At 38.5% G+C, this 70,401-nt stretch overlaps 8 protein-coding genes across 8 annotated transcripts in view; 3 read left to right on the top strand and 5 right to left on the bottom strand.

Annotated features, from left to right (window-relative positions):
• Positions 1-3,701: 3,701 nt before the first annotated feature.
• On the bottom strand, positions 3,702-11,446 carry tfa (transferrin-a). The gene is made up of 17 exons (XM_083927771.1): positions 11,376-11,446; positions 11,134-11,282; positions 10,048-10,150; positions 9,739-9,930; positions 9,239-9,368; positions 9,008-9,063; positions 8,113-8,276; positions 7,823-7,976; positions 7,300-7,460; positions 7,041-7,137; positions 6,712-6,732; positions 6,003-6,167; positions 5,259-5,409; positions 4,547-4,614; positions 4,276-4,460; positions 3,965-4,157; positions 3,702-3,826 (listed from the first exon to the last, which is right to left on the bottom strand). The coding sequence occupies exons 1-17, from the start codon at positions 11,413-11,415 to the stop codon at positions 3,780-3,782; spliced, it is 2,076 nt and encodes a 691-aa protein (XP_083783897.1). The 5' UTR covers positions 11,416-11,446; the 3' UTR covers positions 3,702-3,779.
• An 8,763-nt stretch (positions 11,447-20,209) lies between these two features.
• On the bottom strand, positions 20,210-28,532 carry ubxn7 (UBX domain protein 7; the record flags this gene model as incomplete). The annotated part of the gene is made up of 11 exons (XM_083927886.1): positions 20,210-21,306; positions 22,531-22,610; positions 22,716-23,205; positions 23,653-23,783; positions 23,909-23,999; positions 24,575-24,721; positions 25,614-25,726; positions 25,900-25,965; positions 26,071-26,135; positions 26,454-26,607; positions 28,427-28,532. The coding sequence occupies 11 exons, from the start codon at positions 28,530-28,532 to the stop codon at positions 21,145-21,147; spliced, it is 1,605 nt and encodes a 534-aa protein (XP_083784012.1). The 3' UTR covers positions 20,210-21,144.
• Positions 28,533-29,935: 1,403 nt separating this feature from the next.
• ppp1r7 (protein phosphatase 1, regulatory (inhibitor) subunit 7) lies at positions 29,936-36,468 on the bottom strand. The gene is made up of 10 exons (XM_083928971.1): positions 36,399-36,468; positions 35,568-35,663; positions 35,294-35,349; positions 34,916-34,981; positions 34,571-34,701; positions 34,196-34,358; positions 33,635-33,751; positions 33,429-33,533; positions 33,205-33,291; positions 29,936-31,968 (listed from the first exon to the last, which is right to left on the bottom strand). The coding sequence occupies exons 1-10, from the start codon at positions 36,436-36,438 to the stop codon at positions 31,792-31,794; spliced, it is 1,038 nt and encodes a 345-aa protein (XP_083785097.1). The 5' UTR covers positions 36,439-36,468; the 3' UTR covers positions 29,936-31,791.
• Positions 36,469-40,918: 4,450 nt separating this feature from the next.
• Positions 40,919-45,156, top strand: LOC310958111 (uncharacterized protein). Its single transcript, XM_083928924.1, has 6 exons — positions 40,919-41,085; positions 42,144-42,326; positions 42,472-42,729; positions 43,432-43,530; positions 43,845-43,862; positions 44,605-45,156. Exons 1-6 carry the CDS (start codon positions 41,001-41,003, stop codon positions 44,688-44,690), a joined length of 729 nt encoding a protein of 242 aa, XP_083785050.1. The 5' UTR covers positions 40,919-41,000; the 3' UTR covers positions 44,691-45,156.
• Positions 45,157-47,276: 2,120 nt separating this feature from the next.
• Positions 47,277-50,789, top strand: cdc20 (cell division cycle 20 homolog). Its single transcript, XM_083928978.1, has 11 exons — positions 47,277-47,323; positions 47,638-47,849; positions 47,932-48,074; positions 48,175-48,271; positions 48,372-48,497; positions 48,641-48,837; positions 48,941-49,035; positions 49,137-49,365; positions 49,968-50,093; positions 50,216-50,333; positions 50,508-50,789. The coding sequence occupies exons 2-11, from the start codon at positions 47,660-47,662 to the stop codon at positions 50,684-50,686; spliced, it is 1,500 nt and encodes a 499-aa protein (XP_083785104.1). The 5' UTR covers positions 47,277-47,323; positions 47,638-47,659; the 3' UTR covers positions 50,687-50,789.
• A 632-nt stretch (positions 50,790-51,421) lies between these two features.
• elovl1a (ELOVL fatty acid elongase 1a) lies at positions 51,422-55,204 on the bottom strand. Its single transcript, XM_083928891.1, has 8 exons — positions 54,930-55,204; positions 54,061-54,157; positions 53,685-53,875; positions 53,515-53,595; positions 53,289-53,345; positions 53,093-53,198; positions 52,730-52,869; positions 51,422-52,629 (listed from the first exon to the last, which is right to left on the bottom strand). Exons 2-8 carry the CDS (start codon positions 54,119-54,121, stop codon positions 52,321-52,323), a joined length of 945 nt encoding a protein of 314 aa, XP_083785017.1. The 5' UTR covers positions 54,122-54,157; positions 54,930-55,204; the 3' UTR covers positions 51,422-52,320.
• Positions 55,205-60,541: 5,337 nt separating this feature from the next.
• On the top strand, positions 60,542-66,800 carry LOC310957655 (bcl-2-related ovarian killer protein homolog B-like; the record flags this gene model as incomplete). The annotated part of the gene is made up of 4 exons (XM_083928328.1): positions 60,542-60,764; positions 62,307-62,435; positions 65,345-65,512; positions 66,679-66,800. 4 exons carry the CDS (start codon positions 60,542-60,544, stop codon positions 66,798-66,800), a joined length of 642 nt encoding a protein of 213 aa, XP_083784454.1.
• Positions 66,801-68,220: 1,420 nt separating this feature from the next.
• Positions 68,221-70,401, bottom strand: part of thap4 (THAP domain containing 4) — a 3,833-nt gene continuing 1,652 nt past the window's right edge. Inside the window, exons 2-5 of the mRNA XM_083929108.1 lie at positions 70,269-70,401; positions 69,997-70,106; positions 69,200-69,303; positions 68,221-69,100 (exon numbers count right to left, since the gene is read on the bottom strand). The exon at positions 70,269-70,401 is cut by the window's right edge and continues 21 nt beyond it. Coding sequence (XP_083785234.1) covers positions 68,984-69,100; positions 69,200-69,303; positions 69,997-70,106; positions 70,269-70,401 — 464 coding nt within the window. The 3' untranslated portion in view covers positions 68,221-68,983. The remainder of the gene's footprint in view (positions 69,101-69,199; positions 69,304-69,996; positions 70,107-70,268) is intronic.

The raw sequence follows: 70,401 nt of genomic DNA on the forward strand, positions 1-70,401 counted from the left end.
GAGGTAAAATTATTGGTTTAAAAACACTTCAATCCTGAGAGAAGTGCAGATCAGGAGGAGAATATTCAGAGCAGTCCTTCTGAAACTGAAGTCAGAACTGAAGACAGTCAACAATAAATCCTCTTCTGATTAGGAATAAACCTTTCTGTCCGTCGCTGAATAGTGACGGCCTACGCTACTGAATATTAACATTGGTCTTAGTGGGGGGACTCGAGAGCCTGAAACTAACTGAGGTGGTACATCATGTACAAAGTTTGAGAACCACTGTAATAAAGGATCTTTTTAACAATGAAGGTCATATAATGAGATGTTTCTACAAAAAAAGGATTTCCCATCAAACCCAATGAATATAGTTTTATTGTATCCCCAATGGTTTGAAAGAGCCAATGAAAGGCTGTAGTAATCTACAAAAGGTTATTTACCCTCAACAGACACTTTACTTAGATGAAATCCCATGTATTAGTTACAAATGTACCAATAAACACATTAGAAGATGCTTTTATAGGAAAAGGGCAATAACCCCTCATGGAAAGACGTATGTCTCTTCAATGACACAAACTGGAGTAGAGCTTGGTTTGTCCCATTTAAATCTTTAATTTCTAGCAAAATTAGAGAATTACTGTACATCTCAAGCTATTACACAACATCTATCCTACTAATCATACATATCCAAATTTTCTGACATTGATGACGGCTGTTGCTTTTTTCCATTTAGTATCACCTTTTGGAAAGATTTGGAAAATCTTCTTTTTCTTTTTGCTTAAAAAAGAGAAAATCTTCTCTCTCAATTTTCAATTTTTCAACATAATTAATCTCTTCATATTACTGGTAAATTCCATATGCATAAAGTCAAAATCTCCAAGGCAACCCCTTCATTCCCATTATTTTTAATTGAATTAAAAATATATTTTGAGTCTGTCATACAGTCTATGGCTATATGTTGAATCCAACAAAAATGTTTATCAGCTATTGGATTGTATTAAAATTACATCCAGTGAACTTGTCTGCCATTATAACTTGCATCATTTCGACGTGTGCCTTTGTAATGTCTTGGAAAGTCTATCGCTTTATTTTTTTATTCCTTTTTCAATCGTTCAATTTGATGATAAATAACGTTTTTTTTTTTTTTAAAGATATTCAAGGTACTATTAGGTGAAAATGATAAATATAGATATAAAAATAGATAAAAGATAAAACGATATTTATTTGATTCATTTTAAACCAATTTAGTGATGGTTCCATTTCCATGAATGAATATTATATTTACCCATGATTATTATAATGTTGGCCAAATCAGATACTTCTTTAGAAAGGTTATCTTTGAATATTAGAATTAGTTGTGTCAAATTATGTGATGTTTTCAATTTTATAAACCGAGCCAATTATGCAGATCTTTACCAAAATTGTATTGTTATTGGACATGAATAAAAGAGATGTTCAATTGTTTCAGTTACACGGGTCAACCTCAAAACCTAATCTATTTCTTTCTGCTGTTGGATAGTATCTATTCACTATTTAAATTACATTTAAAATATATTTCTTCTCTTCAAACATGAGCTCATACAAACCAGCTAGGAAAAAAATAAGCCCTTATATGTCATACTTTTTGGGATTTCACGTAAGATGTTTTTATTCTGTTATAAAAATGTCTGTGATTTATTGATAGGGTCTCAAAATACAAATAATGTGTGATACACTGATTTATTTGTGTATAGAAACCTCACTGAGGACTGTTATAGTGACTGCTGCTGTAGAACCAGATAATGCCATAAGTATTTCTACTTTATTATGCATGTATTATGTACTTTTTTATTTTGTATTAATGTCCGTATTTACCTTAATGTATTGTCAATCGAGCCATGAATATATTTATAATGTTTTTGAGAAATGCAAATACAATATTCCTATGAGAAGTTGTAATGTTGAAAGTTTTTGAAAGCTAAAAAAACAAAACATGTGAGTATTTTCACAGACTGTGGCATTGTCTTTAGTGGTACTGGGCTTACTTAGACAAAATTTAAACATCTAGCTCGACTTTGCGGTGAAATGTAATTCCTATCGCCTTTCAGGAGTTCTGATCTTACCAAGCGGAGTCTAGTGAAAAAAAATTCCCATTTGATGAGTGAAAAAAATCTTTCCTTTATCACGTTGTCAACCATAATGTATTGTAGCTAATTACCCCATTTAGGCTAATAAATAAGTACTCAGCTTATTTGTACCCACGCTTAATGGATAGGTGGACATTGTGTACTGTAAATAACTCACATATATTAACTAACCTATCACATATGACTAGAATAGCAGAAACTCTCCACATCTGAGAAGCAGAAGCATCAAATGTTTCTGATTTTTACTTAAAAAATATGACTGACAAGATTCATTGATTATCAAAAGTTGCTGATTAATTTTCAGCAAATGTGTTTGGGAATGTGCACTATTAAAACACAATATAATAATATCAGTTAATAACATGCATATAGCTGCACAGTCTGCTTAATGTGTGTGCTTAAATGATCGGTTGTTTTAAATAGAAGTAATCTGTTTTGTGATGACCCTGATGAAGGCCACAAGCTGAATCAGGTCGGTCTTACAATAAAGTTGTTCTGTATAGAAAAAGTTTTGTTTCAACGTCTTTAATTTGTTGCATGGTCTTTTGTCACGGTACACATTCCTAAATGAATTTGAGTTGAAACAAATGACCACAAACAGGGGTCAGTAAGGCAGTAAGGGCCTAAAGTTAATTTTTGCCCAGAGGCCTCATAGTTGTCCTTGCCAACAGCCTCCATCAGTGAGGACTTGTTTGTCCATTGCCTAAGTTATGACCTAACTGATCCGGATGGGGTCCATATATTGTGAAAACTCCCAGTGATACAGCATTTTCCGTCTGTCAATGACCAGATGTCTTTCACAGGAGTTTTGACTGAGGGGGGGGGGGGGGGGGGGGGCATTAAATTAATCATTAAATTTATTGCTATCTGTGGCTTTTTTGGAGATTTTTCAGGGTAACCTAAAGTACACTCCAGCAGAAACCCCCGTCGTCCAAAAGGTTTCTTTATGTATCAATTTCTTTCTGAAGTTTGTGGAAATCAATGCAGCTGATGGTGCATATTGACCGAGAGGGCTGCTGGAAAGCTTATAAACTGTGACTATTTTAGTAAAAGTGTACGGTTGTAGTTTAAAATTGTACTGCATCTCTTATCATGTACAGTTATAATGTTTATCAAGCCAATGCACTTTTTATACAGGTCATTTTAGTCTCCAGGGGTGTTTTACAAAAAAGCTTTAAAGTTACAGTACAGCCAATAAGCCGCAGCATTTTTGGGATTGGAAGCAAATTTGATAATATTATCAGTTTTAAATACTCTTTAATTCCAATACTACTGTGCACCTTGAAGTGATATTTAGGATGAATGCCTAAACATTACACTATTACAAAAACAAACCATACTATCTCCACAAATGAGCATTCAAAAGGCTTTATTTGAGAAAAGTTGGGCACTTGTTAACAAAACATTGATCCAAAAAACACAGGTAATGTAACATTATGTTTGAACAGCATGGAAATAGCTACAGCTGAACAGGATTGGTCACAGGATAGTTGATTTGTAAGCTGTGGTAGTGCAATGTATCTGTTTGTTGGTTGTACTTCGAAAAACATGTCTACAACAAGATCAGTAGGAAAATACACAATGCAATTTTTGGGTTGAGTGTGGGATGCGTGGGTACGGTGCTCGAATCACTGAGGACTGAATGAGGCACCGCGGGGTCCATGCTTTCGACTAGTTTTTTTGCTGGCAGGAATGAAAAGCGCAAGATTTCTCCAGATCTGTTGGGAAGAAAACAACAACAAAAAATGACTTGGGCTGTGACGTGTATGATGTGTCTGGGATACAAAGGTACAACTTTAAAGTTAATCTTAAATAAACAAATCACTTTGCTATTAGTCTTGATTTGACCAACAAACCTGAAGCGGTTTCACTGCACTGTCTGAGTGAATTCATGGCAGTCATGTACGCTGGTCCCAAAAACCCATCATAGCTTGTTCCAGCTGAAATCTCCTGGAGACACTTAGTGGAGTCCTTGAAGAGGAGGTTCTTTCCTGAAGCTGACTGGAACATCCTGAATGAAGCATCAGGGACACTGATACCAAACTTGGCCTATGACAAAAAAAAAAAACAGACTTATTCCTTTCCCTTCAAAATGTGATATAATTTTGTTATTTAAACATCCATATAAAGGACAGAAACAGGGGTTTAGGGGGAAAAAATCACTGACCTGCTGTTCCATGAGAATGCGAACAACCTCGTCCCGGCTCTCCGGACGAGTCACCACAGCGTGGGCGGGCACGAGAGCCAGGTTACATGAGGCAAAATCAGTGACTGGCACTGGATTCTTCCCAGGGCAGATCAGCTGATAGTCCGCAGAGTTCACACCACTAGCCCATGCTGCTGGACCCTTGCCTTTGACAAGAAGAGGTGCATGAATGTTTTGTACAAAACAACAAATTCAAAGCTGAGATGAAGACAGGTCACCTTCAATTTCTTACCATCACTGTTTTCTGAAACGATTGTGTGTTTAATGAAGGCAACATCGCCGGCACCCTCTACCAGACATCTATAAAGATATGCAAAACATAACTTAGAATATAAATATGAAGATGAGGCTTCCACCCTAACCCCGGCTCTGGAAGAGTAATTAAAGGAACAGGTCATCATTTTTGGAAATACGTTAACTTCCTTTGTTAGATGAAAACATTGATACCGCTCTAAGGTCTGAGTCGTAAGAGCTGGAGTGGGAGGCACTTAAAGAAAAAAGCAGGGGAAAACATTTGGCCTAACTCTCTCAAAAAGTAAAATAAAACGGGCCTATTAGCAACTGTCCTTTGTTACCTAAAACCACAATTTGTCATTATTACTTGTCCGTCTATATACTAAGTAAATACCTGAGATACAACTTGTTAATGAGTGAACCTAAGAGATGCTGGTAGAACTAATCCAGGCTAACAACCTCCTGGTCCATATTTACCACACAGACATGAAGGCGGATCAGTGTGTCCGACACAGAGCCCTTAAACATTTTTACTTGAAACTAGTTTATTTATGTTATCTTTCCATTATGACTAATCGTCAAACTGGACGATAAAATAAAGTCCTATGTCATTCATTCTCTATGTATTTGTTTATGTTTTACAAAATATTAACCTGAGCTCTGCCATATGACAATGATAGCAACCATATAACTGCACTGTTGCGTCCTACCTAAAGGCTCCAGCGTAGCCGTAGTACTGCTCTTCAGCGCTGGCTTTGCACTTGGACTCATCTCCCACAGCTTTGCCACTGCCGGCACAATTATTACAGAATGGAGAGGTGAGGTCTGCTCCGGGGGCACAGCCGCTACTGAAGAATTTGGCTGAGGAGAGGAGGAGGAGACATGTACAGTGTGTAAATGTTACACTCAGAGGTGTGGAAAAAGCAACATATCTCCTAAGGTTGTTTTAATTGCTTCATGTGGACTTTGTAGTTAAATATTTGAACATTTCGCAACGTTCAATAAAACATTTCCTCACAGTATTGATGGAAAAGATCATCCGGGCAGCTCTCTTTCGTAACGTATTTGACATTTCAAAATAGTAGTAGTCTATATGAACAGAATCTTAAAGTGTAAGTGCTCAAAATCATCCTATGGTCTTTTTCTGTTATTGCATACCTCAAATAAGACGTCGAGATATTTTCGTGTAACAACTATTAACTGAGAAATCTGGGAGAGTCACTAGCAGCCGGACACTGATTAGCTCGGGGCAGTAAGGCGAAGGCATTAAAACGACTTTTTTAACCACTAACACTGCTCAAAATAACACCAAACCTCTGAAGTAGCATGATAAAAGTCCCATAAACTGTCTTAATGGCTTATTTGATGTATGTAAGTGTTGAAAAAGACCATGGGACCATGATTTTGCACCGTAATTACACTTAAAGGAGAAGAAGCACACAACAGTCACTCACTGAAGTCACAGTCTTGAGTCTCTTTGTGGATTTGACCCATGGGGACGTTCCAGCCAGCAGTTCTGCCGATGCCCGTGTGGCAAGACCTCTTGCCCTTCAGGTTAGCCCAGGTCACCCCTGAATTCTTCTTTATCACAGCAACAGCATAGTAAGAGGAAGCTGCGGCTACAAAAGTGGAAATACAAAGGAGATGAATCAGAAAAATATCCGCCAGATTGTTATTAGTGATAGTTAATTTAATGTAAAAGTTCATCTTAGAGTGGTAAGATATATGACTTACTGCTATGTCATTTACAAATAATTTCCATGAAGTCTCCTGGAAAGAACTATATCATGTGTTGATTGAGAAAATAGTGCTCACTTGGTACATTTTCAGTTCCAGTTAACTCTCTGCGTAATCTAGAAATCTTTCAGCAGGTCAGCTGAACATGTCACAATGTGAAGTTTGTCTACATCGAAGCATACAACTCAAATCAGATGGAGAATAAAGTTCTCATAATAAATTAAAAATGAAATAATATGAAATTATATTTAATTGGTGCTTCTCTTTCAAGAAAATCCTCCTGTTCTCATAATAAGCACCAAATTACATAGTTCTTTCCAGGAAACTTTCTCAGGATTCATTGGGAAATGTGAGCGAAAATGACCAAATATGTTCTTTTGTTTTTAAATGTAGTGATATCAACAATGTAATTAGCATCTACATTACCTCCAGCGACGCCGCACTGCTCTGTGGAGAGAGACAGATATTCAAATATTATTAAGTTGAAATAAAACACATGATTACACGGCTCTGTTGGATACTCAATTCTGATTGGTCAGTTGTTATTTCTGAATAGCAAACCATTGCTGTGGACACATGATCACAGACTCTGGAGGACCGTTGTTAAATCAATGAAATCATTTGAAAATCTTTCTTTTTTGTGTCAAATTATTGATTCCTTTAGTCAGTAGCTGTGTAATAAACAGGATACTGTATGTGATGTTTTTTGTTTACAGATTGTATGACACGGTTTCTGAGCTGTCTAAGCCTCATACCCTCATTATACTGCTCCACCATAGCAGGAACCAGACCACACTTCCCGGCTGTGTACACCTGTCCTCCATCCACTGCCATTGCGTCAGCCTCTTTACGCTACAGGATAATCAAGATAACAAACAATCAGAGACAAACAATTCAAAAAAATAACAAAAAAAACTCTCAAGCTTGTGACAGATTCACATATTTTCATCCAGCCAACATTGGCAAACCATACAAAAACGTATAGAAGTGAAATAAAATGTTGTTTTTTTTTACCATAATCTTTTTCATGCAGTCTTCAGCTGTGTTGGCATTCTGGCATTCAATGGCGGTGGCGTCATCGACCATACTATTGATGCTCCACATGTCACACTTGGATGTCTCCGCATGGCCCACGGCACACCATTTAATGGCAGTGGATGCAGTGCCTGTCGGCTCTGGAGAGTCAAGTACAATCATAAGCCAGTGTCTGCCGTCGAACAAATGTGTTTGCGTGCTGGTTTGTATGTTAACCAGGGTTCCCACATCTTCTGAAAGGACTTTTCAAGGACTTTACAGGCCCAATTCCCTCAAATTCAAGGACCAAACAAGGCATAGCGTGACACACGGATCGAGGTTGATTACAGTTACAACACTTTGAATTTTAATCAAGAGAACTAACACATGCAGAAACGACACATGCAGACAGCGGAACGTAACCTAATCTATCAAAAGAACTTAAAATTTCTATTCTTCAAATTCACAAACCTTCAAGGACACGTGGGAACCGTGGGTTAACGTGTTTTATCTGCGTGTGTACCTTTTTTAAGGGAGCGGACAACGCTCATGTATTCAGCGCCCAGATACAGGAAGGAATCTGAGTTTGCGGGCAGACGCACCAGCTTCACTGTTGAGTCCTTAAACATGAGGTTTTTGGCGGGTGCATAGGCTTCAGAGGAGAAGAGGTTAAAGTCCTGAAAAGACAGAAATTAAGCTAATTTATTACATTAGGACTGAAATATACTGTATATATTGAAACACAAGTCCCATGTTTGATTCACTGTCAACTCTTCTACTCGCTCTTCAGGCAGTGAATATTTTGTATCACACCTGTACTGAGTTGAGGGTCGTCCAGATTAATTCGGCCAGCTGTGGGTCTTTACGGGTGACAACAGCATGAGCTGGCACTTTGGCCAGGTGGCAGCTTTTATAGTTGTCGATAGGCGCTCTGGTGTTATCCTTGCACAGCAGCTCGTAGTTGACCTTTTCGGCCTCTGAAAGTGTGTCACAACAATGATTCAAACGTTTTTCTGTTTTTTTTCTTACAATCTTCCAGTTCTACATGAATATGATGCACATCTTCTCCCTCCCACATTTTGGTCAGTCAAAGTTTATGGTTTAGCAAAGTAGTGTTTTGTTTATACAGAAATATTGGGCAATCTTACAAATAGTACATCAGTCATGGCAATTATAACCAAGAGTGAGAATTGCAGCTGTGATTTTGAAAGGCACATTAGACAAAACATTAGAAAGCTAGAAAAACTGCAGAAAAAGCAAATAGTTACAGATTGAGCTACCAAATAAATAATTGGCTTGATGTTAAGATGGACAAAATGGATAAAATATCAGTTTGAATAATAAAAACAGGATCTGGGTTCTCAAAGCTATTTTCCTCCTCTTTCTTTCTGTTGTATGCTTTCCTAGTCATGTACATAACAAGTTGCTGTCCATAATATTCAGTGATTGTTATATAGATGTGAGGGTGCTTGGCATCAGAGCTGTTGCCTGTTTTGTTATTACTGAAAATTATAAAAAATATCAAATTAAATAAAATATACATTATAAACATATGTAATCTAACAAAATGTTACTGTAAAAAATATAGGAAGATTTAACTTAAATAAATACGACTGCTTGTATTTTATAGTCTGACAAGGTTGACATAACTATCATTATCAGTCCATCATTTAATACATATTAGAATAGATAATCGTGTGATACTGACCAGGTACAGTAAGATGTTTCACAAAAGCCACCTCTCCAGTGCCGTCCTTTAGACACCTGTTAAAAAGGCCACAGGTGCATTAGAGGTTTATTAGTTGTTTTTTTCCCATTGAATTAGATAAAATTGCCGCATGATTACAGACAGAGCCGTGACAGGTTGCCATATGTGGAAGATACACGTGTAGAGGCTGATAGTAGAGGTGAGAAGGATCAGAGAAAGACTGATACTGACTGGAAGGCTCCGGCGTAGTCGTAGTACGGCTCATTGTGGGACCTGGAGCAGTCTCCCCTGCACAGCTGACACAGTTTGCTGGTCCTCGGAGCCCCCGGGGCACAGCTGGACACGAAATACTCACTCACCGCTGTAAAGCAAAGAGCAGGGCTGTAGCAAAGATTTTTGAAGTTATAACTTCTAGTACCTGCAACTCATATTAGTGTTGGCCTTAAAGTAGTCAAATTTAAACAGAATTGGTATAATAAAAAATAGACTGAAAACAGCTTATAAAACATCCACTATGTTAAAGGACTAGTTTGACATTTCGGGAAATGGGATTATTCGCTTTCTTTCCGGGAGTTAGATGAAGACTGACTGAACTCTCATATCTGTGTTGTAAATATGAAGCTACAGCCAGTCAGCTTTGACCCAGCTAATGCACACTTTTCACACTATGATCAGTGGTGACGTATAAAACACTTATTTGAGGATTGTGCTCAACATTTAGTGTAACTCACCCTCCTCCAAAGGTTTGTCTTCAATGCCTGACCACTGAATCAAACCCATGGACACCAAAGTTCCTATGGGCATGTTCCAGCCTGCAGATTTCCCCAACCCAGTGTGGCAGGATTTCTTCCCCTGGAGATCTTTGAAGCCAAATCCAGTACCCTTCTTCGCCACAGCAACAGCATAGTAACAGGTGTCTGAAGCTAGACGTATACAGAACAATTGTGAGCGAAAGGTTAAAAGATGTAGCTCATACAAAATGCTATAATGCTTTTCATGTCCTAATAGCTGCAGTATAGATATCTGATTAGTAAACATACAGGTGCCGTAGTCCTCAGCAATGATGGGCTGCAGGTCGTAGTTGTTTAGTCCAGCAGTGTAGATGTCCCCTCCGTCCAAAGTGATGGCATCTGCCTCACCAGCCTGACGGGAAAAACAGATGGTTACCAACCAGAGACACGGCGTTTTATCTCTCCAACAACTTAAAGATATATGACAAATGTTTCATGCATATTTTGTTGGTAACAGTGGTGAAAAGTGGTGCACAACGTTGAGATACAGGTACATTCCTTGAATGCTTCAATACTTTATATTTCTACTCAACTACATTTCAGTGGGACATATTGTGCTTTTTGCTCTTCTACATGTATTTGACAGCCGTAGTTAGCAGTTATTGTCTACAACATTTACAGTACAAGCATAGCATATGATCAGTTTATAAAATATAATGCAGCTCTGAAGATTAAAATAACAAAATGTACAGTTAAAATGATCTCCACTTCAACCAACTCAAACATTCAGCTGCTGCTTAAATATGAATACTGATGCCCTTGTAAGACTTATTTAGGAGTACTTTCACACCGTGGTAGAAGGTAACATTTACTCAAGTACAGACCACTTTTGAGGTACTTTCAGAGGGAAATGCTACTTTTTACTCCACTACATTTTCTGAAAGCTATAATAGTTCATACATTTTTCATATCAAATTAAAAAATATGATGCACTGTTATTGATTAAAGTATCAACCATAAATATGTAAAATAAGGACATATGTAAATAATAGTAGCTAATTATGCAATAGGCTATAACAGAAATATGAATATGCTAGGAGAGGGGCCATTCTGTATGATGTGTACTTTTACTTGATAGCCAAGTAAAAGCTTCTTCTGCCCAAGCTATGTTATATATATTATAGTATTTTTACATTGTGGTATTGATTCTTTTACACAAGTGAATCCTTCTTCCACTGGTAAAATCATCACTAAAATAGTTTTAACCATTGCAATATCCATGTTTTATTCATTTTAGAGCTGAAAGATCAAATAGAACTGAAGACAACGCTATGAAACACGTGTTTTGTGTGTGATTAATAACTATTGCTCTGGATAATCAGTCACGTTCCTCACCTTAATAGCAATGATGCAGTTGATGGTGTTGTCTTTCTTCACGCAGGAGATGGCCGGGGCTTTGGCCGAGAGGGCCGCACATTTCTCAAGCTCTTTGTCGGACTTGACGCACCATCTCACCTTGTCAGCGGGGGCCGCGAACACGGTGGCTGCAAAAATCAGGTGGGAAAATGACAATTCAGATCAATTGAGCGTTCAGTAAATCTGTGATTAAAGGATCAAGTGCACAAGATGTAAAATACCGAGGCATCCGAGCACAGCCACAAGGAGGAGAGTCTGCATGTTGGACGGCGGGGTCTCCAGGTCAGCAGAGCAGAGTGTCCGGAAGGCTGCTCGGGCTTTTATAGCAAACCTCTGGCTGAGCTCCAAGAGAGAGAAAAAAGGAAAAAGGTCGCTCAGGTTTCCCAACGGGAGCGTGCGTGTGTACTTTAGTGTGCTGGTACACTGCTGGCAGAAAAAAAAAAAAGTGTGTGCATATTGGCCTATCCGGAATGTCCACATAATGGAAATTCCCAGACTCCTCTGAAACTATTCAAGCATTGTTTGAACTGATCTGATCATTGAGCTGGTCTGAAATCACCCAGAGGACCAGGGAAGAGTTGAATATGGTTATTCCAGATAAAACAGGAGAACACTCACTCATCTTTTTTTATTCGTATTCGAAGTTTACCTTTGATTTAATATGTTTGACTCTGTTTTCACATATTTTTATATTTTATTTTGTGTGGTTGGTTCACGTGCTTTGGGGTTTATTGTGTAATTCTGCCTCTCCAGTTTCCCCTTGAGGACAAATAAAGACTGATTTGTTGATTGATTGAAGTATTCATTAGGCTTATTGATGTATTTTTGATGAATGCATGAGAGTTTATTAAGTATCTAAAGTAAAGTTTGTTAGAGAATGGCCTCTGTCAATATCATATTATTGTATTATTATTATAACTATTTCATTAATTGTGAGTAGCAGTCTTGTTGGATGTTAACTATAAGGTTAATCAGTCAATCTTTACAGCTGTGCATCATATTTTTATAAATCAATGATGTTTAATAAGTTAAAAAGTAATTCATAAAATAACCGTAAATTAGCATACAGCAAAAACATAGTTTTCCCTCTGAAATGTGGTAAAAGTAAAAGAACTATGCTTTATGAAGACGAGGAGAAGCTCAAAAAGTTATATACTATATTTGTTAATTATCCAACCACTTCAGACACATTAGTTACCATCAGAAGAGAAAAAGCAAAATCTTTGTGAAAAACTGCATTTATCAAAGTGTTTCAGTTAGAAAAGCTGCAGCGTGACCCACATAAGAGTCGTGTTTACAGAGTCAGCGTTTCCCAACACGAGAGCAAAGGTTCCTGTTGATTTGTAAATTGAACTAGTGACACCTCGTTTTTTTTTGTTCCCATCAGCCAAATATTGAAAATAAACAAACAGATTTCATGTTTGATGCCTTTGATGGTGCAACTTTGGAAGATTAAAGATGTGTAACTGTGCGAGTGGATAGATTATTATTTCTACTGTGGACATTTATTCTTTAACCATCATGTCCTCGTCCATTATTACTTTATAAGAAGAGGGATTTTTGCTGCTGTTATCAACACACAATTACATTTCCGAGTGAAGTGTAACAAAATAGTATTTCAAATAAACATTTTTAATAGTTTTATTACTTGTTATCCGTCTTTTATTGCTCACCACTTCCTTGTTTTTCCCTTTGTCCATCAATTACACATTGTCCAGTGCACTGCTTTGTACACTGTGTTATTATTCTTCATATTTGTGATTTATTTATGTGCTATATGTACATTAATGTACGCTTAAAGTGACTTATGATAAAGACATTTTCAAGTCAGTGGGATTTATTGGAGTAAATAAACATTAAACAAATAATAAATAGATAAAAATAAACCAATATTATATAAAAATGAGTCCAAATGCAGAAATGCAGAAGGAGATAGTGATTGTCTGGAGCTCTTCCTTGTGTCCACTTTGCACCGTAAAACAAATATTTGCACATAAAGCTTGAGTAGACTTTCGCAGTAATGAAAGAGGACCACACGAGAAAAAAGTGCAAATTTAGGAATTCTGTGCGTATGTTTGTGTACTATACAGCTGAACATCAAATATCACATTAAAAACTGTGATAATCTTCCAAAATATTTTGTAATAGGAAAAACTATGGCATTATGCAGCATATTCAAAGTGTTATATTCAGGTTTTTGTCACGCCACAGGTGCTAGAAAGCACAGATAAAGAAAGAGTTCATGTAATAAAAGTCTGTATAGTTTTATGTATTCAATGTCTGCAGGTGTAACTGGAGAAGTGAATCGAAGTAGCAAAATCAAAACGATAAAAAAAGCACATTAGCCTACATGACATTTGATTTGCCTATAGTTGAATGTTGACCAGGTGCCCACAAAATGCCCTTTATGTTGAATCAGTAACTCTGACCTGAGGCTCACTCTACCATGACTAAATCTCCACTGAGATGAACCCGACACTGAGTAAACAAAAACGTATTTCCACACTTTTGTATCACACGAGTAATTTTAGTGTCATAGATAGAATACAGACTATGATGAGATCGTAAAAGGAGTGACTGCAGCACACATTATACTTGAAACTGTCCTAAAGGGTTCCTTAATAAAAACTAGCAATCTTCTTACAGATTCTTTATTTTAATGTTATTATCGTATTCTTTTTTTTCCCCAGGCACAGTCTAGTGTCTGAACATGTTTTTTACAACATGTATTTCATTTCATGCCATTCCTCTCCACCCCTTGCTACCATCGACCAGTGTTTGTCTATTTTAGGGGAGAACAGGGGGTCTTTAGGGGGAGATCAACAGAAGATGCCTCACAGAATCGGTGTATGGCATCTTGAAATGGCATCTGTGTATAAAGGTTTAAAACGTTATGGAGGTATATGATGGACATTCTCATGCTCTTTTATGTCTCATATGTTGTTGTTGTTTTGGGTTAATACCATTTGTTACACAGATTTAGTGCAGAATTTATATCTAGAATCCAAAATACCACAACAAGACAGTAAAAGTCAGAACAGAACAGAAAAATCCATGCTGTGACTTTGTCCCTTTTGACATTTGGAGATTTCTGCAAGAATTACATTTTACAAAACCCCCTTATTATCAATGTTACATATATATAAATGCCCTAGGTCTGTAGTTTGTGATTGTAAAGTTATCCTAGAGGTCACAACAACTCATTTTATACAGTGAGCTCAAGTTTCAAAAAAAAGGTCTCACTACAATGAAACGGCTACTATGGGGACAAACATCATCTCACAAGAGTCTCAGCTTACCAGTCTGAGCCAATCTATGCAATTCAATACTGTTTACGGACCCCAGTATGCAGAAATGTTGAAACACACCATTTTAGAATAGACAAAATTATCACATTTGTACTGCATGGGAAAAAATGGCGTGTTTTTGATTATCATAAAGTGGACATGTCTGTAAACGGGGGACTTGTGGGTACCCATAGAGCCCATTTCCATTCAGATATCTTGAGGTCAGAGGTCAAGGGGCCCCTTTGAAAATAGCAACGTCAGTTTTTTCCGCACAAAATGCAGAGCTTTTTTTTAGCCTCCTACCCAACGAAGAAGATCAAGAAGCTTCTGAAAGACAGTAATGTCGGTTGAGGACATGCATGTTTTTTTTCTCTTTAGCAGATTGTCTGTGTCGCTTTAAAGTCCCAGTCGAGTATTTGGCTCTACCTCGCTGTGGTTTTATCTGCTACCCTCACAGTTTTGTGGCTTTTTGACTGATTAAAAACATTATCTGCCTTGTGAGTCTGGTTTTTAGTCTTTATCCTTGCGGCAGTTTCCTGCCCCTTTGTCAATCAGTGCTGACACTTCACTCAGCAGAATTACTGTAATGACGCCTCTTGATAACATAACTGGCAAGTCAATAACATTAGTGTCCTGTAGTCACTGCACAATTGGACATTTACTACATGCTTTATTTATACACAAATCAGTCATAGTTATTAGCAAACTTCCTCGAAGTTCTGCTAGACTAGACAAAAACAAAAGTTATACGCTTTTAAAAATACAAGTCGAACTATTGAAAATCACATTATCTAAGCAACAATATTTATTTTAGTAGAATATGAATATTTTCTGCTATTTATAATTTCTAATATATATTTTTTAATTTTCTGCAGCAGCCAAGCTTCAAGAAATACCTCTGGGACTCCTGTGACTGACTGCATGTCTGACAGTGATTGCTGTCCTCAAGGCCATCCTGACTGCTAAATCACATTGCTAAGCTTATTATCGATGATTGCTCTCCTGAAACATGCAGAGCACCGGGTTAACAAGGCTTTGTAGGTTGGGCATTACACACTCTGGTGGGCTCTGTATGAGAGGGTGAACCTGAAGCAGCCTATTTTTTTTCATTGTAAGCTTTGAGTAAAGGGATTTGGCACATATTATTAGCAAGTATCTCTTTAAATGCACATCAAATATTGTAAAAAAAAAAAAAAAGAAACACCTGCGAATGTGTTACTACAAGAAAGGAAAGTGTTGCCAAGAGAAGGGGTTGTGTATAAGTGCAGGTGTGAACCGTGACATAACGCTCAGTGGTGATGATTCATCTTGATACTCACACATGATGATAACACTCTTGCTCAGCACCTTTGAAAACGTGTTTTAGAAAGGCACATCTCGCTGGTTAATCAGGAAATACAGACACTGCCTGTCATTCACGTTGACAATAGTGAGAATTTACCAAACTTTAAAGTACCAATACCATCAAGTAAAAATAGTCCTGTATTCAAAATCATACTTTAAAAAAGTACAGAAGTATTATTAGTAAGGTTGACAAAAGTATTGAAGTGTCGATAGACATTCATTAGTTTTGAAAGTACCAAAGCTAAAAAAAAAAAAAAAAGCAGATCCACAATCAGATTTTCCGCCCGAGGCTGCACAGATGAAACAACAGGGAAGAAGACCAACTGTGTTGGTATGTGTTATGTGACTTTTTCTGAGCTAGCGCTGTGTGCAAGTCCTTTTTTTCTCCTTGCAGTGGTATTGAAATAAGTATGGCATATAACTGTTTTATACTAGTATTGTATCGAGGAAAATTCTGATGTCATGACAACCTTAATTATCAGCAAAATGTACTTAAAGTATCAAAAATAAAAGTAATCTTTCTGCAAGAAAAATGTAAATAAACAAATAAATGCATACAATAAAATATGATATACAATTATATTACAATATTGTAATATTAATGCATCAATGCATAGGTAGCATATGATAGAGCTAGCTGCAACAACTTAATTAACACTTTAGAAGTTTAATCCATTTGTTCCAAATCTGAGGGTCAGGCCTGTGTGAGGGGTCCTGAGATGATTATTGGTGTACCAAGGATGAAACACCCTCTGAAAAATCGGCGCACATTTGTGTTCATTTTGGACTCATTTTTGCTTCTTTTTAAATAATGAAATATTGGATCATTTTACATCCTTGAGCCTCAAACAGTTATTAAAACTAAACCATTTGTTTTAAGTTATGGGTCTTTCTTTGGTAGACAGAATTTTTTGTAAAGTCTTTTCTGTAAAGGTTTGCAAGCTAAAACCGTTAAGAATGACCGTTTTCATCTTTTAAAACACATTTATTTCATAAGTTTATAATTTAAAAAAATCTTAATCTCAAAAATAACTAGTAACTGGAAATCTGAAATGTTGAGTAGAAATATCAAATGGAAATACTCAAGTTCAGATCTTTAAATATGTACTTCAGTGCAGGATGCAGCTTAAGAGGCGGGTGGAATTAATTTGTCTTATCGAGTCTTTCAGATCACAGTGCATTTGATTTTGAGTACAAAAGGGATTCTATGTTGTTTTAGTTAAATCCAGCTGTTTTCTTTGCTGGATGGAATAAACTGCAAACAGATCTTTTCCAGTGATACACTCCCCGCCATAAAGTTGGGGCACTCAGAGGGGCCAGATTAAAACAAGAACGGTCAACATTGAAACGGCAGAGGCCGGCTGGAGCCGATCCCAGCTGAAATCGGGCGTGAGGCGGGGTACACCCTGGACAACACGCCAGCCTATCGCAGGGCACATAGAGACAAACAACCATTCACTCCTACGGCAATTCAGAGCAATCCATTAACCTAACACCTACATGTCTTTGGACTGTGGGAGGAAGCCGAACAACCCGAAGAGAACCCATGATGACACAGAATGAACATGCAAACTCCACACAGAAGGGCCTCAGCCCGGATTCGAACCAGCATCCCTCTTGCTGTGAGGCGACAGTGCTAACCACCACACAAGTCACGGATGACATTACACAACATGTAAACTGAACTTTGTATGTAAAATCGGTGGGGTGCCCCTTTAATCTCAGCCCACATAGGGCTCACTAGATCACACATTAACTTCAATTGACTTCTTTCTGAGAACCAGCCATCAGATCCATGGATGACTGGGGTCAACATCCTTCTTATGCAACAGGCTGGTTACCTCATTAACCTTTAAGCACTGATGAGTACATTTAGGTTTCAAGTGAAATGAATGTAGGATATAATATCCTACAAAGCCAAAGTAACTACAAAATAATGGCTTTAAAGTTTATTGACTGTCCCAACAAATTAATAATAGGTACATCTATCAAAGATTATGGTTTACTGGTTTGCAATTGTATGATTTTTATCCATATCAATAGTGATCTCTATATTTTCAGGCCCAAAACTGTGCAGAACTCGTAGTTACTGCAGTTAGGCTTTGTAAGGCAGAATTGCTGTGAAACATTTAATCCTCCTCAACATCCAAGTTTTACATGGAATTAGATCAGCCTATTTTTTCAGCTGGGTATTAAAATGTTTTTATAACCTAAGAGCTACAAAATCAGCAAAACAAGCTCCATGTGTAAACGATCCAGAGCAACGTAGATAGGGGACTGACTTAAAAAGGACATTGCAAAGAAAACCTAGACATCTCTATTGTTCTGTATTTGAGGCAGCTGATTGGACAAATGCAATATTTCTCATTTGTTTTAAGTTAAAGGAGGAAAGGAGTTCAGGTCTTTAGTCAATGTTGCCAGCACATTTCCCCTGCCCTCCTTTTGTCCATTACACATAATAAAAGACATGCCCATTGTGTACTGTAGTCTCCACACAGGGAGGAGAGTGACACAGAGTCAGTGTCCACATCTGTTTGTGCAGCTGCAAGTGCTTTTCTTTCACCTCTGACCGTTGGCTCGTACACTGTTACCATTATCAGTCGGGGCCCTTATTCAATAGAAGGGGATATAAAAAATGAATATAAATGTAAAAGATAACAGGATGACATGTTTCTTTTCTCAAAGGCTTGACACTACATTTGAGAGACAGTGATATAATGGGACTAGAGATAGCCAACAGAATTTATTTCTAAATACTATAGCACTGGTAACAGCAGATTTTCAATATTTATCCAGTAATTTAGTTATTGGAAATGCTATTAAAAGGTCCAATATTGTAATAAGTGAGATTTCTGTTTCTTTTTTTTTGAATTGTCAAGCAGGTCTGGGAGCTGTTTTAGTAATGTTAACGTACCAAAATTCTCAGTCCACAGAGAAATGCACACAGTCTGTATTCAGAAACTGTCCCTTCAAACGAGCCGTCCCAACTTCTGTACGGTTGTGATGTCAAAACTATTCTATAAATAGGTAGAAAGTGCTGCTACAGTGGGAAGAGGGAGGGGGACGATCACCCTAAAGCACGGGCATGGTACAAATGGACAGTGTGAGTGCGCTCTAATTGTAAAGACATGAGAGAGGTATCCATCTTCTCATCTGACTTTGTGCAACACAGCAAAGAAACCTATTTATTATAGAAGTCTAGATATTGTGTTGTGTTTTCATCAAAAGTTTGGCAACAGTTATTCCACGACTGCAGTGATGGTGCAGAGATGCAGAAGACCTGGAAATACTGACCGGACTTTTTCAGGAGGGGGTCTTAAAGAGACAGGCGCTTAAATGGAGCGTTTCAGACAGAGGGTGAAATCAGGTACATTCAGACAGACAGTTTGAGAAAAATAAAGTGTTTTTTGAAAATTAAAGCATGCAAGCATGTTCTAGTAGCAACCCAAAGTACAAACCTGGAAATAAGCAGAATATGGAATCTTTAATAGTTGTATGCCTGCTTATATTTATCATATCTATCATTTCTGAACAAATCCTTTAAATGGCCCCTGAACATCTCTAATGAAAAATGTATTTGAATGGTGTGTGATTCAAACTGACATTTTTCCACGCAGCTTGTTCTGATTGGAGTAAACTGGCATGGCAGCACACATCACCTCCATTATTCCAGGACTGGAGTGCTCTCAGAAAATAAATAAATTAAAATGTAGAAATGTTGAAAAGAAAAGGAAAACAGCTTCTCAAGATCAACTGCAACAAGGTGGCATTTTCATGTTCATTGTTTTTGTCGTTAGGACTTAACAACCAAACTGTATTAATTTCCTGCTTCAGAAAATATTTGTAAAGCACATTTAAATATTATATAATATACCTTCATTAATTACACTGGCTAGTGGTCACACTGGCTAGAGTTGTTGCCATTTAAGGCACATTACTGCCACCAACTGTTCATATCTTGAATAAGTAATTGAAGTATGGTATAAAAAGCATAAAACAAGAAAAATAGAACCACAAACGTTGAGGTACGTTGAGGCATTGGTTTCAACTCTGAGGTGGTTCTCTCAACCTTATACGTACAGCTCAGACATCAGTTTCACTTACTCATCATCGCCTTTGATTTCTGACATGAAACCCCTGCTGGTAACTGACAAGAAAATATTAAATGAAGTTGCTAAATGTGCATTACTTACACCATTTCATGAAATAAAGTCAGCAGGGACACAGAGTAAGCTCACTGAAATAAATCTACCCAACAGAATAATAAACATTTGTTGCAGTTGATTCTCAAGAGTCGTTGCTTTTCTTTTTGTTTTTAATAACATTTTTCTATATTTGTATGGGTTGTAACCGATGACATTTGTCTCATCACATAATGCCTGTGAAGTTAACTTTAAAAAAGTGACAAAAGACCAAGCAGAATCGCCCTTGGTTTTGGTGGTTATATTTCAACATCAGCATATTTTCTTGGCAGCATATAAAAAAAGAAAGGAAACAATGACTACAGCTAAATATCAGTCTCTCTAAGCCATCTCTGTACAGTGTAGGTCCGACTGATGAGATGCGCCACCCTTCGTTCATTCCCTTCTGTATCAAAAGTGGAAATCCAAAAACAATCTACGAGTTTCTAATTTAACAATAGAAACTTGAGTAAAAATGTGCAGATCAATCCTCTCAGTTCTACACAAGTGTGTCACTGATGTCCCGACACATTTTCTTGACTTGCAATTTCCGGACCTTTCCTCTTAGTGCCTCTACCTCCCAAATAATTACAATTGTTCAAACAGTGGCCCTGTGAGAGACCAAATTTAGGTCAAAATAAACAACAATGAGCCTCTCTTTACCTATACAGATAATAACAAGAGCAAGAAAATAAACTCTGACATTTAACATCCTTTTCTGGGTGGTAAAAGTACTTTGTACAAGTCCCTGGTGCCTCATCATCAATCAGTGATCCATTACTTGGGCTCTTTTTTTAAATTTGAATATGAGCTATCGTATACATAATATATTTTCTATCCTGATGTGCTTCAGTGTTCAGAACAAAATGAAGCCTGCATCAGAGCAGAATAAATCACGTTAAAAAATAAGAGTGTCAGCATCTTTAACACCTTACTGGCCAATCGTAGAGCACTACAAAGGGATTAGGCTGTCAGCAGAGATGTCAGTACTCAGACTAGTGGAGTGGCGGGGAAAGTAGTCCATCCACTTACAGTTGTCTTGGCAAAAAACGGGGCCTAATTCCAGTAGAACAGAGGTTATGTGATCAAGGCCAGTGACATCGTCCCAGATCATTGGTGAAAGGGTGAGGTCTATCAGAGAGATACAGACAAGCAAAAGTGACTGTGTCTGACAAAGGCTAGTTCCTCTCCTGAACAAATACAGTCTCCTGTGGACAAAGCCCCGCCTCCTGCAGTGTGATGTCATAGTCCAAATGGGCAAGCTTCCTTCTGGGAAAGTTGGTGACAAGTTCGAAGCGTTCATTAGGGTAACCCTTGGACTGGACATGTCTTACCAGGGCCTTGATGAGAAAAACAAAATTATATATCAGAGGTGAAACTTTTTTATCAGTATTAGTGTTATAATATTCTCAGTTCAGTGGTCATAAAAAGGAAATACTCACACTGGTTTTATGTAAGGCAATAGTTTTGACAGAAATACGCTTATTCGCTTTGTTGCAAAGAGCTGGATAAGAAAATAGACACATGTCCGTCTCATGTCTGAACAGAACCAGCAGCCGGTTAGCTTAGCTTAGCATAATAACTGGAAAAAAGAGCTCAACTAGCATAGCCTGGGAACCATCTGGCAGATTGTACAAATGTACGGACAACCCGATAACATAATCCCTCTGGCTGTCACCAGCATAAAAATTACAATTTGCTGTTTTGTAGGGAGTTATGAATCACACTTTCTCAATTTCTTGATCGGAAGCAGAACTTTCTGTCGTCTGGCATTCGTCTGTAAGTTTTTAGATGTTTTTTTCACAGACTTAACAAATGGGATATAATGTGTTAATTAGTGAGCTTTAGAGATGTTGGTCTGGAGATTTTTTTAAACCTTTCGACAGAACCATGTTTGCTGTGGTTTCCACTCTTTTATGTTAAGCTAAGCCAATCGGCTTTGGCTCCAGCTCCAGTACTAAGGGCACACTCACACTGTCCATTCGCAAGCTTCATGGTTAAAGTAAAGTAGTTTGTTTGACCAGTGTGAGTACAACTATACCGCGCCCAGGCACGGCACGCTTGCCGGCCGCAGCCCGGTTGAGAGAGTTGGGCTTTTGTAAAGATGTACGGGCACAAGCGTGCGTACTTGTACAAGCGTGAGCATTGACGGCGTTCCAAATGTCTATTTAAATGTGTCTGTTCTCTGTAAAGGACATTTAAAAAGATGCTGCCGAACGGTTTGCAGTGGTTTGATGCGGAGTGTTTACTGCAGATTTGATCAGATGAAAATATTAAAAAACAAAAACAAAACTAAATCTCAGAAGGGGGATGACGTAAGCAAGAGGCATTCAAGCCACGGCCCGGATCATTTCAAGTACTGTGAGTACAAGCAGGTCTGGGCCGCGGGGGAAGAGGGAGGGGTACAATCACCCTAAAGCACGGGCATGGTACGAATGGACAGTGTGAGTGCGTGTAAAAGTGTTAAGACATGAGAGCGGTATTGATCTTCTCATCCAACTCTTGGCAACACAGCAAAGAAGCCTATTCATTATATAAGTATAGATATTGTGTTGTGTTCTCACCAAAAGTTTTGCTTTAGAAGACAAGGAAATTTGCTCTCTCTGTCCATCTGGGTAACGAAGCATCAATCTGGCTTTTGGACCTATGTTGAAAAAAAAAAAAACAGGGTGGTAAATATCTTTCAAATTCCCTCATACCTTAAGGTTCATCAAACTTTTCTGAGGTTTAGAATGAAACGCTGATGTACCATTGTCGTCAGGACAGTCCTCGTCACAGGTTTTGGAAGGTCCGGCGCTTTCGGCTGCTGGGGGACAGTGGTTACCTCCAGAATCTGCGTCAGGCTGAGGATGATAAGGACTAGCAACTGAGGGCTCCAGGTGGTTCTTTTTACTATCCTCTTTCTTGTGACTGTGGTTGTTTTCTTTGTATGGAGACTTTCTATGGGAAGAAGTGGAACTATCGGGATGTAGACGTTGCTGGGCAGCAGAGGCTGGAGGGAGCGGGATGTGTTTGCTGGTAAAAATTTTCTCTTCGTGGGGTGCTGACGCTTCGCTGTCTGAGCCATCAACAGAAATGGGACCCTCGCTGTCAGAGAAAGGCTCCGCGTCTGATTCTTCATCTGATCGGGGGGAATCGGGGACTTCGGGTGCATTTGAGGACTCGTAGTGGGTCTCCTGTAGGGAGGCCCTAATCGCTGCCTCCAGCTGACTGTCTTCACTGGCATCAATCAGACTTTCCTGGAACAGAAAACAAAGTGTGCAGCTGTAGAAAACAACTCAAAGGGCTGGGTAAAATAACACAAAAAATGGTATAACTTAATACACTAGCCATGGTTGTGTATTGGTCAATACTGATAATAATGTGACAAGCTTTGGGGTGAAACGGTGCTTTCGGGGGTTAAGGCCATTTTGAGAAACTACCATCAGTGTTAAGAGACTGATGACTGAGGAGATAGAAGTTGTTGTTTTTTCAACGCAGACATTACAGTGTAATAAAATATTTTTAGCCTTCAGGACAAGGATGAGACAACAATGAAGCTCAATCACAATATAGGAGGGATAAAAGCTCTACAGTTGACAAATAATGACACATTCCAACAGAGTCCCAGAGAGAGAAAAGAGAGCTCTTATTCGAGCAGAGAAAAAAAAGAGAATAAGAGGCAACACATGAGAAGAGAGACTCACAGAGCGTGCTCGTTTGGCAGGAGGTGCCTGACAGGATGGCCCATCAAGCTGCCCATGCTCTGCCAGGAAGCCAGTCGTCTGCTCCAGGAACGACGCCACGTCCAGCTCATTCCACTCCACCATTTTTTGACCTGAAGTGAAACATGTTTGAACCATCACTTAATCACGCACGGATGACAGCACATATATGGTGCCAATTTAAATTAAGCTCCAGAAATGTGAATAACGCTTCAACCAACTTCCCATAAACACTCACCTGTGCGAGGATCGAGGATTGAAATATAGGGAAACTTGTTCAGCTTGTAGAACTGGATGTATCGTTGTCCCTCTTCACTATCATGATATACCTGTAATGAAAGAAAATGCACAATACAATAGAGACATGAAGCTCACACCAGATGTACATGAATTTAGTGACATATATGTGAATATTTGGATAAAGAGACTTGGACTTCGGGACAAAGTGGGATTAGTTCACTGATAGTTTTTTTCCTGCATTATTTATAGACAGGCGTCAACAGGCAGCTCCGTGTTGCTGGTGACCCCTATTTTAATTCAATAAGTATTCCTTATTTTATTATTTAAGACTCATAACATTTGTTATCATCATTGTGTAATTTTTATGATGTTGATTGAGGGAACAAAAGTAGTATCTGCTCCAAATATTCGCTTAAGAAAATCGGCAGTTCATATCGGTCATCGGCTATGGCTGATGGAAAAAAATTGGTATCTGCCCCATATTGGTCGATCCCTAATTTTTGCATCAAAAAACTAAATTAATTTCTCATATGAATAATGGAGTTAAACATGACCTTCTCATCATATGAGTTAGGGAAGATGGACGCCTTAGAAAGTCACAAAGTTTGCAGGAACATGAAAGCCTCACAGACCACATATGACCCTGGGATTTGAAGCTACATACCTGCCAGAATATGAAGTGCTCTCTGATGATGGTCTTCACTGCATCGTTACTCCACACATCCCTGTTCAGGCACTGGCAGGCAAAGTCCTGAACATTTTGAATGTTGATCATTAGCCACTTGTTCTCCAGTTGCCCACAGTCTTTTGCCTGTAAGCACAATATATGTCATTAGAAAAAATACAGTAAATCAAGATGGATTTGGTAATTTCATAAATGATGAGATAATTAAATTGACATGTCTGGATGAAGACCAGAAGGACATTGTGTACGTGGTTAAAGTTCCCCTCCACACATGTATTAAGGCATACAAAAATACTCTAATGTCTGACATGTTTTTGCTGAAATAACAATATGATTAACACATTAAAATACTCAAAATTAAATACAACCCTCCCTCATTAAAAAAAATCAAGAATACAGGAATGTGCAAATAATTTTGATTAAACAAGTTTAAGTGCTGAACCCAAGATGCCTTCCCCGAAAAGTCTGTTCTCAGTATTTGCGCACTGAAGGCTTTAAGTTTCCACACCATACATGTGTAGGCTGAATATTGGACCGGGACTGTTCTCAAAACAATTTGCGATGTCACAAATTATCCTTGTAGGCCGGCATCAGAAAATGTAAACTTTTAGCAGTGAATGTGAAAACAGCCTTCTGGTGTGAAACTCTGCACATACATGATTCTACGCAGTGACGCGTAAACATTCAAATGTAGGAAAAAGAAGGAAATCATATTTCTGTCTTTGAAGATAACATGAGTCTCATTATGGACAACGACCACATCAGTGGCACGTGACCGCATGTCATGGTGGGCATGTAGGTTTTAATTTAATATTTATTATTTAACACTATACCAGCTGTGAGTGCACATTTAACCAAAGAAGACCCATTTATCAAAAATGACAACCTACAAAACTCCTGCCCTTCCAGATACGGCAGACCTGACTTCCCACCTGTGATCTACGCAGTCCCCATCTGAAATTTCACACAAACTGTACAAAGAAGTCTGGTTTGAAATGTCCGGTGAGTGACTCCTCACCGTCTCAAAGCTGCCTTTGTGCATAAGCTCAATGGGAGGACGGAAAAGGTCTGCCAGGGTGCTCAGTTTCTTATCCACTGTTCCCCCGTTGCGCAGCTCCTGTTCCTGGCGAACTATGGAGAAAAAAAACAAAAAACATTCATAGTCATTACATGAAGTAAAAACACGGTGAAAAAGGTTGAGACAGAGAGAAAGTGACCGATCGTCTTAACTATGTCGCATTAAACTAATACCGCATTCACTACCGACCAGATTCCTTAAGCTTGGAAAGCTTGAATTTACTTACTTGTTTCTGTTTGGAAGTCTCGGAAACCATCAAATATAGATCGAGCAGGTCTTCTTCGCTTTGGCACTGCGTGTATAACAAACACATTAAACGTCACATTCAGAAGATGACTGAAACAGCAATTTAGTTTAACATTTGTTGGCATGAAGTAAAATAAGAAAAGTATAATACCTCCAAACAGTGGTTCAGGTTCCACCAATATGTCCTGCTTCTGGGGAATGGGGGCTCGTACTTCACTGAGACATAAAGGCAATATAAACATTATTATTCTAAGAAGCAGAAGAGAAAGTCTAGAGAAAAACATCTGGTATAAATCAAGTTATAAATTGTTTTGTTCACCCAGTAGCAACACAAATCACAACAATGAACCTCACATTCCCCCCCCGGCTAACTAATAACAACAACAGCAACTCTAAACTATTATGGACACTATAAAACAATCAGAGTACATATTTAAGATAATAAAATAGAGCAAAAAAAGTAAAAAGACTTTGTTTAACTTTGGCCTGACTAAAGTTTGTAAAAAGAAGAAATATTGGAAACAATCTTCTTACTCTGAAGGGGGAGCTCTGCTGCTTGAAGCTGCTGAACTGGAGCTGGTGCTGGGCTCCTCTGCTATGCCGCCTCCATCCAGAAACATGGTCACTGCCATCTCCAGGTTGTTGCTGCATGCTTCCAGCATATGTTGTCCTACACTCTCTGCGGCTCCTAAAAGACACGGACATACTGATGCTGAAAAACCCTGTGGATAAAACCGTAATGCACAGCTACATGCGTGTCGTGAAACAATTACTCTATGGAAGATAGAAAAAAACCCTGTAAACCCTCAGTAAAATATCTGTTTCATATTGAAATGACCTATTTAATGGACTATATTGATTTATTCATACAGGAGCTTGTTTACTACACATCATGTATACTTTACATTTACTAGTAACTTTACTTTTTTAAAGCATCCCATATTTTTTTGTTTGTCTGATTAGGCCTACTTTCCTTTATGAGGCCCCATGGCTACAGCTACGGTTGTTAATAGAGTCGACATTGACATTGATATCAATATTTAAGAGTTTAAAAAATATGACGATATTGGCAGATATCTGTTTTTAATACATACAAACCTATTTAATATGAATCCTTATTTGGTTATTAAGGAATTGGGACCAAGATGTGTATCATTCAGACATTTAACAGTTTAAAAATGCCCTGTCAGTGCTGTCAGGGAGACAAACTGTGTAAAGGAAACACTGTTTCTAAAAGAAAACAAATACAGTATATCTTCGTCAGTTCTGTACTGCAGTCTCGTGTTCATTAAACTGACAACCTCACTGCTATAACCAGTTTTTGTTTAATTACTGACCTTTTAGAGCTACTAGTTTGTATTTATTGGCCTTTGTTTGTGACAATGCAAACTTGTACACAATTAAAACATTTTTTAATTGTCTTTGTCAAGTCATGTCTCCATTTTAGTGTCAAAACAAAAATTAGCTTTCCAACTATGGGGTCCTAGGAAATGCACGAACAGTCTAGACATGCTGTTCATTGTGATGGAATACCAAAAAGTATTTGCAAGTTGACAGCAACAATGTACTGAAATGAATGAAAGCTTAACCACTGCCTGAAAGTTAAAGCATCCGTTACAAACAAAGGCTGTGGTGTGCTTTGGGAAATAGTAGGGCAGTAGTGTAGCTCAAGTGTAGCATACGTGATTCAAAGCTACAAATGTGCTGATAATTGTCTTTGAAACAACGGAAATGGCTTGAGACTATTGACCGACACAATAAATAAATACATAAATAAACTGCATGTGAGAGGACACCAGCTTCTTGGGTTAACTTTAGTATTTTTTAAGTGAACAGCACCGTTGACTACGCTGAGCTCTCCGTGTGCACTGCGCATGTCCGTTTCACTTTCCAAGTCCAGCAGCAGCAGCCCCCGAACTGACTCTGCTCTCTTTTCCGTTAAATAACTTAAAACACCGTGTCCACCGGGTCAAAATCACACATAAACTACTGGGGACTTCTAAACGAGTAGTCGGAGACGGACAGAGAGCTCATCCCGAGTGTTGTTAGCGCTCACAGCCAAGACTGAGGTTCACAGTCACACATCGTGCAGCCTGGCTGGTGATGAAGAAGGCAAATGTTGCACAGCCGACGTCCATATTCCACACGATCAAACAACATGAAATGGAAAAATGGAGCAGAAAACCAGCTCCGGGCTGGCGAGATAGTGTGTTTATTGATCCCCTCAAAGAAAATATGATGTTTTTAAAGTGGCTGTGACAGATAATATTCAAAGCGAGGTGGTTTTCTGGTGCTTTTTCCGAGTCTTTCACTTGAGTTGAGCAGATAACTGGCTGTGCCTTTTTCCCTCTGCAAAGCTTGACAGCGTAGGGACCAGGGGGAAGACTTAACGTCCCGTTTTCTTATCTACGCACTAATTTCGTGGTTTGTTAGACAAGGGAGCTATTGCTGTTGGACAACCAAAACCTATTTAATAGATCACGCGTAAAATTAAATTGTATTTTTACCTGTTATTGCTATGAATTGTTGTATTAACCCATTCAACCCCGGAGCTGAGGTGTCTCCGAGCGCCGCCATCTTACCGCCACAAACAACAACATAAATGTGGCGCATGCGCTGCACGGTCCTTTCCCCCCGGCCTGGCGCGGCGCGAGCCCCATACGTCACCAACGTGCTGCATTGTGGGTTATGTAGTGCTCTAAATATAAATGGCGTGTTACTGGCATATTTACAATTCCTTGAAAAAATTTAATTTATAATTTATTAACTGCTTATACTGCGCTGTAACTTTTTATTACCTGTCTTTTACAACTATACTAAATTAAAGGTCGAATATGTAGAATCTGTATTAAAAGCAATATTTTTTAATAAATTAAAATTTCCATAAAATATATATAAATATATATATTTTTAGTTTGAATTAATATTTAAACATTTTTTGACGGGTTTGTCAATGACTTCCTGTCACATTCCGTTTTTATTGTACCAGCCAGTAGCGTTGGGCATTGCGGGTTGCCAGGGTTGTTTGTTGTTTGGTGCAGCTACTGTGGGCTGGTACTGTGTGAAAGGGAGTTTGCCAATCCTGCAGCTGCTCTTTCTCCATATGCAACCTTTAATAATTGACAACTGAAAACTCCTTTTCAGAAATCGCTTCTCTTGTTTGTTTTGATCATTTTTAATTACTTTACTTGAATATATTTTTATGTGTTTCTTTCCAATGCTTTTCAAATATTTTATGTAAAACACTTTAAAGTACCTCTTGTTGGAATGTGCGATACAAATCAACTTGCTTTCCCTTGCCTTCAGTCGTTAAAAAATGTAATCTCTTGGAAACAACAACAAACATTGTGTCCTCTACAACCATTTTTGTTGGGAATATTCAGAACCAACCATGCTGTAGCAGATATGTGTTTAATAATAATTCAATAATAACTGGAACTGTGAATTTGCTGCAGCAAAATTGTTTTCAACAAACATAACACTATTAGTATTAAAGATGTTTGCTGGACGTTTAGAAAGGTAAACATTTTTTCATGGGGATGATGTTTTCTATTCCACATGCAGAGATGTTTCAGTCACAAGATGATGTGTCTTGTGATTTGTGTGATGAAGTGCATTCCTATAACTCAGCCGTGATAGTTGCAGATAAATTTCACATCCACATGTTATGATATGGACTGGCACCTTAATTAAAGACGTGTAGAACAAAAATGTCAAGAAGACATTCAGTAGCTTAACTATAATGAATTTGAACTTCAAAGTGACCTTTAATTGACGGACTTTTGAACATTGTTGTACTCCTAAATTTGGGCTGTATCAGCCATGACAAATATTATACCTGTCAAATTAAAACTACATCGATTTTCTCTTTAAGTGTAATTTTATTATTTGCATAATACATTCAGTTTGAATACAGCATTAACCAACTCCATGACCTGAAGACTCAGTTCTCACATCAATCAGCTATTTGTTCATTCAGTGACCGATCGAAGTCAAGTTAATCTTGTTTACGGTATATCACACACGTATCTGCTGTGCTGCCTGGCATAAACAATAAAGAAAACAAGGGTTTCACGGTATAAAGCAAAGGTGATGATGGAACAGACTTTCTACATCCTGATATGTCCTAACTATATTTACAAATACACAAAGTGACACTTACAATCCACTGGCCAATTGTAATTATAAAGCTGAATATAAATTAAAATCACGTTATGTTCTTCAGTTTTGCTGCTGTCTTTCATTGGCTCGTCAATGCTTTGCAGTTCAGTGATGGTGGATTTATTAACTTCAGTTCCTATGAAAGTGAGCAAATAAAGACTCATTTTCTTGCCTACAAAGGTAGATACAATATTAAACTCACGCCACTGTAACAGTTCGAAGGTGCACTTTAGCCCCAGATAAAAGGAATTTGATGATAATGGCGTGTGTCTGATGTTGCACCTAGTTTAGCATTTTCCATGTAAACCCAGCAATGCATTGAAATCTGATGCATCTATGTCCAAATGTGACCTTTTAGTCCTGAGGTGGGAAATTATTCTCATGTAAAAGATGCATCACTTTTTAATTGTTACCTGGGAGTAAATCAAGTGCACTCCAGCATTATATACACAGGGGACCTTAAGAATAGGCAACTCCAACTCCACATACATTTACATAATTGTATATTTTTAAGCAATACTGAAGGGCAAATGAGAATATTTCAGAACGTGTCAATGTATTGTCTTACACATCTGAAAATGCTTAACCCAGAAACTTGATTGGAAATTGTTTACAGCATGACATAATTTATCTTACATTAGCCAACACTTAAGCGATACCGGTCCTGCCATCAGTAACTTCACTTCAAAAAACAATCTACATTTTAGTGCCATCAGTTCAAATATAACTAACAATTTTACCGAAGTCAAAAGAACCAAAGCTGTAATCAGGACTGTATTCAAGGAGAAAAAAAGGAGGGTGATGTACTGCTGATTACAAAAATCATTTATGGAAATTATTTTTACATTCTCATGAGCCATCTTTTTTTAATGCAGAGGTTACGCTTATTGGTCAGAAATTGGGCTGTAAAATATCTGCATAAGGACAAGGAATAGACGAGGCTGCTGGACATCAAGGTTCATCAGTAATGATCCCAGTTTATTAAAGTTATTCATCAGTTTCTGCCGTTTTCCTTAAAAAGACAGATGTAAGCTGCTGCTACTTTACTAAACTGGCTTGAATTTGCTCGGTGTCAGGTTTTTTTTAGAGCTGGTCGCTCGTACAGGACAGCTTTGAAGTGCGTTGAAACTCAACGATAAGATAAGCATTATTTTATGATAACAATATTTAAATCATATTGTATTATGGACTTTCCCTTTAATGTTTATGCTTAAATTGTTCTTTTACCCGCTGTGTACCTTGCGAGAATAGTCTCATCCTGTCAAAATCCCTCAAATAGTAAGAATACCACCCTTTCCTCTCATACGATAGCAGTGCAACTTCAAAGACGTGATGAATAAGACATGTTATTTTCCTGATGGACACTGAATGATTGAGGAAATATGTCTCCATACTTTATCCCACATGTGAAACAATTAAATAAAATTAAGTGCAGAAATGAAAAATAGGAAATGGGTGTAGGGTACTTCTTTCTTAAAATCCTTTTCACAGTTCAAATTTAGCTTTAGAAATAAATAAGCTTCCACACAATAGCACAGATCAAGGTGTGAGTGACTGCATACATGTACGTTTAGTGAATCATGGGTGAGAGTGAATGATGGAATGTATATTTGTGTACGAAGTGACTATATGATTTAGTGTGATTCAAAATGAAGTTGGCAGGGCGGTGAGGGAGAACACTGAAGTTGGCAGGTGAACTTTACACTGCAGTTTAGAAGCGGATAAAGGTAGCGTCGATCTGGCGTACGCTGGGCAGCGCCAGCATGATCTTTCGCCGATACTGCGGGTCCTTCTGTACGGGGTTTCTTTCAAGGTAGACGGTCTCCAGAGACTTGGCATTCTTCAACTCATCGAGATCTGACCAGTTATCTATCTGATTATCATTCATCTGGGGAGGGATTGAAAGACAATATAACCAATGAGAGGACAGATAAAGAGTGCTTAAACATAAACTTTAAGCACTCTTGCAACATACAATGTAGAAGATGTGGAGACAGAAGAAGACGACTAAGAGTTAATAAGACATAACAAATTACTTAATTAAGGATCTCTATACAAGTTAGAATTATTGATAAATGGTATAGTTTAATAAACAAATAAATGTATTTATAGGTGCTTTAAAACATTACTGTGTTATAAACCATTTATCAAATGTTTATGTACTACTTCTAAATGCAAAATAGGGGGATGAAAATAAGTTTCCATCTAATTTGTAAATCAGCTTCACAATGCATTTTTAAAAAGGGGAATTTAACTGCACTTTTTGTCTGTGCCCCTGGGTTCTTGTGGTAAAACATTGCAGATGCATCATGGGAAGTAGTGAGAGCTCTTAATGGCTGTTACCAGAAATTGCAAATGATGCTTACTCATTGAAACTGATACAGACAGATATAGGGTTGGTAAACGGACTGTCAACAGGACACTGATGAATTAAAAATGTAAACTCAGCTTGATTTCCCTTTTAAGACTTAATAATTACATCACTTTGTAAATGCAGCGCTTATGTTTTACTTTGACAACATTTAACCTGAGACATTTGAGTAATATCAATTGTTGTCTTAGCTATTAATCATTTTCAAATTAGATTTATTTGTTGATCTACATTAGGGGGGAAATATTCTGGCGTGTTTTTTTATTTCTTTAAACCAATCACAATCATCTCGGGCGACACTAAGCCACGGATGCAGCGAGGTAAAAGAGGCAGCCAATGGCAGACTTTACACCAACAGTCTACATCCGGTGAATCTGACTAGTAAGTGCTTATATATCAAATTAATAATTCATTGCATTTAACATTTCATAGCAGTACAAGCACATGTGTAAATAATGATCTAATGATGGCGGCACTCCATTTGGGTGAGCTTTGCTATTGCATGCTGGCTCTTTGGTAAGACTTACTGACACTTTTAATAGAACAGAGACATTGTTATTGTCACTAGTTATCATTTAGTTAGTTTATTAATTTTTGTAATTATTTTATTCTTCTATGTCATGACAACATGTCTGCTGTGAGAAGTATTAGTAAGGCTCTCGCAGCTCTATAACAATGAAGCACAAGACAAAATAAAATTTAAATAAAGACCATCAAATTTCCTTCTAGTTGAACTTCACAAACTATCCGTACCCAGAACTCCTCCAGATTTGTCAGATGGCTGATGTTTTCAATTTTCTTTACCCGATTGGCCGCAATGTCCAGGGTTGTAAGCTTTTTCTGTCAGGGAAAACAAACGGTTTTTAAATGTCCAGAACAAACTTTGTTGTACATGTTTTTACAGTTATCCAAACACATGAGGGACAGTTTGGCATTCAGTCCTTTCAGAAATAGGCAGTGGAATTTCTATAACTCACATTGTTTTCCAAGCCCTCAATGACCTCAATGCCATTGTGGCTCAAATAGAGCTCTTTGAGGTTAACGAGATTCTGTAGACCCTCAATTTTAGTAATCCGGTTACTCTGCAAACAAAAGTACACAACATTATTTATCAATGTTATGATATTCACACGTTTTATTCTTGTAGCCACTCACGTGTGCTAGGAGAGAATTTGTGAATCACCTGAATGCTTAAAACAGTTAGGTTGTGTAAACCCTCCAGATTCTGAAGCGTAGTTATTTTATTGGTGCCAAGAAACAAACTTTGCAAAGATGCAAGTGTATCAAGGTTCTCTATGACCTGTGAACACAACAAAAGAATGAGACACAAATAAACACAACATAATGACTTCATAATTATCATACTAACGTGTCAATGTCAATATCATAAAATTTTACGCCATCATTTTTGAAAAAACATGCTTTTACTGTATATGTATAGTATTGTTTTGCAAAGTTTTTACAAATGGTAAATGTACTTATGTAGCACGTTTCTAGTCTTCTGACTACTCAAGGCGCTTTCACACTACTTGTCGCATTCACACAGATGGCAGTGGATATCTCCATACTACCTAATCTAACCACTCACACCACATTCACACACCCATGTGCAGCACAGGGATCAATTCGGGGTTCAGTGTCTTGCCCAATGACACGTCGACATGCAGACCGGGGGAGCTGGGGATCGAACTTCCGACAACTTCTACAACATTTTTCACTGCCAAAGAGACCCTCTATGTCGTACCCGAATGCGATTGGAGCCCAGCTCCAGCATGTCCAAGCGTGTGAGGTGTTCGAGGTTGGCAATGCTGCCAATTTTGTTGTGAAGCAGAAAAAGTTTCTTCAGTTGAGTCATGTGCTCCAAACCCTCCACCTTCCTCAGCATATTGAATGACATGTCAAGCTGCCTGTGAATGAGTCAAACAAGCATACTCATTACAATTCACGATATTTTAAATGTGGTACATTTGTTCTATAACAGCTTTGTAAATGAAAAATAAAACTCAGTGAATTTCTTCCCCCTCAACATTCACTTAGTACTAGTGCGTAGATATCAGGATTCGCCATAAGTAATTGCGGAAACAATAGAGACAAAGTCTTCTATTTTCTTCAGACTTACTCAATCTCTGTGAGGTTGTGCAGGTTCTCCAGTTTGCGGATCTGATTGTCATAGAGATCTAGTTCCCGCAGTGAGCTCAAACTGTCAAGATTTTCTATCTTTTTAATGAGATTTTGTCGTAAAGAGAGTGTCTGTACAAAGAAATAGATGAAAAGAAAGCAATTAACGGACACAATCAATAGCTGCATTTTATCATAGATATATCACATTTTCAGAAATGATTAACAAAGAAAAAAGAACATGTAGCTGCATCTAAAATCCTGTATAATTTCTATTGTAAGGAAAAATAAAGGAATAACTCCTCATCACTCAATGGCCGTGGCACTAAACACTGAGTTTACTTACTTGAGCCTTCTGTAGCACCTCTAAACCTTCAATCTTTCCAATACGACAATGAACAAGATCAACATCCTAAAAAGAAAACACAAACTTTAGTATGACATAGTGTCTATTAGTAATAGATGTCCTTATTATGGTTTATCATGTACATACAATCTCCCAGCAACATATAGTTACATTGAACATAACTCTTTAAAATATAACAATGCATAACAAAAAAAAAACTCCCAAGCTCTACAAAAAATTCTACCACAAAATGTTAGCTTCCTTAAAGACAAGTGAAGTATTTTATAATCATCCACCAAAGTGGTTAGAGATGGAGGGCATTTTACTAAAGAGCATTAAAATATAAACAGAAGCAGTGTTTTTACACTATCTTCTAACCTCTTCCTCTGGGTCCAAGGTGATGGTGTCCATGTCAACAGGAGACTCCTCTTTACCTTTAATGGGAGCAAGAATAAATCCGGTAAACTAATCTGATCATTGTGTCAGGGTAGGACATTCATAAACATGATACAGATGTTGAGAAAACTCATAGTTATGTAATGCTCATGATAGTCTAGTTGTCATGTCACACTTTTAATCATTACAGTGCAGCTGACAGCCTGACTTGTGTTTTCTCCTTCTACGTGGCTGTGCTGGAGATGTCATGATTTACCTGTGGTAGCGGGCTGATTGGGGTCCATATTGCCATTGATACTCCTCCTCCTGGTCTCATCATCACCAGACTCCTCAGACTCGCCCCTTCTGTCCACTAACAGTCAGCAGACAAAAAAAGAGAAGTGAAGGTTAATTTCACCATACAGGCATAAAAGCTGTTTTATCGGTGACACATCTAGCTGATACACAGGTAATGTGATGCAAATTCTAGGCCTAGCTCCACCTGGCCCACAGAGGAATCAGGGGATGCCATCATATGCAGCATCCAGCCTCCGTCTGTCTCAAACAATGTTTCTACTCTCTGCAACATATGTGCCAAACCGGTTACACCTACTACTGACTTAAATCGGTTGGTTCTAGTTGCTGTTATATTTCCACTCTTACCAGTTTGGAGACAACTCACAAGCTATGGTTTAGCTTCCTAGCTTACCCACATCAACACACGGGGTAAACACTGCTAACCATGCTAGCTATGTTAGCTGATTGGAAAACAGTAGGCAGTTTTACGAGGTAAAACACATAGAAACATATTATAACTGCGGGCAAGCTAACCACGTTTAACATAAAACCTAGTGTCAAACCATTAGCCTAAGTTGGATAACGCAGATATGAAAAGTGGAATTAGATGTTGACTAGCAGGATAGTGTGAGCTAACGAGGATTGTTGTTAGCCTGTTCGCTAGCAAGCCAATGATGACGGTGTGTTTAGAAACAAGGACAACGAATCGCAGGAAGTGCTTGTATAGAAATAGATAAACTGGTCTAAATGAATGCCGGCTCATCCAGCTAATACAATCATGGCACGGATGCGTCTTTACATATTTACTCACCTTCCATCTCTTGAAGCTCTCCAACAGACCGAGAAGCCATGTTTCCTGTAAACAGTCCTGACAACCGCTCAGCCAATCAGGTGGAGGCTCATACTGCGGACAGACACAAGATGGCGCTGATGCCACACACTGAAAAGCTGCTGACAACAAGGTGAGTACACACAGTATTCTGTCCATGTAATATAACTGTAACAGTACCATAAATAAACAGTGCGGGGATTTAAGAAGGCACCATGATTCAAGTACTTATTAGAGGCACTTGATTACTGATAAATTCATGAGGAAAATGTACTTTTGACTCCATTAGATTTATCTTCGCCTACATTGCAGATAAAAAAAATTCTTAAAAGGTATGTCTGAAGATATACTTTAAAGGTTGAATATGTAGAATCTTTATTAAAAGCTATACTTTAAAAAAAAATCAATACATCCACGGGGCGTTTTTTAGGGATACAGAATGAAAGTAATGCTTTTCCATTAAAAAATATATTTAGTCTGAATTAATATTTAAATGATTATTATTTTTTTAATTTAAACATTTTGACGGGTCTGTCAATAACTTTCTGTCCCATTCTGTCTATTTTATTAGCCAATAGCGTTGGGCATTGCGGGTTGCCAGGTTTGTCTGTTGTTGGGCGCAGCTACTGTAGTCTGGCACTGGGTGAAATGAAGTTGACCAATCCTGCAGCTGCTTTGTTATTTGTCACAGAAGCTGAGTGACCGGAGACGGGCAAAAACGAGAGTCAAGTGAATGCATGGCCTATATTATCAATATAGGCCATGCATTCACTTGATGGACTGATATAAAGGAGTTCAACAGCATTAAAACACATGCTGAAATGGCTACGTTTCTCCTTGATATGTAAGCTAACTTTCATGTTTACGTAACGCTAACAGCAAACGGTAACAGCTTACGGTAACTATCAGTCAAACACCTCTGCAATACTTGGTTTTATGGTGCCATTTGTCAGAGGGGATGGGTTCAAACAGGCTCAAACAGACCCCGATCTCGCTACTGGACCAGGTCTGACCAACCTGGCATCCCGATGGAATTATTATTATTTTTACGACTACGATCTTGAGACACATGATGCTGGTGTTTTGCTCATTCTACATATTCAATCTTTAACATGAATGCAATGTATTATTAGCAAAGATAAATTTGTGAAAAAGAAATACATTTAAACAACCTTGATGATAGGCTTACTGGCTTATAGGCAAAGTATCCACAAAGGTAGCCATGCACAGATACAACTGGGATTCAATGGGCATACCAAATGTATGTTTAACATAAAAGCCCGTATATGAATATGTTAATGATCATTGTAATATCTTAAAATTTTATGCACCATAAAAAGCTGTGTGTATAGACTTTAGGCTGACCCAGCTATTAGGCCCAATTTAATATGCAACGCAATTTAAAACAATATTTTTAGTAGGGGGTCCCTGCTTCATCTCTCTTTCAGCTAAAGGGTCCTTGGCGTTCCAGACCCCTCGCCTAGAATATGATGCACTAAAACATCCAACGGTACTTAAGCCTAAAGCTCAACCAAGATCAATTACAACAGAAACAAACAAAACTGTTTAAATGTTAATGCATCATTAATAATAGTCCAATAGTATGAAGGCCAATGCAGTGTTATAACATTGTAAGGGTCTATTCTACATCAAGTTATTATACTTTTCTTTATTTCACTGATAAGAGTTTTGTGCAAAGAGATTTTTTTTAATTTAGCTTAAGTATACAGTCAAAGCAGTTGTTTTGCCACAATGTATTTTTACACTGCGGCATTTCTGATTTTAGTAATTAAAAGGTTATTGTTGTACCTCATTATTATTAACCTACTGGGACTATCAACAAGAATAACAACAACACAAACACAAATGGGCCCTTGCTTAGTTCCTGCTGCAAATTTATGCAGTCACAGCTGACTGTGAATAGGCCACATAAAGAAGATATACACATTAAAGAAGCCTAAAAAAGAAAAGAAACATTTAAAAGTATAGCCTACAACACTGTTGCCCCTGGAATCATTTTGTTTCTAGACACATTCCTTTTTTATATTATTTATATGTAATTTTCACTGGCATATGTTTGGAAGACACAGTGATCAATAAAGGTTTGAGAGTATATACACTATATCTATCAAGAATAAATCACATTAACAGAATCATTCCGTATTGGATTACATGAAGCATAAAACAGCCTGACTACACTCTCTCTGTGTGAAGTCCCTGGACTCTCATAGCAGACTGTTTATACAATCACTTCCCATCTGCCTTGCATACCTTCCATTTTAAGAATCGGCCTGCAAAAGATTGAGGCACTTTGTTTAAAGGTCTGGTGACAACATCCGCACCCAAATAATGATTCTTTCTATAAGATATGTGCATAACACACCCACATACAGGAGATATGCTTATCCTGTAGATACTAGCTCAACATATCTAATCATTAGCATTCTCCTACGTCATTTGTTTTTGATAACATAAACTTTTTTATATGAAGCATCAGATATGTTAACAATAGGAACATACAATTTATACTTGACCTGAGAACAAAATAGACTTCATAATCAAAACCAATAAAAACACCACACTGTGTCAGCCAGTATAAAGATCAGTTTAAAAGTCTAACTTACGAAAATGAACAATAGTTGACAACATGCAGGATCATGCTTAGGAAACCAACTAAATATTCACAGAATAATTGACAAGGCAGACAGCAGTTAGATTGACTCATTAACTTTAAAATAATAACAACAAAAATGATGTTTGGATTTTATACATAGAGATATAATGACTATTGTATTGATACATTTAAAATAGATACCATAAAGGACAACAAAGTCATTGTAAAGAGAGCTCAAATGTGACTTAAGTACTTTAATGTTTGTGGAGACTCTCCAGGAAACAAGCAGGTAAAGTCAGACAACTGAGAAAGGCTTAAAGACATGTAGACTTGTTATACTGTCCAACCGTTTCAGAGGTCTGTGCTGATGCAGAGTGAAGGGGCCTCGGTAAAGTATGTTTACAGAAACTCTGAATTTGTTAACCCCAAGTTGACAGGTTCCAGAAACAGAGATCACTTTATCACTTGGTCCATTACTTTGGCAAGTTACACTATAAACCTAACTTTATGACTGACAGATTTAATTAAACTAAGCCATATGTTCTACTTTTTTGTGAATGACCAGAAACTAGAGACAGACTGTCCAGCCTGGCCAGTTAGACTGGCTGACAGACAAAACTGGCACCCCAGGGAGAACAACCAGGCTTCAGAAACACAATTTCCTGCTACACTGCCTTTATTTATCAAAAATAAAACAACAATGTATCCCACACATTCTCATATATAAACAAAAGAAAAACAAGAAATGACTTAAATAGCAATGAGAACAGCAAAATATATAAAATCCAGCAGAAGAACATGAAACTGCACTGAGCTCCTTCAAACTCCAAGTCCACATTTACGTTTTATTTTGATCTCTTTCTTCCATGATATTCAATTCATTTTGAATATTTTTGTGTGTATGTACCTATCATCGGTGGTAGAAGTAGCCTATTAAGATCATTTACTTACATAAAAGTAGCAATACCACAATGTAAAAATACTTAATTACAAGTAAAAGGCCTGTATTCAAAATTAAAATTAAGAAATAATCGCATCATTTTCTTTAGGTATTACAAGTGAAAGTACTTATTATGCAGCAGGATGGTTCCTGTCAGTGTTCATTTATTTATGTATTATAGGCAATTGGATGGAGTGTAACTGTCTAACTAAAGCATTAATGTGCAAACTTTTAATATTTTAGCTGGATAAGATGGAACTCATTTTAACTATACTGCTGATTATGAATGTCAGATAAATTAAGAGAGAGAAACATACAATATTTCACTTTAAAATACAAGTACAAGTCTAGAGTAGCCCTAAAACTGCACTCAGGCTTTAGCAGGCCTTCTGACTTATACCTTTAATTATTGGCATTCTTACAGTGAAGTATAATGCACATTGCAGATGACACTGTGTGATTATACTTTCGTTTTGATGCACCTCATGTTTATATTGTAAACATCACATGCCCACGAACCCGCGGCTCTGTCCTTATCCGTTGCCATGGTGAACTGTTACTCGTTGCCATAGTTTCCACAGTCAAGAGTTGCCTGAACTATCTTCACACACCTGTTAGTGTTGGGGGGGATCGGTTAAAGTTTGCCAGCTAGTGTCACCTCTGACTTCATCTTGCTCTGTTGGTTTAACTTTTACTTTGAGTAATTTGTATCTTCTGGAGCAGAACCGTGTTTTACATGTTGTGTGGGAGATAACTTCTCTCGGCCCACGTGTCAGCTACATTAACCAATCAGAAGCGAGACGGATACATTTAAAGAAAAGTGTGTAAATGCGAAACTGAAATGAGCTGCGGCAGAAGAAGAGAGACGTCCGTATCCACCATCACCGTCTCCGTCTAGAGGTATTATTAGTGCTGGTTACGCTTTAAATGGCTTAAATCAACCCTCGCTATTTATAACTCTGGAGACTTTTGTCCTTCCCTTGACGGCTGACATCGCTGGGTTTGAATAAGTCGACAAGTGACGCTAAAAATGCACCGCCCTGGCATTCTTCTTGGCATTTTTGTGCTAATTTCATGCGACGTATCAGTGGGGGTTCCTGTTCCTGTTCCAGTAGGTAAGCAAGCTTGTCTCTTTGCATCGCATTGCATTCCTGCGTATAGAGTTAAAATGGCACCAACAAATAATAATGACACGCAATAATGAAAAAGTTTTGCAAGCACACAACGTTACCCATTGTTTCCACAGTGAACTATGGTTGCTGTTCATACACTCGATGCATTCTTTGGTGAGATTCACAGGCTACTTTTTAATTTGGAGAGCTACTCTATATTCCACAGGGCGCCTAGTTATTGTACAACTGACTTAACGTTACATACAACTGCCCAATGCAATAGCCCTGCAATAAATCAGGACTCTGTGAAATTTAGTGCTCAGTTTTTGTGGACACTGTCAAAGGAGTAGTTTAACTCTGATGTATCACCCAGCCCTATTTACAGAAGCACATATTACTGGAAATACATCCCAACATAATGCAATCAGCCCCATTTTTTATTTTATTTTAGTGACTTTTTACCTTATCATCTTCTCTTTATTTTTTCTACTGTTTGTCAAAAGCGGCCCATGGTTTCTCTTGCTCTGTTTATGTGTTTATGTACTATACGTGAATGTAATGAAATGTGCTTTTACTTTTTCTTTGTCTGTTAAAGCACTTTGCAAACTTCTGTTTTTAAAGGTGCTATATAATTAAAGTTGTTATTTCTGACAGTGTCAACAAAAGCTTAAAATAATTTGACAAATAAAGATTTCTTGCAGGCCTATTGTTTCAGACTGCATTATTGACACAGTGAGGCTACTTTTTAATTCCGCTTCAAATACAATGGCTGTAAAAATGAACTATACATGGTTCATTGCAGTTGTGAAAACGACTAAACATTCGACCATACAACATTAAAATAATGTTATGTGAAAGCATTGATAATTAAACACACTGAAAGGACTGTTCATCAGAAGTGAGTGCTTTCACTTTATTTACAGTTATTATCTATACATGTTTTGCAAAGGGAAAGATTCATTCAGGACTGCTTTTTCATTTTTAACATGTTAACCTTTTTGCATCTCCCTTACTTTTTTGCTTTTTCCCTGTTATGTTTGTATTTTGGTTGCCCCCTATAGATACCATTATAGTGCAGGTCCAGCAGTGGCGAGTGGTGGGTGCCCAGCAGGCCGGGGAACAGGTCCTTCTCAATGGATTCGCTCTTACTGGCAAGAGCCAGGAAGTTGACAAGATTCTCCAAACCATGTCAGCTGATACACTCCTTCCAACTCTTGTCAGTTTCAACCAGACTTCAGTCCTGAGTAAGAAAATCCCCAAATAATAATGTAATGACTGGGATAATTGACTTAATCAAAACCTCAACTCAGATCTAATCTCACGGTCAGTGAAATGTTATGTTTGTTAATAGCCTTTACCCCCCCCCACACACACACACACACCCACCAGCAAACCACACAGTCCTTCGTTCTCGTGAATGCATACTGGAGGGGACTCTGCTGCACTGGGCCGACCGTGTGTTCTTCGATGGGAAGGTCTATCTGACTCTGGACCACACTGACACGTGGACAGCCCACGTACCGGAAGCACAGGCCTTTAAAGTGTTGTGGGACCAGCAAGGGCGACACACAAAGACGGAGAGGACCCACCTTCAGGAGGGATGCGTTAAGATGATGAGAGAACTGATGCTTTCTGAGGAGCAGTCAGGTATTTATTTTTGAAGCTATCATCCAGTTTTCAGAGTTGTGGGACCTAATGAGTGCATGTTACCTTATCTTAAAATAAAAGAAAAGGAAAAAGGACATCTTAAAATAACCACATTGTTGATACTACAGGGTTGTTCTGTGGACATCAGCTGCCTATTGTTTACAATCAAATGACCAGATTTTAACATAATCTTTTTCAACTTTCACAATAACTTTAATGGTATATTGGAGCAACCATCATTGTGATCATCATTAGCCATTACTTGACGCTCTTAATGAAAAACCTTTTCATTAAATGCAGAAGTTGCAGCATTAAGAGAAAATAAATGATTGTTAAGCACTCATGCCTGTGACAAGGGTGACCAGGTGCTACTTTATTGTAGGGCAGGACACATTCTACATCATTCATGCATTCACTGTTATTCACACCTCAATGCTAGTGAGAAAGGATTATTAAGATATTAGATAATACCGTTTTCCTGGGTCTGTCGTTGTAGCTGCCTGGTAGTTTTGACTGTTTCTAGGGTTGAAAATAAGGGGGAGAGCTTGAATGTTGCTGGCTAAAGAGGTCTAAGATGAAAGGGTTACACAAATGTAAAACATCAAATTGCAATGGTGCACCTCCAGATACAGCTACCCACACATTTTACAGTGGCCAGTTTTGTCGACATGCAGTCGGGTTACAATTTTATTGTTTTTCTAGTTCCAGGGATTCCTTTGCCTCAGTTTCTGATCCCAATCTTGGCGCTGCTGGCATTTATAGGGCTAATCATGATCAGCATCCTCCTCTCCAAAAAACAGGGTGAGTAAATAACCGTTTTACTTTCCATTTGGATAATAATTAGAACAAGCTGCACAGCCTTTAATCACACATACATGCTCCAAAGCAGCTCTCATGACACAGCGACATGATGTGGAATGCAGTCTTGTGCTGCATATTGTCAGCAAACAATGGGAACTATTTAATCTTTACATGTGCTGACATCATCCACACTCATAAACTGTGGCATGATTTGAGATGTCTCCTGTCACATGACTTTTGGTATGGAGTCTCATGCTCACGAGAAATTATAAAGCATAGTCATGTGCTTTGTCTTTCTCACACTCTCTGACTAGGTTTGAGGCACCCTGGAGGTAAGCAAACAACAATCCCTATGTTTTCTCTGTATTCGCTGTACACTTCTCAGTTAACAGTCTTGGGGGAAGATTAATGGAGTTAAATATTAAATGAATCCAAAACCACATACCCTTTGGATAGGCATGTTCTTTTAAAGGTAACATTCATATTTTTTGAAGAGGGGTTGTATGAGGTCTTTAGCCATAGTCAAGTGTATTAACTACGGTAGATGGCGGTCTGCACGAGCCTAATTTGGAGAAGCGGACTGTCACAGAAGCGAAGCAATGCACTGCTGTTTAACGGGACAGCAGCAAGTTGTATTTTAGCCACCCCAAAAAAATCTATTTCACTTTAAGTGTATACAACATTTAGAATACTTTCCTCACTTTACCTTGCAATCAGACCTCCTTTCCTTTGACACTGACTATGGGTATGTATGGTACCTCATACAACCCCCCTAGAATAATCCAAACTACCTCTTTAAAATGTAATTGTTCTGTCATGATTCACTTTGCTAAGCCTGCTGTATGTGCAGTTTGACCTCTCTTTTTATTCTGACGGAATATGACCGCAATTGTCAGGTCAGCTGGTGGCACAGGGATGATAGTTTCGGACATAAAACTTAGTTAATGCTCATAAGAATTTTAGTAGTGATATCCAATAATCTTGGAACAGTGGGTGAGAGTGTGCAGCTCATCATGATGCTTGTATTTCTGTCATGAATGTCCACCTAATCTGTGCTCATTGATTCCTGTGCAGGTGTTGTCGGCTCAATTATACATTACCCTAAAGACATGGCTGAAACAGCTCCAGAAATAAAAGGCAGTGGTTACCATTCCTTGTAATTCAAAGCGCCAGCTGATGAATATGGTCACATGTTCAGCTTCTACCCCATTTCTGCTGTTGAATGTCCCTTTGCTAATTCAACGCTTCCATTTGCTTCTGTGTACGGAAAGTGTTGTTCTGTGAATGTAACCAAACTTTTGCTACAGTACCAACAGTTTCATTGTATGAAATGGGGTCTGCAATCCAGGCCAATGAGGCCACATTATTTTAATGCACTTTATTGCATGTATCACAGTTTACACTGGTTCTCTTATTGCATTATGCTTGTCTACGCAAAGAAATGTTAACAAAACATTAGGGCAGCGTTTTAATGATTTTGGAATAAGCTATTCAAGTAAACAACCTATTAAGAAATGTATACAATGAAAATGTTTTAGCATTAACAGTATCTAATGTAAGTTAAGATAGAGAATTTCAAACTTTCTAACAGTCTGTAGATAAAGCCCTGCTGAAATCAAGTGTTGTGCCACTGATCACCAGACCAACGACACTGGATGGACTGTGTCGTTGTTACTGTTGTGGTTTTCATATTTCTTTGTGATATTGTACAATGTTGTGACTGTCTATATGTTTTTCCTTATGTGTTTATGTAATATTTAAAGAAAATGTTCAATTAAAGACACTTTCATGGAATGTCAAGTTACCTTAATGCTGAATTAAGGACCAATCCAGAATTCACTTTTTCTACCTATTTTATCTATGGTTAGAGCCTCAGCCTCTCACATCATATCTAATTAAAATGAATATTTGAAATTAAGCACTTGAAACATTGTAACTGACCTTTTCTGCACATACAACTTTTTTGTTTTACAGTGCCCTGTGGAAAAGGGCTACTTAATAAAAAGGACACCCTAAGAAAGTTTTCTTCATCCATGTTATCTTTCTGAGCAGGTCTTTCTCTGCCCATGAACTGTCTTTGACATGTGCAATCTACAGTCAGCCCTTACACTAGACACGCTTTTGTACTGCATTGTTTTATCACCAAAGAACCAACAAAGAATTTCATCTAAACTCTAAACATCATATTTTTCCATGCCATCCCTTTTGCAGCCAACAGCCATTTTCCATCCTTGGAAATACTGAATACTTTGATAAAAATAAAGATAAGAACAGCCAGAGAAAACATGGGTATAAATATCGACAAAACAAAATAAAGAGGTGAAATATTCAGAACTTAACATTTAGTCCATTTGTTCCTGACTGATTGCTGACTGAAGAATTGTGCAAATAACTTTCACACAAGTGAATTAGAGATGAATAATACTGAGAATAATATCCCTGAATAGACGTTTTTCTTTAGTTTAGAACAGTTAATCCAATAGAGTTGTAGGTCTCTGTATGAGATCTGTGTTAACTGTTCTGAAAAATGGTTTAAAAATGTGTGAAACCAATGAAAAAGTGTTAACAAATTTGCAAAAGACCACTGCTGTGGATCCTGGATTCATTAAGGGTGTCTTAGCAATAGAGGAAAATCTCATGCGCACTAAAAGCTGCTTAACAGCGCCATCATCCGTCGTAAACAAAAATAATATACCCGCACTATATACTATTCAAACTATACATAAACAGGGCGAATATACATATATTATACATATATAGTACTTCTATTATTTGATTTTCTCAATAAACTCTCGACAATCAGTTAATGACAGTTAATCGCCGAGTGTTCAGTTCATTATGGCTCTTTTGAATGGGTAAGTCCAGAGAATTTAATAGATCTTAACTAACAATATAACAATATAAATAGGACATGATAGAAAGTCATTGTCAAACCTGTCAAAAAAAATGTTTTAAATATTAAATCAGACTAAATATACAGTATTTTAATGGAAAAGCAACACTTTCATTCTAAACCACTCAAAACGCCCCATGGGTGCTTTTAATAAAGATAATACAAACCTTTAATATTATGTTTTTGTCCTTTGAGCTTTTATTGTATTTTTTAAATGTCATTGACATTTTCAAAATAAAACATTAATTAATTAATTATTAATTAAAAAGTATGTCTATAGCATGGTCTTCATTATAACAATAGAATAGAATAGAATAGAATAGAATAGAATTACTTTAATGATCCCAGACTGGGAAATTATTTTGTAACAGCTGTAGTGGGTCAGCAAATAAACACTTTGTACATAACATAAATAGAATCCAATATATATACAGTGCACAGTGTGCTATAAACAATAATAATATGTACAAAAAAATATGCAAAATATACTATAACAATAATAATATATACAAAACAAACAAACAAAAAAAATATATATATATAAAATGTGATTTTTGTTTTGTTTTAATGTATTTATTTATCTTCATCAAATGTCCTTACTCAAGGAAAATGTAGACTTTTATAATCACAACCTTTGGCCGATGGGTGGCGATATATTTATGGGCAGGAGGATCGTTTTCCGGGCCGGAAGTATCCTCCACCAATCACATCAACGCATTCGTAAACGTTACCATAGCGATCCTTGGCGATAACGGCAGCTCCTTGAACGAACCAATCGCCGGAGCGCTTACTGGGCATTTAAATCGTGTGGCGTCATTCGTCACGAAATTCAAAATTCAGAAAGAGACGAGAGAGAAAGGCAAGTGTTGTTCCGGTGTGCTCCACATTTTCTTTGAAGAGGTGAGGTCGTTATGTTCATTTTAGACTGGTAATAAACTTTTAAAGCGGTTAATGCTCCTGAAGTTGACGTTCTGTTTTAGGTTAACGCTAACGTGTGTTCGTTTACTTTACATGCGTCGCCTAACCTAGCGTTATCGTGACGTTGGTTACTCAATTCAATTGTATCAATAGTGCCAAATTATAACAAAAGTTATCTCAGGACACTTTACAAACTAGATAAAGACTCGCTGAAACCGTAACACGAGCTAGTTAACGTCACTATTGATATTTCGATGAACGCCTTTTTTAATATGTCCCGGTGTGTTGTATTGTAGGTCGTGTGAAAGCCTGGATAAAATGGCGCAGTTTGGGTTCGAGAGCGACATCCACAGTATCTTGAAGCTGGATATGCCCATCACAAACGCTCCCATGGCGAGGTGGCAGAGAAAGGCCAGCTCATCAAACACGGCCGCCTTGAACGGGTTGTCGCCGGGCAAATCTGCCAATGCGTCTCTCAGTTCATCAAAAACGCCGAGCAAAACACCAGGTAATGTGTGTCGTTATATTCATGCATTGTAACACTACACAGCTCTCTACAAATGTTAACCAACGGGGGTTTTGTGTCACAGGCAAAAATAAAAAACAAACACCCTCCAAGATGGGCGGCGACCGCTTCATTCCCACCCGAAACAGCAAACAAATGGATGTAGCAAGTTTCCTGCTTTCAAAGGAGAATGAGACCGTGGATACAAACAATACAGCAGGAACATCAGTAAGTAATTTGAAAAAAAATATATATATATTTAAAGCCCCTTATGATCCTAAAGTGAATTAAGGATTTTATTCATTTAGACCATGTCTGTCTTTTTAAGGAAAACCAGAAAGCCTGGTCCATGTCACTAAATGGATACAACATTGAAGATGCAAAGATCCTGCACCTTGGAGGGAAACCGCTGAATGCTCCAGAAGGCAAGGATGTCTTTTTTTATTATTTTTTTATCAACATGGTGCATATTGCATGATGGGACTTAATTTAAATTCATAGTCTCTTTTTTTGTCTTAATTACAGGTTATCAAAACAACTTGAAAGTCCTCTACAGTCAAGGTGCGACTCCTGCCTCGGTCAAAAAGACAAGATACATTTCTCCAACTCCTGACAGAATATTGGACGCTCCTGAACTTCGAAGTGATTTCTGTAAGTATTACACTGTAGAAGTTTTTATTCACTAAATTAATCTTCATATATAGATAGATAAATAGATTTTGTACATAAATAATTGATCTTTATGCAAAATGTTAAGTATTGATTTGGTCCCTGTTTTGTTTTTTCTTTCCCAGATTTAAATCTGATTGCTTGGAGCAGTCGAAATGTTCTCGCTGTGGCACTTCATAACAGTGTTTACCTGTTGGATGCCTCTCAAGGAGACATCACTCTTCTCATGAAGTTGGAGCAAGAGGAGGACTACATCTGTTCACTGTCCTGGACCAAAGAGGGAAACTACCTAGCTATTGGCACCAGTGACTGCAAAGTTCAGGTTTGTGCCCCGATAAGCACACCGCCTTAGTTCATAAGGACAAGTGGCAATCACAGAACTGCTTTCTGTTTTGTTTTTAATGGTGTGTTTTTTGTTTTCGTAGTTGTGGGATGTTGACAACCAGAAGCGTCTACGCAGCATGGCCAGCCATACGTCTAGAGTTGCTAGCCTGAGCTGGAATGAACATGTTCTCTCCAGGTACACTTGTTTACCTCTTTTCTGATAGAAAAGACCAACTTACAATTCCAGTGCTGTGTGTGAGTTTGTTGGCGTCAAATATGTTTCTCTCTCTCCCATAGTGGCTCGAGATCAGGACACATCCACCATCATGATGTGAGGGTAGCAGACCACCACATCTGCACACTCAGTGGTCACTCACAGGAGGTTTGTGGGCTACAGTGGTCCCCTGATGGGCGATACCTGGCCAGTGGAGGCAATGACAACATGGTGTATGTATGGCCCCGTGTGCAGGAGGGCAGCGCCAGCCGGCCAGTCCACAGCTGGAGCGAACATCAAGGAGCCGTCAAGGTGAGTAGCTTCAGACTTGACTGGAAAGATTTTTATTTTTCCTGATCATTATACACAATGATAGATAGATATGCTGCACAAAAAATTGTAAGTCAGACTAACCAGAAAAGCATGGTGGCACTTTTGGCATATTGCCTTTCACATACGATGTATTGGGACTTACGAAGTCTTTTTCTGCCATGACAATATTATGGTTGTAGTGGGATGGAATTGAACGGGTAACAAACCAAAATCATATTCCTCTGAGCTGATCAATTCCCTTATCAGTACCGGCATGTTTTTCTGACAGTCGAAAAAATGATGTCAAACTCATGCAACAAGGCATGTCGGAGAGGAAGAAGCCATCCAAAGTGTGCCGTTGTAACATTGGTGCCATGTAGGCAGGCTTGGAAGATTCATTCTACTGTGTTCAGACTCTGATAACTACCGCATTGATGCTGAAAATCTGTGTAGGCCTGCTTTGTTTTTGTTTTTTTTAATTTGCCCTCTAGTCATTAAGGGTATTGATGAGAATTGGACTAATAAGAATTGATAATTGCATTGGTAAAATCTCATCAATTCCTATCCCTACTTGAATCTCGCTTTTGGATTTATCATTCTAGGCTCTGGCCTGGTGTCCGTGGCAGCCAAACATCCTTGCATCTGGAGGTGGTACTAGTGACCGTCACATCCGCATCTGGAACGTAAACAGTGGCTCCTGCATCAGTTCACTTGACACTCAGTCCCAGGTTCCTACAAACTACTAGACCCTTTAGTTTTTATGGTTATTCTAAAGTCAATAAAGTTCTTACATTTTTGAGAACTTATTTAACTTGGAGGTGACGTGTGACACGATATCTTTGATTTTCAGATCTCGTCTCTGGTGTTTGCACCCAACTACAAGGAGCTGGTCTCTGCCCATGGATATGCCCACAACAACGTCGTCATCTGGAAGTACCCTTCTCTCTCAAAGGTTGCAGAGCTCAATGGTAAGTAACTTTTTTTTCTTTTTTTTCCTCTCTTTAATTGGACTGGATTGGTTCTGTACTTGTTTACACATAGTTACCTTTTGAAGGAAACGTCCATTGAATTGGACACTGCAGTAATGCTTTCTGCTAGTCTAAACATGCTAATGCTTTTCTAAATGTATTTATTTTTTATAGGCCATGAGGACAGAGTTCTCAGTTTGATTCTGAGCCCGGATTGCTCTACGGTTGCAACTGTTGCTGGAGATGAGACTATCCGTCTATGGAAGAGCTTTGAAGTGGATCCTGTCAAGAAGAAGGCAAAAGAGAGGATGGTCAAATCAAATGGCGGTGTCATTCATCAATCAATCAGATAATTGATTGAGTATTATTTTTTAGTCTATGCTGAATGAGTTATGTGCAAATGTTTTATTTAATCCACAATAAAGACATACATCATCATGTGTTTTAGCTGTGACTGCCAACTTGCTGCTCCTACTGGTGGGCTGTTAGTCTCAATTGTTTATACATGTCACAGCTTTTTTTATAATCGGGATGTATGTATACAGTGCACTGGGTTATAAATAAATGGTTTGATTACCAATGAGCTCCTGTCAGTTAATTTGCATGCATTAGTACCAACATGTTGAACACAGAGCTTATTTGGTAACATCACTTTAAAATGCACGGGTGTTGATGGCAATTTAATGACAGTGCCTGGTCCTAACACTCACCAAAGCAACAGAATAATAAAATGTCATGTTAATCCTCAACTAATGGGCCTGTTGCTTTATTGTGAGCTTAGCTGTGCTTTAAGATTTAAACTGTAGCTGATCACTTAAACCCAAATCAAACTGGTTTAGCCTGGAAACTGGTTGTATTCTGTGGCATTCACCAAAAATCCTATAGAGGTCACTGTAGTTGAAGTTTAACTTAAAGGTATGTGTTTAAACAAAGCTGATCCCTCTTGTCAAGTCTGTCATTTTAAAAATAACATTCACTTATGTGAAACATTTGAAAATGGAAAACTTATAACATTTATTTTATTTCTGCTTAAGTCAGAAACTGGTTAATCTATCAAACATTGAGGCTTGATTGTAACAAACAACTCCTGGATACACCCAAACATCCACTCATGTATTTTATGGCAAATATCAGATCCAATTTTTAAAAGGCTACAGTGTTTCAAAACTAGATCATCCTTTATCTGTCATCACTGCACATGTGTAATAAACATCAGTAAAACACTGGTAGGTTTACCAATCAAACATACATCCTGCAGTGAGATTTGGAAACACACTGTATCCAATTCTAAGTTAGTAAAAAAAAAAACTATTAACTAATGCACAATGTGCTGAGAGACCATATAGTATTGCAAAACTCAGAATGGCTCAAGAACAGTGAGTGTCACTACCTCATGCAAAAAAAGCATCAATACTATAACATACAGTATAATTGAGGTGTGACATGTTTCTTACAAAGATCACACCATAACTGTTCCAAATGACACAGACCTTTATCTAAAAAAATGTTTTATTTCAAAAGATAAATAAAAAACGGAACATAACTAAATATTTGACATTTCACAATGAAAGCTTTGTTTTGGCATAAACCTTGTGACAGTTATTTAAATGTGCTGGTCTTCAGTGGAAACTCCATACTGGTGCGTACTCCCTGCCAAACAGTAGCGTAGGTCAAGCTTGTGTGCGCCAAGCCTGACTTGAAGAATACTATCAGTGACAAAATGAGCACCAGTCTTCATACAGTGTTCATCACAGTTAATAGCTTTCACAGCGACCAACAAACACAATGTGGCAAATAAAGATCACCACCAAAACACATATCCCAACAAGAAAAAATTGATTTATAAACAAATTATGAATTTTAGACGTAGGGAATTGAAATCTGTGCTGTTCCAATATGCTACTAGATATGAACACTGAATGACATTTTTGTGGTAGCTCTATAGGGCCTTCTCTTATCTTTCTTTCTCATTTCCAGAGTCACCAAGTTAGATTTCCTTTACTTTGCCCATGAGGATTTTGCCGTTGGTGTGGTGGTGCGCATTCCCATTCTCCAGGTGTTTCCCATTGGCCACCACAGAGATGGGTTCACTGGTTGAGCCGTTCTGTCTTGGCACGTCCTTTACAACAGGAAGCCGCTTTCCCTTTATGTAGGCTTGAATCCAAAAGTTGGAGAAGAGGAGGAAGAAGAAGACGCCGTACATCCAAATCAGGTGGATATACATGGGAATTTGGTAGTCACACTTTTCCATTAAGTAGTACTGGCTGATGTGAATGGAGATCAGAACAAACTGTGTCTGTAAAACAGGCAAAGGACATAATTAGCCATTGTAAAATCATATATGTCACATCATGTTGTTATAAATAGTTTGATTAAAAAGAAAAAAGGGGACATACAAGCTGAATGGCGGTCATGTATTTCTTCCACCACAGGTATTTCTGGAAGCGAGGTCCTAAAGCAGAGAGTAGGTAGTAGAAGTACATGATAACGTGGACGACTGCATTCACCATGGCATGGAAGCTGGCCATTCCTCCAGCTGAAAAGGCAAAAAAACATGGTCCATAAGACACTTTTATGCAACTGTACAGTGATCTCCCCAGTCTATTGGTTTGGCCCTGCACCGTCATTTCTTTCGATGCCAAGTAGTCAATCTGTAATTTGAGGACCTTTTAAAAACCATGCCTTAAGCTAAAATCCTTTGTTTATGCATAATGTTTGTATGAAGTGTTTTACATTGATATTATAATAGTAAACCTCACCAGGGGACTTCGTGATGCCCCACCACCACGTCCAGGGCATGAAGGAGTGATGGAATACGTGGAGAAATGTGATCTGGCTTTGCTTCTTCCTCAGCACAAAGAATACCTAAAATAACATGCAGGAAAGAAATAGTCAGACAAAAAGTCACTAAAAAAATGCTAAAAGATATTCTTGAAGAAATGCAAATGTCCTTACTGTGTCAAGGAGTTCGATGTATTTTGAAAAATAAAACAACCAACACGCTCGAATCATCTGGGGGAAGGAAGAGAATAAAATATCTGTCAAATATAAACGGTGAATGATCATCACAAGAACAATAATATTTATTTCTCAATGTTCAGAACAGTCCCAACCTAAAAGTCAGCATACAGTGTTTCCTTTAAGGACACAACAGGCAGTGAGAGAAAATTGACTGGCTTACCCGATGAGTCTCCGGGCTGTTTGACTCGTCAGCGAGGTCACATCTCCACGTGTAGGTGGTTCCCCATCCAGCCAGCAAGAACTAGGTGACAAAACACACAGCTGTTGTTAACATTTCACAAGTACTCAGGTTTCTGAGGAAATAGGGAATTCATCAATCATTTTGTTTACCTCAGACACAATGTAGGCGTTCAGTAAAACCATGCTGAGGTTGTACACAATCATGGGTGTTTTGAGATGGAGGGGCTTGCGGTTTGCCATGAGTCGAGGTCCAGCGTAAATTGAGAAGAAGACATAGGTCAACAGGATGACGTTCATGTGTATGGGGTCCTGCATCAGCGGGTAGTCCTTGATTCGGGCATCTGGGTAGAACAAAAACACACATTTCTCATTGTCTCAGCAGGTATCTGGAGAGTCGACGATAGATGCAGTTTACACACAGTTTATGGCAAATTCATGGGGTAGTTTAAGGGTAGTAAAAATCACCAGCTATTCATTCATATTTTAACAAAGCAGAGGCGTAAGTCTGTAACAGGAAGACACTCACCTATCCTTAATAGTATATAATGGTAGAATTTTAAAATGTTTGAGGCAGCTTCTCGCAGCATGGTGACTCCTGCACGCTTCCTGTCCTATTAAAATTGCTGAAAGAAGAAGAAAAGACAGAGACCAGGAGGTGAAGCTGAGTGACAGTGAGGTCTGTCGGTTGGGTGGGTGAGCAACAAAGCTACCTGTCCACCTGCTTCCCCGGTGACTGAGCAAACAGGGGACAGCTGCACAGGCTCATCAAAAACCCCAGAGTGCCCTTGTGTACAAATAATAAAATACAAATTACACAGAGAAACCTGTACTTGTAGCTGCTTTCACTGCCTCATACAAAGCATGTAAGCTACAAACCCACACTCTTTTAGCACTTAATGTTCCTCATTGTAAGCTTAATTTTATTTAGTAAACAAAAACAATTATTCTGTATAAAATCAGAAGAGAGTGGCTTAAAATTCTAAAAGTTAAACATATGATTAATTCATTTAGGATTGTGAAACATCTGCGTTCTGCTGTCAGTCTAGTAACAATGAAAGGCTCTTTTGCTGACTAACAGATCTAGTCAAACAGGTGAGGCAAAGAACTTGGCCCTTAACAGCGTAGCCAACCCACTGAGCTACCAAGATTTGGGCTGGTCAGAGATTTCCAGGGAGTGAAACTACAGAGCATTTCAAGCAGCAGAATTAATGTTTGGTTGTCCTGATCCAGATAAACCATACTGAACTATAAAGTGGAAGGTCTATCAGGCAAATACACCGGCCTAACTATGATGGGTTAGAAAGAAACATATCCTTACAAAAAACACACACACAATGGAACAAATCTCAGATCCCTGAAACTGCTAAAATACTTGCTGTTGTATAAGTGACTCACCGGCTTAGTCCTCAACACTCACTCCTGTGAATGTGTGAGGAAAGCAGCTGCACAGCCAGGGCAGGCAGCACTCAATCCAGAGAATCAAACAGATCAGCAGCACCAGTGAGAGGTGATCAGGTGAACAGCAGATGCATGCAAAGAATTTAGTGGGTGGTAGCTTCCAGCTTTCCTCAAACGTCTGATTTTTACAGGAAATCCAACAAGAGTTGAACGTTTCACAGGTAAGAAAATTGAAAAAAAAAAGAAGAAGCAAGAGACCTGTTAACTATGGGACCGGGATCATTCAACTCAATTTAAACCCTGGGGCACTACTACAGACCTTGCTAGTTTCAGGACCACACCCTGTTTCAGTGCTTAGCCCCACCTTCATATCCTCACTTAGCCTGTTTGTGATTGGACTGCCTCATCAATGGAGGTGAAGGGGTTGGAGTTATGGTGTTACATGCTTTGGTTAAAGGTGAATAGCCCCATTGTTCAGCAACAAAATCCAGTTAATAAGCATGTGAGGATAACAAAAAACAACAACAAAAACAACCTAACATTATGTGAAAGATGACACAGTTAAACAAGTTAAACATTTGAAAATTAAATCCTCCATGTGCCAAAAAAAAAAAAAAAATCAAATCAAATCAAAATGTCCCTCCAACACAATTTAGGCTAAAGGTGAAATCAGATATGCATTCACGAACCTTACGTCATTTTTTTAAGTTGCCCATCCCTTCTTGTGTTGTAGCACGGAGGCTGGGTTCTCGTCCAACCCTCGCTGCTATGACAAGTTTAACCTGTTTCCCGAGCACCTGGAATGATGGCGTGAGGTCCGGATGGAGTTTGAAAATGTATCAACTCGTATGAACGGTTTGCTGGAATGAGAGGAATCTCTGCACGTGGGACAGAGGTCGAGAAGGAGGCAGGAAGGGAGGAATCGTCACTTTCTGTTAATACTGTTTGACAGTGCAGCACACGTCGGCTCTTCAATGAAGTGCAGGAATGGAAACCACATATTTAATGTGTGATTAATGCGCAAAAACTCAAATGCTGACATGACACATTATGTTACTTTTAATATTCAGAGTTAAAACTAATGCCTGCATTAGACGGTTTGTCATGAAGTTAATTCTGGGATCAGTCAGTGCTTGTTTGTCATGCAGTTTAGATGCATAATTCTTGGTGGTAGCTAGGTTTAGAGAAGGCCTTAACCAGTGGCTACTTATGGCCACTTGAAGGTGTGGTGCTCAGTCTCACTGGCCTCAGGTCACCAAAATCTTAAATGGAGGAGAAACTGAGCCTGTTAACATATTCAACAATTTAGTTTCACTCATTGATCTCTAAAGGGGGGTCGGGGGAGCTACACCAAATCATTTCTTGCAAAGCTACTAGCAGCCAATGAACTAAATAGAAACTCAGATCACCCACAAGTGGTTGCCAAAATGAAAAAGCATTGGAACGGTACATTTAAACAAAGCGTGACTGAAACATGTCAATTTTTTTGCACACTGACATGTTTTCGCCCCTGATTGAATGTGAGAGTGGGTGTCACTGTCTCTAACCACGCGGTCAGCTGTTTTCCATAGCTGCCGTACAACACGCTGCCTGTTCTTACAGGTCTTGTGACCATTTCACATTGACTTAAGTCCAGGTTTTGCCCATTAGACTATATCACACAGAAAAAACAACAACAACAAAACAATACAACATTGTCTATCTGCACAAGAACATAAACCAGAGAATAGACAGCTGCCTCGAGACATACCGGGTCGTCCTCAATTAGCCAATTGTGAAATAATAAATAATAAAAAATAATTAGACAGGATAGATGCCTCTGGATGTGGAAGGCTGAGCACGGCTGCTGAACATGATTGAATGAACTCACCGGACATGAATGTGGACATGCAGGGCGGCAGTTTATGAAATAGCAGTTAAAATGGCCAAATACAAAAGTCACTTAGTTACCAACGCTCATACATTCATCTTTCAGTGACACTGACTCTTTATGTTGCAACAATGAGACACAATTCCATGTGAGGTTAGCAGTGATGGCCAAGTATTGTGTTTCATATATAGTTTATAGTTTGCAACCTGTGTTTCATTCACTGCACTGTTCAAGTTGAAGTTTTTCATTACCACATGGTTAAAGTGATGGAATTAATCAGTACAGGGGAAATGGCTGTGACAGTATACCCCATACAACATCAGTGCAAACCGTAAACTACAGTATACACTTAGGACAACTTTTTTATTTATATCAACGGCTTTAAAAAGCTGGTGAGCCTCTGTGATCTTGATTGCTTGTTAGATGATGTGTATATGGAGTCCAGTGTAAGTTTGCAGCCTATGATCGTTAATGCCTTGGTGATTATTCTATCCACTTCCTTTAATGTGTGCTCAGGTGTGTTTCCATACCAGACAGTAACCCATAGTGATGCTCTGGATTATGGCAACGTAAACTTGAATGAGCCCCGCCTGACTCTGTGTTTTTTGAATTCCCCCCCCCCCCCCCCCCCCCCGGTCTTTATAGGGACAAGACAAAGAGTCTAAACTTAGTGCTTTTATTCATTTTGCGTCCCTTTCTAGTAATTTTGTGGTTGTTTTACATCTCTTCGTAGTCATTGTGCATCTATTTTATTCATGTTGTGTGTCGTTGTAGTCATTTTGCATCTCTTTGTGATCATTTTATATATTTGTTACAGCAACATTTTCAAGTTTAGGGCCCCTGTGTCCCCTGTGCCCAGTAAGCCTGTTCAGTATCCTTGTCCTCAGGAAGTAGAGTCTTTCATTGGCTTTTTTTGCATTTGATTTTTAGCATTGAGTTCCCATTTCAGGTAATTGCTGATGTGTGTGCCAAAGTACTGGAGTAAACCAATCCGACCAAAAACATATAAAACTAATTATACTAATTATATTGTATACAACCTGTTATACAACCTAACAGGGTCAATTGTGTTCATAATTAAAAGCTCAGGTTTCTCATGACTCAAAAGGGGGCGAGGTTTTCTTTCACAGCCACACTTTTCTTTTAACATGGTCACTTAAAAACTCACCCTTCAACATGCCAATTACTGAAACACCAACATTTCAGGACACTGTTTTTTCTAAAAGTAACACCACTGTTGTGAGTTTCAACATTTTGTTGTTTAACTTTGCTCAAGAATTTTAAAGCACTTATTTAGACACTTGAAAAGTATACTGACTCATTAATTCCGGACGCACTGGGAGCACTTGCCCATAATTATTGTGGATTTATGTAGAAATATCAACAGGTGCCAGCTTATAAAATGACGTTTTATAAGCTGTTGACTATCCAACAGAGATTTCAAGTCTAACCTCAGTGATTTTATAATAACATGTCAACACTTTCAGTATAAAGCCACAATGATTCACCTGAGTTTGGACAAGTAGGCAAATTAATGTTAATTATAATAACAATAACTGAACTTTAGATTGCTTTTTGTAGTTCTTATTTAAGATAAATAGACATTATAACGTTGTCAAAGGCACACCAGTTCTATATGGTCACAAAATGAAGTCAACCCATGAATGTAACCTGTTGACATTGTTGCAAAGTCAAACTGATTATTTATTCAGGACTTTGAATTATAATTACAGTATTCATGCAGAACGTATTTTGCTCTGAATGTGAGCCTCTGTTTTTCATGATCTGTGTGTGAATCCTATCATTGTAGGCTAATATCATTTTTAAGGGTCAGACTATGATAAAATGTCAAATATTACTGTAACTTAAGTGAGTAACAGCGACACTCGGCGGCCAAACACTGAACTTTAAAAAAAGAACAAATTATAATGGACGTTAATAATAGGACAACGTCATTGAAGTCAAGATACAATAATTTCCTTCAATAAAAAAACACAATAACTGTGATCAGTGTGATGCATCAGATGTGGCAAGTAACACACACACACACACACACACACACACACACACACACACACACACACACACACACACACACACACACACACACTTTAAATACAATAATGAACTTTACAAATATATATAGACATTTATGAGTCCTTTCAGAAATTCACCATCAACGTCAGATAAGAAAGATAAGAAACGTAACATTGTTACAGACCTATTCACCAATAATATTTAAGTACTCTCCATATAAATGATTGTATTTTAATTAAATAAGACAATCCAATAATGAACATATAAAACTGTTTCATACAGGGAGCATCATAATGTCAGAGGATTTGTTCCCAGACAGTAGTTTTTAACAGTATAGGCTACTGCAGGACACCTATATTTATCCGCTCTGCGCGGGATTAAGGGCGCGGCTCTTTTAGCGTCAGCAGGGAACACTTAGCTCACCTGAGGAGTGATACACCTATCCTGGGAAACCCTTTTGGAATTAGTCACTCACATTGCGTAAAATGTCTGAAACCTGACTCGAGTGCTTAAAAAAAATAAAGCTTTGTGACTTTTACGCAAAGGAGTGGTGGACATAAACGAATGAATACAATGGGGGGGGTATGGGTCGATTCAGAGCATTATGTCAAATTAATCTGCCCAGATTTGTGAATGAAAATATAAATATATATGCAGCTGATTTGTCTCCCTCTGCCCGCCGTGGTGGGGCTTGTCAAACTCCTCCTCCGGGCTTTCTTCTACTCCGAAACCAACGCGCCCGTTGAGCGCCAATGGGAAGGTGGAACAACAGGTAGGCGTCTTCTAACAGCTTCCTTCGGCTCAGTCGGTGCTTTCCGGGGGAAACAAGTGGACCTGAGGCTGGGCATCTCATGGTGATTTCCAAACACTTTCTGCAGAGAGTGGACGAGCCATTTCCCTGTGACTTCCGTGCTCGTTTGTCTAGGAGACATCCCCGAGACCTGGTTTGGAAAGGTTTTCTGATCAACTGATTGGACAAATCACACTTGTGATATCAGCAGCCAGGACATCTTAATATGGATACATCGTTGAAGGTAAGCGTGGCTTTACATTATTTATACATCTGTATTAGGAGATATATCTTTGATATTCTACTCTTTATCAGGTAAATGTTGCACTGAAAAAAACCGCATGCTTTACGCATTAAAAAAATAAATAAATCTAAAACCAAGCTAAAACAAGCAGACTGTTGCTGCCCTTACAGTGAAATGTTATTTATTTTTTCGGACATGTTAAAATGAAAAACAAAAAACCCTTGTCATCTTCTGTTATCAGTTTGCATAATCCAAGAAATGTAGCAACATCTCGACTATCCCACCATGTGACTCACAACAATAACGCCTCCATCATATTATTATGTAAGTTTGTAAGTTCTCAGTGTCTGTAGCCAAAGTCCTATGGAATAAAGAAATATATATATAACAGTCACTTAAGATCCTTACTGTTTTTGCACCAGTGTGTTTTTAAAAGTGCCTTTGTCTCTCACCATGTCTGACTGAAACAGTTCAGGATTAAGGGATGTAATTCATACCTTTAACTAGTTCTCTTTATCTAAATCTAAATAAGGATTTTCTGTCCTTACAGCTGCCATATCGTCTGCATCTTTAAATTTTGTCCCTCTGGGATTAAGAGAGTACCCGCTGAGTCACAGCTCATCCCGAGAGGTCAGACGCTCTGTGACCCAGATCCCCTGCAGGAGGACATGGAAGTCTTGCGGCGGTCCTCTGTGTTCGCTGCAGAGGTCCTGGATGTGTTTGATCGATCGTTGACTGAGAAGGAGCTGGTGTCCCAGTCTAAAGCCTTGTGCAGAGACTACATACTGTCCAGACTCAACCAGAATGGACTGGGATGGTCCAAGACTGAACTCAACCTGAATCCCTCTAATGTAGCGCTCGCTGAGGTGTCTTTGGTGCTTCTCTGTCTTGGTAAGAGAAACCTGAAGAACTGTAAAGTCTGAGGAGACAGTGAATTTAAATATTGGGCTTCAATAAGTTCAACATGTATGCACATTCAAGGCCATGGTTGTTATGGAGGATAGATCTAATAAGATGAAGTGCACTCATTTGTTTTTTTAAACTAGATCAGAAGTGCATATCCCAGCAATTGTTGGGGGGTATTTTTTAGACCTTTTTTATTATTTATACTTTGTAGAGAGATGCAACAAAGGTCTCGGTCAGGGGATATTGTAGTTTAGGGTCAGAATCTTACCCTCCAACTTTAATATTATTATTTTAAAGATAAGATTACGATGGAAAATGTGTTAGTGCATACCTTTTTACTCTGCTCTAGGTGTACTGTAGTTTTCATTCATGGGTATCAAATTACTCTCATTGATGGACAATCATGGAATATGTGTGCCAGATATCTTTAATGTTTGTAAATGCAGAAGTTCAGGAGAAAATAGGATGCTCCGTCCAAATCTCACTTTCCATCAAATTCCCTTTGAAATACGAAATATGCCCGCAAGTTTTTAGAAATATTGTGCTAAAAACTAACAGGTCTGGATGCCAGTAGTTCACCTGGTTTGCTGCATGTCGCCCCCTTACTCTCTACCTCTTTTCTTTGCCTACCAACCTTCAGCTGTACTTTCAAATAAAAGCCAGAAAACTACTGTAATGAAACCTAAAAAACTAACAGCTCGACCTGAAAAAGATACGTCCTTGTTGGAGGTAATAACTGTTGCAACATACGATAAAACAAGTCAGAGAAATGATCAGAAAAAATCAATTGAATTGTTGAATTGGGACTAAAAAGGTTATTTGGGTCCTCTTTGCAAAATATGTAACAAACATGCTCAAAGGTAGGTTGGTGTATTTCCAAGAGCAAATTAAGGAGGCGTCAAAATTAAAGACACTAGAAAAGAGACGCTCTCCGATCTAACACACATTGATCAGGTCATGGCTTTGAAAGCAATCGATAAGTTGGAGTCAGCCTGTGAGCTGATATAATCACTGCTCTTGGGTCTTGAAAGCAGAGTTGCTCATCTACTTTTAGATGATAGTAGGCTGAGTGCTGAGGTGACTCAACAGAACTGGAACAGATAATTGATACATACGAGATACAAGGAACGAAGGTTGTAGTATAAAAGAGCGATACTCAATTCCTCTTTTGATGCCACGCCAAAAAGAAAATTAAAAAGTACAGCGTCTTATAGAAAAAGTCACTTGTTGCTGGACAGAATGACAGCCACAGTTTGAGGACCAGTTAATTTTCTTCTGCGTTTAATCTGTGCAGCGTGTGTAAAAAGCAGCTTGACCTAAGTGATCATATCTAAAGAACCAAGGCAGGTTTTTAAAAGATATACATGTTTTAATTTAACAATCTGACGGCAGAAAATAGTTTGAATGGTTGGACAGTTTGTATAACCCCAAAATGTGTATAATTGGTTTTAACGGCGGTTGCTCTAACAGACTTTTGATGCTTCTCTCTCTCTCTCTTTTTTTCTGTGCTCTCCCTCCGTTACCTAGGTGACGAGCTGGAGTGTATACAGCCCAGTTTGTACAGGAACGTGGCGCGGCAGCTCAACATCTCTGTTGCCATGGACAACATGGTTTCAGATGCTTTCATCGGCGTAGCAACGGAGATCTTCTCAACAGGTACATGTCTGTTGCTGAAGGTGATTATGATGATGATGTAGCAGACTGTATGTTATCCAGACTAAACACAAGAAGGGATTTACACTTCCACAGTGTCTCAGACTACTGATGAAGGCCGTTACTGTGATTAAACATGTGTGACTCTGCAGTTTCCACCAGGCTCTTTCGGCTGAGAGGTGCTTTTAGTGAGAGTGAGTGGGTGTGAATCATAAGTAGGTGGAGGGAGACTTCATCCAAAACACATAATTGCTGCCACAGATTTTTAGAGTCACCAAGTTTAGACATAGATTTGTTTATAGTGTAGGGGTATGGATTATTTTGGAATAAATAGTGGATTAAAGTATACTGCATAAAACCATAAGATTAAAGTATTAAATATAGGTGTTTCTGGTTTTGAGTCAGGTCTCAGCTTTTGTAGTTTTTCTTTTTTGTTTATATCCATTAAAATGTCTGACCTTGACTAGATTGACTGTGCAACATTTGTCACTAGAGAGGTGCTTAACATTTCTCCAAAAGCTCAAACATACATGGCTGAATCTCTCCATTTCTAACTGATACTTGTCTTGGCTTTAACCAGGATTTGGTACAGCCCTGACCAAGGCCAGTTAGGGTTTTTTTGGAAATGAACTGCGACAGCACCCACCGGTCCCTTTAGACGGCCACCCCTTAATTATGCATAACTTTAAGCCTTAATATCATTTAAACAGGTGAGTTCTATAGAAATGCACCCACCATATAGTTGTTTGAACAGGGAAATTAGAGACCAAAACCGTTTTTTTCCCCAGATTGTAAACATGTTTATTTTTGCTGTAAAGTTTGACAATTTAACATTGGGGTCTATGGGGATTGACTCACTTTTGAAGCCAGCCTCAAGTGGCCGTTGGCTCGGTTTATACCTGCAAAACAAAGGACATCTCCATAAGTCTAGTTATAATAAGCAAATATTAGCAGCACATTTTAAACTAACATGGTGAATATACTGTGGTACATTATACCCAGTGACCATACGCATGTTAACTTTGTCACTGCTCACATGTTAGCATGCTTATGTTAGCATTTAGCTCCGAGCTGCTAGTGTGGCTGGAAATCGCTGGTCTTGTCACAGTACGGAGAGAGTTTTATTTTAATGGAAGATAAAGGTGGGACATGAGCAGTGCATCTAAACTTTCTGTATATCTGCTGTAAATTCCAGTGTTAGATGGTCGGATAACAGACGTGCCACATGGTAACCAAACTTTACCAAACTTCAATTTACATTATGCCCACTAACTGTCCTGAGTGAATTGTGAACAGGGATCATAACTGAATAAATGTTTTTTAAATGTTTCAATCTGTGTTCTTCTGGTGGAGACAATTTTGGGCATGTTTTAAACTACCATGACAACAGATCTGCTTTGTACACGCACTGACATTTGAAGGATCCAAATAAAGGGTGACATTATGTCCTCTGTATGGGCCTTTGGGATAGATTAGATGGTCTGGCTGCTGTGTGACGAGCAACTAAAATTGTCATGTTTCCAGGAAAGATAAAATAAAATCCCAGACACGCTGAATTCAATTTTCTTGCCTTTGTTCGAGCTAAACTTGTGCTTGTTTAGACGTCACAAGGATGTAATTTTTAGAAAAAGCGTGGGATTCCTCCTGAAGAATAACAAACGGTTGAACCCACGCTGCCCCAGCCTTCTGGGACGGGGTTTGTTTTTCCTGCTGTCAGGAGTTTGTTCTATAATGACTTATGTAACTTTTTTACATTCGTCATTATGCCTCAAAGTGCTTAACATAACCACAACGGAATGAGTCCAGTGAATCCACATATCATATTTCTTAGAAGTGGTTTAGCGGCCGTCTGTACTGGGGTCTCCCTTGGTAAAATCAACATGACTCGTCTCTCCACCATCTATCTTCGACTGCCTCCCACTTGTGTTCTTCCTCTTTCCGCCCTCCTCTCCTCCAGCTTTATCCCTGACAATCTTGTCTCTATTCTTGGCCTGCTTCTCAGTAGGGAGTGAGATGTGACATGCTCTGACAGCTTCTATGGTGTGTTATCTTTTAATCATTTAAGCTTGCCCACAGCTCGCTTCATATCCCCTTATAGCCACAGTCAGACACTTTAGGTCAGCCATGACAATGTGAGCTGGCCTAAGGAGGCTAATTCCATTAGTCCCTGCGCTACATTCCCCATGGTCGTTTTAACGGTCCCTGCTGCCCTGGAAACTGAACCCGGAAACGACTGGATGCCATTAATTATCAGCCTGGATTGTTTAGGTAGAAAGGAAGACAAAAATGTGTCCTTTAGCTTTTTGACTCTGCTTCTTGGTGAAGTGGAGAATGCAAAATCATTTTCTCAACCTTCTGGTCTCCCCGCAGTAGAAACTGTTCGCCCACCTCCAGGCAAAGGCAATATAGACTCACCCTCTTTGATTTATAACTGGTCAGTAAGATGTCTTATCAGCTACATTAACGCAAATGCACTGTTTTGTTGACTTAAACCTTGTATTTACAGTTTATTTCAGTACAAAGTCCACTGACTGCCCCACATGCTTCGTGGCAGGTCACAGAATATGTAACAGGCTTTGAGAGGAGAGAAGAGATAGGTGTTGATACTTTGTGTGGGCTGGGATCGGCACCCATGAGAAAAGGAAAAGGAGTGTTTCTGTTCAGTTTATCAATGCCGGTCAAGAAATTCTGCCACTGTAGAGGCTCGAAGCTCAGGCCTTTTTGGATACAGTGTGATATTTTTGCTTCTCACTTATCAAACAGTGACTGCAAGACTGAATCAATATCAGCCTGAATTGCTGGAAGGTTTTTTTTAACAATTCATTGATGATGAATCTGGGCCTGCACATCTTTCCATAGACCTAAATAAAGACCTAAAACCTAACTGTTGATGTCTGTTTTTCTCACTGTAGGTATAACATGGGGTAAGGTGGTATCCATGTATGCTGTAGCCGGAGCCCTGGCAGTGGACTGTGTCAGACAGGGTCATCCAACCACTGTTCACATCTTAGTGGACAGTCTGGGACAGTTTGTTCGCAAGTTTCTGGCTCCCTGGCTGAAGAGACGGGGTGGATGGGTTAGTGACATATTTATTTTTCCCATTTGCACTAACTAAGTAAGGATTATTGTGTTTCTTCTGATTTCTCTATGATTAATGCTGCTGCATGATTCATATTTCTGTGTTCACAGTAAGAGAGGGAGAAAAACACTGCTTGCATTTGTTTCTGTGGAGTTTAAAATTTGCAACTTTCTGGTCTACTAAATTGCTTTTGCTGAAGCTGGATGACTAATTATGTAATCTTGTTTATGGATCAGAGCTCGGTTTGCTTTTGTAGGCTCTGATAGTCAGAGTTAGAGGGGAGTTGCATAAAATATGCTGCTCGCTCAGAAAGGCCCACTTATGGCTTTGAAAATTGAGTTCTTCCTGTCGGCTGATGTGATGCAAATGGTAATATTTGGATCTGTGGCCCTCTATTGGGTAAAAGACGGTAAACAAATGTATTTTAAGATCCAGCACTTGAAGTGCAGCACTTAAAGGGATAGCTTTGGATTTGGGTTCTATCCACAGTCAGTGTGTCACCTTCAGTAGATGGAGGTCTGCACACCCCCAGTTTTGAGAAGCAGACAGGAGCACAGGCATGGAAGCTTAGCAATGTACTGCTGTGTACAGGGGCAGACGCTAAATGTATTTTAGCCATAAAAAAATCAGTTAAGTGTACGTTAAATGTAGAATATTTCCACAGCTTTACCATGCCATCGGACAGTACTTTCTAAGTTTACATGGGGTAAACTGAAGCACTTATCTGTGCTTTAGTAAAAGCCACCAGACTGAATTAACAAAAACGGTAACATTACAGAACACAGGAGTCGTTCCTCTACTGAAACATATTTTAGTGTACTGTAAAATGAAATAAAAGTCGAGCCAAAACCAAGCTCCGCCCACCAGCTGACCGGCCGGACAAACGTTCTCATCTTACAGCTAAACCGTTCACTATAGTATGTTTCTTGAAAACACTGTATGCAAGTCATATGCAATACAGTAACAGAATACTGATTCATATTTGATCAGCGCTGCCTATAGCTTAACAATTTAATCAGAGTTTATGAGTCACTGACACCTTTTCTCCTGGAAAAGTGCACCTGTTACCTTGAATGAAATTTGCATTTGGCTAAAACATATATAAAGTTAAGACTTGATGTTTTGTTTCAGTCTGACCTAGAATACCAATCTTCTTTTATCAGGCAGAGATGACGAAATGTGTGGTGAAGAAGGATCTCACCCCTGAGCACCACTGGCTGTCATCTGCCATCGAGTCCTTGAAGTACTTCCTCACTACAGTGTACGTCTACATCATGAAGGAATCATGAATCAGAGTCAACATCATTGATTGATGCGAGATTGAAATCTCAGACTTGTCAATAATGGATGGAGCGGAGATGGTCGCAGATAACGGTCTGTCGCTGAATGGCCATCAACAAATGTTTCATCAGCATCGTGTTTACGTTATCTGGCTGTCGGATAAGTGATGACCCTTCATCCAAAGAGTAGTCGCTGTGATATTTAAGAGCATCAATGGCAACAAAACATGTTTGCATCACGCCACCTCTTCTACGCACTTTCACACTGCTTACACAGGTGCAGTGAACCAGGCTTCTCCAGTGTTGTGACTGCAATGTGTGATGATGTTCAGGTTGTTTGCACTCCTGAGATAAAGTGTTCAACACTTTGATGTTTGTCTCAGAAAATATCCCTAAAAAGCCAAATTTGTAATGAAGGTTTATGCTCAGCTGGCTGGGTCTTGTGTGTTTTCTGAGTCTTGAAAAGGACAGATATCACATGATGAATTGAATCGACTGCTTTTACACTTCATGGGTTTGATTTTCTGCCCAAATATTATCCAACTCTTTGCTGCAAGTTTACACACATTGACCAGCAAGTGTTTAGTCTCATTTTTTGGGCAAAATGCACAAGGACAGAGAAATGGTAAAACTGCATCCACATATGTCGGTGAAATGTATTTCCTTTTTTAAAAATCTAGTATAGTTTGATTTATTTTTTTCTATTTTAACGCCACTGCAGTAAAAAGATCACGGCTCATCAGGATGATTGTGTGTAATGCTTGGTGGTTGTTACTTTCACTGTGGTAATTTATAAATGTGTGTCTGAATGTTTTTTTTAATGCATAATAAACTTACTAAACAAAATCTTCACCTGTACTTTATCCCACTGATCCGACACAGGGGTTTGTCATATCCCATCTCTTTCCCCTCATTTACTGTCACCCCTATAATGAAGGAAAAAATATGTCTAAAATAAGGCACCTGGTTGCAGAATTATGTAGTTGGTGCTGTGGCACTGCAATGCGCAAGAATATCAATGCCAGGTACATTTAATCAAAGCAAGACACTAGAGGGTAAAAATACTGTAGATTTCAACTTCCTCAGCTGATGTGTGCATTAAGTCTCCTTGAAACTGGAACGTTCTGTGTAAAGTGCTACATAAGAGATTTCTGGGGAACTATGAGGGAAAATAAACTTTAAATATATGTATTACAGGAGAAATCTACAGGCTCAAATTGACAGTGTAGTAAGAGAAGGTTTGTTTTCTTTCCACTAGTCTGAAAGAAGACATGTTTTGGAAGTCTCACCTTAATATCATTCATGTTGATCCCTCAAATATTAAATCCAAGCACAGAACAAGAAGCTTAAAAACAAAGATATTAAAATAAATGAAGACAAACTACGAAAAATGGGCGAAATAACTTTAATTTCTTTTAATGCAGCCCGTTTAGGAACATCTATATGTATACCTGTGAGCCTAACATCCTGAAACACATGAAGGAAGCTCTTTGGATCTCATCCTGACTTGTTAACACCCAGTATAAGAACAACTCTCTGTGACTCTGAATTTTACATTCAAAACACAGTTCACTGACTCAGGACAGCAGTTACTTTAGCTTTCAATCTTATAATAGTGCAATGAAAGTTCAAGATAAGCAGACAAATTAACCCATCAGTGCTTTATAAGCTTTACAGCACCTAAATTAAATATCTGGGCGATAAATATTAATACAACGCAAGACATCCATACTCAACCAAGGCCATTAAATGCAACATGAAGTCTTAATTATTTTTTCAGATCTCCATATGGTGGTAATGTGCCAGGAAATGAAGAGAAGAGAGTTTTCTAGTAACTATGGATGTAAATAATACAGGCTAAAGTGCTTTGTTCTATTAGGAAGGAGATGCACTTGACACATTTGTTAAACATGGAGACACACACAATGTCATGCGTAATGCTGAATGTAAACATAACTTTTGTTTGCTTACAAGAAAACTGCAGGGTACATTTAGTTTTTTTAGATATACCATTAACATTACTGCTACATCTGTGCCTAAACAACGGCCAGTTATCCCTGTGCGTAACGTACACCATAACTCAAGCTGATTATCTGACTAAACCAGGATTATTGATTAAGCCCCCTTTTTAAGCAATATCTGTTTCCTGACCAAGGTATTTATATGTGAAAGAAGCCTGGCAGCCCAATCGGTCAAGTTGACCGACGGTAGGTGATGTGCAAATGCTGCATCAGTGGCTGATTGTCTGTTGCCATGGAAACTGTCTGCTCCAGCCTCCCATCTGGTCGGAGCTGAAACACTCGAGAAATCTGAAAGATGGGAAAGAGGGGGCGAAGTCACCGGCACAAAAGGGAAGGAAAATGTTTGATTAACATAAGATCCAGGGAAAAGTTCTGTTGTTCTTTTACCTTCTGTACATGCGGCTCTCTGGCGAAAGAGACTCTGGCCAGAGCCTGACTGTGCAGGTTCAGCTGCTGCGCTGTCAGCTCTCCCTCCTCAATCTCCACCAGACCTGCACACAAAGACACACTGTCACGCTCAAAACATGTGTGAAGTGTCTGTGTTTGTGTAGACAAGATTGTAAGTTAGCCATTTAAAACTCATTACATACACAATTTATTTTGATAACAAATATATATATATATATATATATATATATATATATATATATATATATACTAATATCCTTCACAAGCACAAGTCTACAGTATGTAAATGGGTACAGATAAGGACAGCACTCTAAGTTTACTGCTGTCCTTATCTTTAAGCATTTATATTGGTAACAAAATAATTATCTATATTTTATCTAAACACTAAGGTCTTAAATTATACATTGGAATTGGTTTTAAAACAGTGTAAATCATTTATGACATATTAGTATGTATTACCTATAAGCCAAAACGAAAGACCAAGTGTTGTATTCATGTTTCTGCATCATGTTTGGAATATGTTTTCACTATGGCCCTGAGTCAAATCTAATATAGTAATAAAAGCAAAATGCATCGTTAGATACATTGTTAGATACAAAATACATTGTTACATACATTTTCTATATTCATGTTAAGCGTCAGACTGCCTCAGAAAATCTTTTACAAACCGAGCCTCTGCACATCTACAGTGATTCTTTCAAAATGACAACATATTCCAGAAATGGCGCCGGGTTAACAAAAACGATGGTACCTCCAGTAACTGTAATTGCAACTACCCGAGTTCTGAGCGATGATGAATGCCACTCTGTTGGATCCCGGCTGCATTCGAATGAAGCCACACTCCCTGTGCAGAGGCTTCTTGGTCTCTGCGTGGAAGGCATTGAACCTGTCGAACACAGTAACAGCGAGCAATCAGCTAAAGACCGAAGATGAAGTCTGTCCCCAATATGATGCAACTATCTTACTGGTAGACAGTTTGGTTTGGTATGTTACCCGTCAGTGATGCAGTTTTTAGTATTAAAATCTGATTGCCTACAGAGTAACCTACATGAAGTTGATGACTGGTTGTCCCACATGGCTGAAGTTCAGTGTCTCTGTGTAGCGGAAAGGTTTTATGGAGGTGAAACAGCCCTCTCCAGGTTCATCTGACTCCCATGTACCCAGAAGCCAGTCTAGAGGGA

This window comes from Echiichthys vipera, assembly GCF_963691815.1.
Source record: "Echiichthys vipera genome assembly, chromosome: 15".
NCBI lineage: Eukaryota > Metazoa > Chordata > Actinopteri > Perciformes > Trachinidae > Echiichthys > Echiichthys vipera.

Coding starts and splice junctions, on each gene's coding strand:
- tfa (XM_083927771.1), bottom strand. CDS start 11,415: ATGCAGACTCTCCTCCTTGTGGCTGTGCTCGGATGCCTCG. Junction 7,138..7,299: donor ACTGCATGAAAAAGATTATG/GTAAAAAAAAAC, acceptor ATTATCCTGTAG/CGTAAAGAGGCTGACGCAAT. Junction 4,461..4,546: donor CGTTTCAGAAAACAGTGATG/GTAAGAAATTGA, acceptor TTCTTGTCAAAG/GCAAGGGTCCAGCAGCATGG.
- ppp1r7 (XM_083928971.1), bottom strand. CDS start 36,438: ATGGCTTCTCGGTCTGTTGGAGAGCTTCAAGAGATGGAAG. Junction 33,534..33,634: donor TAACTGTTTTAAGCATTCAG/GTGATTCACAAA, acceptor TTTTGTTTGCAG/AGTAACCGGATTACTAAAAT. Junction 33,292..33,428: donor TTGAGGGCTTGGAAAACAAT/GTGAGTTATAGA, acceptor TTTCCCTGACAG/AAAAAGCTTACAACCCTGGA.
- LOC310958111 (XM_083928924.1), top strand. CDS start 41,001: ATGCACCGCCCTGGCATTCTTCTTGGCATTTTTGTGCTAATTTCATGC. Junction 41,086..42,143: donor TCCTGTTCCTGTTCCAGTAG/GTAAGCAAGCTT, acceptor TGCCCCCTATAG/ATACCATTATAGTGCAGGTC. Junction 42,730..43,431: donor GCTTTCTGAGGAGCAGTCAG/GTATTTATTTTT, acceptor TTGTTTTTCTAG/TTCCAGGGATTCCTTTGCCT.
- cdc20 (XM_083928978.1), top strand. CDS start 47,660: ATGGCGCAGTTTGGGTTCGAGAGCGACATCCACAGTATCTTGAAGCTG. Junction 48,272..48,371: donor ACCGCTGAATGCTCCAGAAG/GCAAGGATGTCT, acceptor TCTTAATTACAG/GTTATCAAAACAACTTGAAA. Junction 48,838..48,940: donor CCAGTGACTGCAAAGTTCAG/GTTTGTGCCCCG, acceptor TTGTTTTCGTAG/TTGTGGGATGTTGACAACCA.
- elovl1a (XM_083928891.1), bottom strand. CDS start 54,121: ATGCTGCGAGAAGCTGCCTCAAACATTTTAAAATTCTACCATTATATA. Junction 53,199..53,288: donor ACATCGAACTCCTTGACACA/GTAAGGACATTT, acceptor ATGTTATTTTAG/GTATTCTTTGTGCTGAGGAA. Junction 52,630..52,729: donor ACATGACCGCCATTCAGCTT/GTATGTCCCCTT, acceptor CCTGTTTTACAG/ACACAGTTTGTTCTGATCTC.